The sequence below is a fragment of the Lygodium microphyllum genome, chromosome 4 (assembly GCF_053477565.2).
Source record: "Lygodium microphyllum isolate KBCC chromosome 4, Lygodium_microphyllum_v1.1.10, whole genome shotgun sequence".
Taxonomy (NCBI): domain Eukaryota; kingdom Viridiplantae; phylum Streptophyta; class Polypodiopsida; order Schizaeales; family Lygodiaceae; genus Lygodium; species Lygodium microphyllum.
In genome coordinates, this window is record NC_141138.1 from 149,937,172 (window position 1) to 150,009,260 (window position 72,089).

The following is a 72,089-nucleotide window of genomic DNA, read 5'->3' on the forward strand; positions in this document are numbered from 1 at the left end:
AGAATAGAATCCATGCTCTATCTCAATAGGAAGATTGACATATATCTCCAAGTTTTCATCAATCTTCTTTGGAGGTGAAGGAGGTTTATGATCATTAGAATTAGTAGAATCATAAAGAAAGTAAGGAAATGCACTAAGCAAAGACTGTGTATCATCTGAAACATCTGATGACCATGTGCCACCCATAGTCTTCTCATAAAATATAGCATCACGACTAATGATAACCTTTTGAGAAGAAGGATCATAAAATTTGTAACCTTTGGAATGATCTGAATAACCAAGAAAAATAACCTTAAAACCTGGAGGATCCAACTTATGTCGAGTGTCCTTGGGCACATGAATATAAGCAATGCAGCCAAATGTGCGAAAGTGAGAGAGTGAAGGTGTCTTCCCTGTCCAAATTGTTATAGCAATTTTACCAGCAGCAGGTATAGTAGTTGGAAGATGATTTTGAATAAAAATAGCTATTAGAAGTGCTTCAGTCCAAAACTTTCGAGACAAACCAGAGTGTATAAGTATGCAACGTATAGCATTAAGAATAGTGCGATTTTTGCGCTCAGCAACACCATTTTGCTGATGAGAATAAGGAACTGTAAACTCATGATGAATACTTGGATCCTTACAGAAGTCATCAAATAGATTGGATACATATTCACCGCCATTGTCACTGCGAAGCGTCTTTATAGAGAATCCAGTTTGAAGCTCCACACTTATCTTGTATTGTTTAAATATAGATAAAGCCTCAGACTTATGTCGAAGAAGATAGACATGTGTGTACCGTGAGAAATTATCAATGAAAGTTATAAAATATCGATATTGAGACTTTGAGGCAGGAAAAAGACCGCAAATATCGGTATGAACCAAATCCAAGAGAGCACAGGAATGTGATGAAGTAGAAGTGTGGAAAGGCGAACGATGGTGTTTTCCAAGTGCACAGTACTCACATATTCCCATACGTGGATTAGATTTAAGATCCATACCTTGCACAAGACCATGACGATAAAGATCAAGAATTTTGGCAAAATCAGAGTGTGCAAATCGTTGATGCCATAATTTGCAATATGTATCTCCAGGGGCAGCAACAACATTTGCAATTGTATCGTTCAATGATAGCCTAAATAAATTACCATGTCAAGGAGCCACTGCTATAGTATGCCCGTCTTTCTCTATACAACATTGATTATGATCAAAGCCAACAAACAAACCAAGATCAACTAGACGAGCAATAGAAAGAAGATTTCTTTGCAAATCTAGAACATGAAGAACTCCTCTTAATATTCTAGTGGATGAAACAATCCCCACATATAAATCACCCACTCCTTTGACTTGACAAGTCATATCATCCGCAAGGTAAACAAACTTCTTGACAGGAAGAGAATGATAATTGTGAAGCCATTGCGATTGGTATGTCATGTTTCCAGTGGCACCTGAACCAACGATGAATAGAGAACCATCATGAACATGAAGTAACTTTTCTGGAGAGATATCATGATGGACGAAATTGAGCTCTTGATGAGTATGATCATCATCAGTTGTAGTTTGTTGAACAATATAAGCTCGAGAACGTTCTTCATCATATCTGCGTTTATAACAACGACGAGATGGATGATCTATACACATCACAAGGAGGAAAAATTTTGGACGAGTGAGGTTGCTTTGTAGTAACTCCATGTTCCTCATCGTATTGATGTGCCCAGCAATCAGAAGCCACATGGCCTTTCTTATCACAATAAGAACAATGTTTGTTAGGATAAGCAAGAGGAGAAGATTTACTACCTTGATTAGGGTGTCCACCCTGCTGAAAACGTGAAGCAGGACGCTTGCGAGCAACAAAAGCAGCATCAAAATCCCTTTGTTCGCGAGTGACCAAAACATCATCAGATTTTTCCAAATGATGCTCATGACGTTGAGAATATTCAATTAGAGATATACATGCTTTGTCAAAGTAGATATCATCCTTGTTAGACAAAATAGTGATGATATTGTCATATAAAGGATCTTTGATGGTATGAAGAAGTTGAGTAAAAATCTGATTTTTAGCAACAGGAGTGCCGGCAGCACCAAGCTGATTGATAATATCTTTAAAAGCCTCGATATGAGAGTGCATAGAAGTACCAATCTTATATTGAAGATTCTTCAAACAAGTTTGGAGACATAAAATTTCGGTGACCGATTTCTTCTCAAATGTTGAGATAAGATACTCCCAAATAGCATGAGAGGTTTCCAGATGAAAGACATCCAACATAAGTGAGTCAGGAAGTACAGACAATATATAACGACGAGCCGCTTTGTCATGACGAATCCAATCAGTATGATCAATTTTCTGTTGTTCAAATAATGGACCATCAGTAGTCACAGAATTGTTATTCATCACATCAATAGGTTGAACTGGGCAAGAGAGGTCACCCAAAACAATATCAAATAATTCGTCACCTTCAAGAATTAGCATCATCTTTGCTTTCCACCCAGGAAAGCCTTGTCCTTGGAAGAAGGGAACCGAATGTTGGCCAGACGGATATCTGTTAACAATTACGCAATTGGCCATGCCTATATATCGAGAGAAAACAAATAAGATGAGATCGCAGAATCTACAAACCATGATCAAGACGAGCGTATTTGAGATGCATGACAATCAAAATAGGGATATGCACGTAAGAAGGACAAAAATTATTGAGTGACTGAAAAGAAGGCCCAAAATAGAGAGGCGTAACGTGCAAGACGAGATGACTCATATAAGAAAAATGCTATTTCGGTCAAGCAAAGAACGTGAACGATAATAAAACATCGCTAAAACTAGCAAGATGTTTGCTTGTCGTAATCAACATCATTAACAAACTGTAATTGGGAGTTAACAAATTGTAATTAGAATTACAATTTTAAATAAAGAATCACAAATTCGAGCAGAATTGCTGTCTTGAATCCTGAACTATCATAACTTTTGATCCAGAACTTCGATTGACAAGCGGTTTTGACAGGATTCGAGAGCACGACGAGAGCATTCTAATTTGAACAAGTTCATGTATAAATCATCACTTGTGCAAAGAATTCAATCAAGTATAAACAATGAAACAACTTATCTTTCTTGTTGTTGCTACGCATCCATAGCTCTAATACCATGTTGAGAGAGAGAGAGAGAGTACGAGAGAGATACACAAGACATGCTCCCAAAGAATGATTCATATTGATGTAGAGTTAGTATATATAGGTGAGACCCAAGTCAAGTGAGAGATGATATATATAGTTGTAACAATTAGGACCAAACCCTAGGCTTTGGTCCAATATCTTGTGTTGTCATTTTGGATTCTAGCAAGTTGACTCTTGCATTTTTATCTTTCTGTCTTCATTTATGCATATCCTCTGTATGATTCTTCCGCAAATAGTAGAAACATAAGGCCCGATGAATGATTGGTTTTCGGGTACATTTAGTGGCTAAATGTCCCGCTTGATGAGACTTTTTGCACCATGTATGAGAGCGCATCACGTCTCTCCTAGCTCCCGTAGGGGTGGATATATTGACAATTGGACAAATAGAAGATTGGGTTGCTAATTGGACAAATAGAAGATTGTCAGTGCACTAAGCATCCCACGTATCTTCTTGTTGAGCATCCATGAACAAATTCCAACTCTTTTCCTTCTTGTTTTCGTGAACCTCCACAGACCACGACTCCTGGAGCTTCTTCACGATCTCCTACTTGATGATGTTTGAAAACTTCTCATTAAATGCTAAATCTTCCATGGATAGTCATTCTTTCTGCTTCTGTTCTTCAGTTTGTTCCCAAATAATTTACCACCAAGATGCATGTTTCTACTGCTTCAACCGGAAGAGGAAACAGTCCACCACATAGAGCATGCATCATGATGGTGATATGTTTCCGCCATTGTGGGATGAACTTCTCGTGGAAAGTGGCCTTGATAATGAGAATCTTCAACTCTTCAGTGGAAGAAGAAACTTTGCAAACATCCAGTGAATTCTCCTCTTCTTGGCAATGCAATTTCCTTCATTTTCAGCCTCTTCTGATGCTTGTTGATGGCAAATTTCCCTAGTTGCGCACCAAAAACATGGACCCCCAACAGGAACACCAAGAAACAGGGGATTCTACTGCAATAAAATCTATCTTGTAACATTAACAAGCTTTTATTTCATTATTTTGATGACCAAAACAAAGAAAACAACAATTCTTCACGCAGCACCATAGTAGATATCTCCCACGAATTGGACAGAATTGACCATAGTCTTCAACATCTTCATAAAATCCATCAATAAAATAAGGAACATAAAATAATACACCATTTTTGAATGAAAATCAATCACATAGTATTCATCTTCAATGTCTTCATAGTTTTCTCTCTCAATCTCTCATATACAATTACATTGTTTTGATAGAATTTTACTATCTCTGACTCTCTCTCTCTCTCCCTCTCAATAGTACATCATCTCCTCATTACAATAATATAATAATGACTCTCAATAATCCTTCCTAGGTCCTGGATGCACCTCCCAAGAGGTATATCTGATGTGAAAAGGCACCAAAGCCACTACAATGTCTCTTCATAGCTCACTACTACCATTCACTTTAGTCTTCTCTTCAGTCTTCAGTAGCTACTTCTTCCATTTATTTTAGCTCTTTTGAACTTAAATTCATCCTTTCCAAAAGTTAGAAAAATTTCCCAAAGTCACATATACATTCTACAAAAAACTTATAGAAGATCTACAAAAGAGTACAGTATTGTACCAAAGCAGATACATAACAAGTACAGAGTAGAGACAGAGGCTCTACAGAAGGTTTACAAAGGGTTACAAAAGGTCATCAGAACCTCATAGCTTATTCTAAAACCATTCCAAACTATCAAAAACTATTCAATAAACCTTCAAAAGATTTCAATCTTCATCAATCATCAATCCATGCTTCATATAGAAGAAAATCAGAACAAAACAGAAGCTTTATAGAAGGTATACAGAACCAATCATAACCTCAACAGAGCCTATCAGAACATCACAAAGATTTATATTTCCACTAAAAATCATCATGAAATTTCAAAACATAATCAATATCATCCAAAATACTCTCAAACACTTCCATTAACAATCATATATTACTCTAAATCCATAAAAAATCAATCATTCAATCCTTAAAAAAAACAAGTTACTCTAAATATCAGTAAAAAATTCAGTCTCTTTTTACTCTCAACAAGTTACTTTTGTAACATGAAGTGTTGCCTCATCAATTTTTATTTTCACTTTATTGTCCATAGTCCTTATTAGAGCACATGTATACTTTGAGAACAAATTTAGAGCCAAAATATGCATGCAATCATATACAAGAACCAAGGACAAATCAAAGCCATAGATATCATATAATCTCCATAAGCATGATCTACCATAAAGTCTTTTTTTAAAAAAAAATCATCCTTATCTACTTGAGTGAGGGCTCTCTCTACCATAATTAAAGAAGTAAGCACTTCATCATTTGATTTTTTTATTGCTCTATGTTTCAATTGAAACATGTTTTGATCATATAAATAATTTCTTGATCCGTCACTTTTCAAGGTAGCTATCACTTGTATCTATGATAAAAAGATTGACCACCATCTTTAAAAGATCCAATCTTACACTAATCTAGATGCTCACTAGTTACCAACATTCGCATGGCATGTGTAATGAATCTTCTATAGAGAGAATTTATATATTCAGTAATGTGTATGATTGGATAATTGAAATCTACTTAAAATCCATCAACAAACATACTTTTCAACTCATCAATCAATGGTTGCATGAAGATATGAAAAAGCTTGCTAGATCTCCCAAGCACATTTTTATAGCTAAATGGGATCAATTGAACTAGTATAACTCCAATAAAAGAGTTTTTTTTAGCATTGAGGACCTTGATCTCAACAACTCCACAATTCTTCTAGGTTGTCTTCAAGGCTTGAAATCCATCCTAGTCTAATAATAGAGAAAAAATATGTGGATGACCTTATTCATTAAAATAAAAAAAATTAAATATATTAGTAATTTATATCATTCGTGGGATTTTAAAAATTTTGCATTGGAACAAAGTGTACCTAGTTGTAGAGCCTTTTGCCCTTGTATATGTGAGTTCGATATGACTTGCATATAAACTTGTAGCTTTTCTCTGTCTCATTCCAACCATGTACAAGTGCTAGCAACCTTTGGGAAGGAGACCATGCTTTATATACTTGCTTGTAATGCATATTATTACATATCACTAGAAGTTCAATGTATGATTCTAGATCCCAGAAATCTTTTACAGTCTTGACCTTTGTGCCATCCGAAAACTCATTTATATGTGAAGTGCCAATTGCATTATCCTCTGTTAACATTTTTTAAAATATCTTCACATTTTTAACAATTCATTACATAGGGTTCTACTTTTGGTTAGTGATTGGAATTTGTTGGTAATGGAGATATAATCAAAAGAAAGCATAACTTTCCTAGGTAATAAATAGTTGGAACACTTTTCATAGCATTATGGACCATCACGCTTTAACGTCTTCTTTCCCATGGCATTGAAGTTGCATTGACATTCAAGAGTGTCCAACATATAGTTATTTTTCTTGCTTAGTTAGTATAATGATGGTGCACGATAAGAACTATCATGTCCTTGATATATATTATGTATCGTTAAAAGTTTATCATACCAAGTTGTGTAAACATGGCACTAAGTTGCTCCCAAAAAGTATGAATACTTAGATCACCTAAGTCTCCATTCCATGTGTTAGCTACACTACTAGTTTGCCTAATCTTGGAGCAAACATATTGTTTTTACAAGTTTGAGAAGGCTTCCTCCCAACAATATCACCAAACAAAACCTGAAGCATCTTCTTTTGAAACTCCACCAAATCTTGATGTTCATCCCAAAGTGCTTGCATTTCAATTAGTATTTGAATAATTTTATCAAACAAAGATGGCTCAACATCATCATCTCAAACTCATCATCTTCACCTTCATCCAAGCTATCAATCTCATGTTAGGACTCATTATGGGCTTTGTTATCCAACTCAATGTAACACCCTTCTAGAATGTCGTCCAATAATAAATCATGAGGGTCATGTAGATCTAAATGGGTTGTAAGAATCTTGAATCTCTCCTCAAATTATTTGTGTCATGCATAAGTTGAAGGAGGAACCAAACTTCCACTATCACAATATGTTTTGCATCTACACCATACATATTTACATCTAGGTAATGATTGAGATGATACATGACTTCCAACATGATTAGAATTACTCATAGTAGCATTGTCTCTCAAAGTGTTTTGACTAGTTTCATAAGCCATATCTAATGGATGCATATTGTCATTCATATCTTGACAACTATGTGCATAATAAGTTTGTGTTGTAACATCTTGATAGCCAAGATATGAGTGTCTGCACTTGTAATTGCACTGACATCTTATGATATGATTCATTATAACTACCTGATACATAGAGATTTATCAAAGCTAATCAGTCCATACATTCAAACTTTATATCAAAGGAAGAATCTTTGTAACATAAGGACAACATCTTCATGAACACTTACATCAAAAAGACCAATATAATATTCAATCATTATTGTTGCTACATAAATATAAGTCATCTCCATACTAAAGATGCAAAACCAAAATTGCATACTAGATGGTTTGAGATGCCAAACCAAACACAAAAAGGAAGCTCATGTCCTTGGGACTTAGTAGTTTGTCATAATAGTAATACAATTTCTATTGCATGATTGTTTCAAAGCTTCAAATCATTATTGTCATCATAGGTGTTACTACACATAGGGTCTAGTGAGATTTAGACAAGGTCTACCATAGGGTTCGTGGGATTTAGACAAGGTCTAACATAGACTTAGTAATCAAATTTAAAAACATATAACTCTATTGGGTTGTAAGTTCATCAAGGTAGAGTTACTAGTTTCATCCAACTTTAAAAGATATCACTACTAATCTAAGATAACATCTAACTCTATCTAAAGTGAGTGGTCTAAAAAGCTTCAAAGCCTTGAACATGCTTCAGTAACATATGTTTTGGTGTCTGAAAGGGTCAATGACAACAACATAAGAAATGTATAGGAAGGAAAATAAATTCAACTATATTAAAACATGCTTAAAATAAACTAGTTATTTTTTCTTTGCATAAGTGATTATGTTAACTATCAAACAAAATTTGCATCATTTTAACTAGTAAAGAAATATTTGTATAAAGTGACTGTGACCAAGAAGCACATGCATCTACTTGAAGATCATTCTCTATAAATCTGCTTCAATTCGTGATTGAAATCAAGAGATTTCCCTATAGAAGTACTTTGTAGTTTGAGATGTCAAAGTGAAGCTATGATATTGGGCATACTTGGGGGTGCAAAGATCAAATATGAGTTCCCCAAAGGAAGCAACACATGCTAATGAAGCAATAAGAAAAGGCACTCTCTAGTGTACATAAACATAAACATAAACAAAGGATCAATTACTTGGAGTGTTATAAGCTGAATTATATATTCGCGATCTAGATTGATAAATTTTATTTCTTTGCATCAAGAAAATTGCTTTCTCCATGCTCATGAGATGACATGTATTTAGGCTCTTTAACATTAAACTAGAGGACAAGGATTGCAAGTTCTAGGAACAAATGATATATAGGAGACCTTAGGCAAAGGTAGCACAAAATCTACATTAACAAAATATTATTTTAAGATCACTACTAAACTAGGAGAAAATAACTAAGACATCATGAACCCTAAACCCTGCGTGAAGATTTGTCCACTACGTATCCATACCACCATGTGGATGAGATCATGAACAAGTTGGGAGGAGTTTGACATGCATTAGGAACACATGCCTTCCTTCATACCATGTTTTATTTTTCCCCTACATGCACTAGTGCTCAATAGGACAATTGGTACATGATGATGAGAGTAGTAAGACCTAGATAGAGTTTGTGCATAAGAAAGCTACTAGGGCTACTATCCATATGAAAGTTTAGTTAATCTTTCAACACCTAGAGCACAAAAAGAAGTGAGAGTATTTTTCCAAGTTAGAGATAAAGATATACCTAAATAAAAATTCTATCCTCTTTAAAATGCAAAACTCATACTACAAGCATTAGTGAGCACATTCCAAATTATGGTTTGTGGGCTTTGCCAAAGTACTTGTTGAAATGTTCAAATGCCTCACCGAGATGGTCCTTATAGTTGATGTGAGCATACCATTCAATATATTCTCAACAATCTTGGCTTGATGGATGTACATCCTATTATTCACATCTTGACCAAGGAGTGTTCTTGGGGCAAGACAATAAGAGGTCATGGAAGATGTTTCAAAAGACAGAGTTAAGTGGCCTGATCATAACAACCATGGTATAGTATAACTATGCATAGAATCTATACAATCTATAGGGACAATCGCCTATGTCTCTTTATAAGGGCCTTGCCAATTTGGAGTTCCTACTTTATTGTAGGAATGGTGGCAGATTTGATTGTCAAATTGTAGCATGGAAAGTCACAAAATCATGATGGCCCAAATGAAGAGCATTTTGTGCATGCTTGTGAGACTTTTACTCCTTTCCTAATGAACATTTGTCTTATGGCTTTCCAATGAGTTGGGCAAAGCACACCATTGTACCACTATTGAATAGTCGATCCTATTTTTTAATGCATGCAACTGAGACTCTTACTCCTTTCCTAATGCACATTTTTAATTGAGCCACGTTTAAGGGTTCTTCATCCTACTTTTTAATTGAGCCATGCCTAAGGGTTTTCCAACAAGCTGCATGGGAACACAACATTATATCACTTGTTAGGAGTAGCAATCCTATCATACCAAGGAACTACATGATGGTTTTGATTGGTCAATATTTGGCCAAGCTACATAGCTCCATTCTAGATCATCAACTTAACATATGTACACAGAGACATTGGGATAATGCATGGGACTAGGTGGGCTTGAGGATAGAGTTCAACTTGCTTAATCATATATTGACACTTAGAGCTCTTATTGAGGGTAGTGCATGGGAGAAGGATTTATTGTTGACTTTTCGATTTTGTAAAGGATTTGATACAATGCCCTAAGCTAGGCTCATGCCATGAGTACAAGTTCTTGACATTCTAGAGGATCTATATTGAGGGATATATGCATCATATGAGTTAGAAATAGGAAAAATCCAAGCTCGAGAAGGACTTTCAAATATGGTTACTATTGGGGTAAAGTAGAGGTCACATTTTTACTTACAAAATTTAGTGCTTATAAAAATGAGCTCTGCGATTATGTAGATAGATTAGGGTGGCCATGTGTAAGCTTGGTTGGCATATGAATGCCCAACTTATTGTAGATGATGTGGTATTGATTGAAGATTCTCTTAGGGGTTTCTAGAGACACATGAATGCATTGGAGGCCCTTTGCACAAATAGAGGATGAATAGCAAACCTTGTCAAGACCAAGTGATGTATTGAGTACCTTACACAAGCTTGAGTGATGTTGTGACCTTCTAATAGCTTTCTCTCTCATACTAGAGGAGAATAATGTCAAAGGGGTGGATCTAGGATTATGTGGCGTGAGTATTTGACAATTGATTTTGAACCTAGTAGAATAACTTTGTATTATTGTGTGAAATGGTTGATTACTAATGGGTGTAGCTAATTGGGTGATCGAGTGAGGAGGGTAAATGGGGTCAATCTAGTACCTTGTAAAGAGACTCTTCACAATTTTGTCAAATGATAAGATCAATGATAGGTGTAGATCATAGTAGTTTATAGATCTACCTTTGAGTTGCACATGCATGTCCACATAGAGAGATTGTCACCATGTGAGAGTCATCACACTCTTAGCACCAACCCCCAATTCTGTGTCACACTAACCCCCTCCCCCTTCCTCTCAGCTACCCTTCTTGTATGATGAAACACCATCTTCTTACCTCCTACATGGCAAATCCCCCCTTCCCCACCTTTTTTCCTTCTCCCCTAATCCCACTGCTTCTCATCCCTCCCCATCAATCCCACTCCTAGCCCCCTTTTCCATGCCCTATTGATATCCCATCGACAAAAGCACAAGAGCGGCCCTTGTTATCCATTTACAAATATAGATTGCATTCCCATCCTTATTGACATTAGACCCCCCCAATCGATTATCGACTTCTCCACATTGACTGACATTTATTTGTTCTATTTTCTTTTTCGCTAATTGACCTTCCAGAAGCCCCTTGAGATGCCAGACAGATGCCATGCAAAACAAAGATTGGCATAATAGAAAGGGTGAGATATGTTTAAAGCAATCTTCTGGGCTAGACGAGAAAATGCAAAATATTCCAAGCCAAGTATTTAGAGCATACATCACGCATTAGAAAAGGGGAGATATATGGTAAAAGTGATCTTGATTAAGAGCATACCTCATGCAAAACGAAGATACGCTCATCTTGCAAAACCAAGAGGATTCCACAAAGCCCTTTCTCTTAGTTGCACCCTAGGTCTGATGTCATGAATTGAGTTAGAAAAATTATAAGTACTAGGCAAGAAATTACAACAAATTGAACAAATGACATTTCAATATCCCACATGAGCAGTCATCGAATTCACATGTAGTAGTCAACTAGCACCATATTGAAAGGAATATAGCTCTCTCTCTCTCTCTCTCTCTCTCTCTCTCTCTCATATTCTAGCTTGGTGCTAATTGAACATTGCTAATCCTAGTTATATCTACCAATGACTAGCCAAGAAATACACACCACTAAATCCCCCCCCCAAATTTCAATACTAGGTATGGTGCAATCTTGGATAATACCATCCCCAAGCATTGAAGCAGATATCATCAAGCCTAGTTACCCTCCATGACTTATCTAAGTGTAGATTTATCCATTTCATTTACCCTTTTCGAAAGTTACGATTTTTTTGATGATGTATGATGGTGTGGAAAACATGGATGGTTGCTAGCAATTAAGCAAGATTTCAAGCTAGTTTGTTGTGGAAGAATGGGGATGAAAGCTATATTATTATAAATTGGACTAAAGAGAATCAAGCACTTGTGGTTTTTTCTCTCTATGCATCGAACATTTTTGCAACTAGGTCAATGCAGCCCCAAGAGAGACACCAATGAAATAGGGATTCTACTGTAAGAAATTCTATCTTGTATCATCAACAACCATCTTTTTCATATTTGATATATCTAGCACAAAGAAAAGAACACCACAAAAACAAGAAATCTTAACGTAGCTTCATAGAAACAATTCTCCCATGGCTTTAACTTGAACAATATCCATCATACTCTTCATATTCTTCGTAGAATTCTTTCATAGACCACAAAAACACAAGATAATACGCCACTTTGAATGGAAATATATCACATATTATTCATCTTCAAAGATTCCATAGCTTTCTCTATCAATCTCTTATAGATAGATACATTGTCTTGCATAGAATTGTCTATCTTTGACTTTCTCTCTCTCTCTCTCTCTCTCTCTCTCTCTCTCTCAATATTTTATTATTTGGTTTAATACCTTTAGCCTTGAAGAAATTTACCTACACAATTTAGTACCATAATTATCTCAAAGAATTAAAATTACCTCAATATCTAGTCTAGATGATTTCTCTATTTTCACCCTTCTCAAGAAAAAATATATCTTTTCCACACCCAAAGTTCTTTCAATATAGATGGAAATATCACTCTTTACCATTGCTTTTAGGCCCAAAAAGGTGACAATTCTAGCTTCATAACCCTCCACTTATTCAAGCTATATTCCAACAATGGGGGACAACTGATGAAGAAATATTCTTAAAATGCCTTCTTCATTTTTGACATGGATTGGTGCATGGATATTTCCACCATCATCTCATGAGCCTTCAACTATATCTTTGTAGTTGAAATTTAGCACTTTGTTGATTCTTAATATAACTCTAGAAGGAACATAAGAATCTTTAGGACTTGAGAGCAGTATCTCTAAATTGTTAAATATACAATGTGACTTTCTACCCATCATATCTTTAAGATCCCTATGGCTTTTTCAAAGTTGCATTATAGCTTTTATGCTCACTCTCCACTTGTCAAATGGATTAAGTTTTACTAAAGGCATTACTTTTTATGCACTTTGTCATTCCTTTAGAAGATTTTTGTTTGTTGACAAAAAAGACATGTTAAATTTGAAAGGACGTAAAGATTTATAAGTGTTTCTCTCACCTACTAACCTTAGGGGGATAATCAGTATTGAGACATAATCTAAGGCATAGTACTCCCCCAATACTACATATATGATGCCAAGTGATACCCACTTATCCATCTGCACATGCATACATCCTCTCTAGTCTTGATCCCCTCCATATCTCTTCAATATGTTGATTATGCAACATGAACTGATTATGGACTTGTCATGCTAGATTTACTATATTTATGAGGCTGTCACTAGCATTGAGTGACTAAGTAGATCAGTCCTCTTCAATTTTCCTCCTAATCTAGATGATGTGTCCCTAGAATGGAAAGGGAGTTTTGAATCTTCTCATTTCCATCATTATCTTGACTCCCTAAAGAATTTGGAGTAGGGTACCTCATTTTCCTCTGCCACTTGCATTAATGGGCTTTGAATGACAACAAAATGTGGTTTTCTACATTTGACAAGTTGTATGCATGCTTGTATCTTATTTGTATCTAGAATAGAGCTCTCTCATATTCGAACTCACTATGTTGTATTTGCTCATGTCTCTAATGATAAGTGCATGAAGCCTAAAAGCTAGGATCTAATGCTCCCAAAATGAGCCACACAAATTGGTAAAACCTTGAGAGCCCCTAGCCAATCTTTTAAGTGAGCTCTTTTCTTTTGCAACCTTGGATACCCTATTTTCTTTCTCATCCATTACTTGTCCCTCTCTCCTTGTAGACCCTTACTAGTTTTAATATTGAACACTTCAAATTCATCCCTTGGTTGCTACTTATTCATGATGACTTGGGAGGAGACCTTGCCACGTTTAGGCTTCTCATACTTTTTAGTAGAGCATGTTTGGTTTCTCTAACTACCTTCCTTAGGACTATTTAAATCTAATCAATCATCCACCAAAACATTCTTTGCATTTCATTTCTAATGTAGACCTCCATCATATGTATCTATCTCGATTACTTTTCTTAGATAGAATCTCACAAAGTGACCTAATTTGCGACAATAAGAGGTGAAAACTCGACCTCACATGCGACTTTAGAACAATAAGTGTCTTATATCTCAAACACTTCAAGGGGTTCACCTTGACAATGTTAGGATCTTTTGTTTTTTAAAAATCTACCTCCAATAAGTTGGAAATGATATCTTGGTGAAATGGAGCAAGCACACACGAGTTAGCAAGAAGGATACAAGAAGCAGTTTCTTCTTTAAATATAGGTGATCTTGTGGTAGATGGTTATATTTTCAAGGAAATAGTGGCACTTACTAGGAGTGTGGTCCTTGCACAAAGGGTTGCTACTCTTTGGATGTTAGCTAAGATATTGAACAAATCCTTGTCAACCTTTCACTAAAAACATGTCTCAAAATCGAGTTCAAATGAAAATGTGGAGTGGCAAGCAATTTGGGCCTATGCCCTTGGTGTAGAACAAGAACTTATAGTACATTTCAGGATTGCATTGGATGATTCACATGCCACTATTGTAGCTACATGTGCCAAGGTTCTTGAAAGGTAATGGGACTATTAAAGGAGATGCATTACTTGCAAACGAAGACATTGCAGCTGGTCTTATTGACATGGGTGTAGTTCAGAGGATTCGATACATATTAGAGGAAAAGCAAAATGAATAAAGCTAAAGCGTAGCTTTAAGCTTTTGAAAATGCAATTAGCGTTAAATTTTGGGATCGTGAATAAAAAGGTGGCCATATCGACGATTGGAGGGGAACTGGAGATATATCCGACGGAAGTATGAAGCATGGAGGATTTTTTCAACGAGGTCAAGATTTGTGTCTGGGGCGGCAGTGAGGATTCGGAATGATCATCTGATTTTAAGGGGATGCGGAATAGCCAAAGGTTGAGGAGAGTGGCAGCGAGGATTTCGAAGGGATTCAGCGATCGTCTTCATTGATTTTAGAGTTTTTTGGTCTGGTAGTTTTAATGCAATATTTGGAGTTACGTCTTGTCGAAGCTAATTCTGAGACTATTGGTTAGTTGGCAAGAGTCATATTGATATTTATGGAAGGTGCGTAGAAGAATAAACGTCGGATGTATTTGCAATAAGGGAGGGATTATCATTATATGAGTGTCGCTATCATTCGAGCAAGATTAGCTCTTTCAAAGAGCAATAAGGTGAGGATAGCTCCTACGTGAGAGTACGTGAGAGTACGTGAGAGTCACGTGTTGAATACGTACCAATCGTGACATGTTACATTGAAGAATTGTGGCGACTCGTTAGATCATCACATATAGTGTTTCACTCAATTTTGAAGAGTTGTATCTTGCGGATTACTACCAAAGATGTTTTGGCTGGGTAGCTAGTTCAAGAAGGTTTTGAGATAGTGCAAGTCATTTTCTCTTGTTTTTTAAAACAAAGAGCTAATTGTTCATATTATTTTAGCTAGATTTTGATATTTTCAGAGGCTACTACTAAGCCATAACCTATACCGACACTCCTTTTTCTTGTGTGTCTTGGGTTTTGTGAGGGGTTTATCCTCGACTAGCTACTGTGATACAACGATACCAAAGTATTGCATGCACAATGTTTGCTTTTTGAGATTTTGTTGGTAAGGGAGCAACAACTAGCTTCCCCAAAATTCAAACAAAGACTGTTGATCTTTGTCTCTTGTATAGCATGTAGGTTTGGAAAGCTGGCGTAAAGAAGGCATTTGAACAATAGGCTTTAGTTTAGGAAACTTATCGACAATGGAAGACGTGAACTAGATTTCCATCGCAACCAATTGTTTATGAAATCACATAGTCCCATTCTCTTTGAGTATCGAGGAGGACCTGATAGAAGCCCTTCCCAACAAGCATATCATAGAGCAAACAACAATGAGTTGATATGTTGAGGTATACTAAACTCTCCGTCTATAGATTCTTTGCGTATGAAATGCAAAAGGAGTGCATGCTTGCAAGGAAAAAGGGTTGGTGATGGCTTGAAAATGGATGATCTTACATTCTTTTATATAGTGAATTTTGAGAATGTAGAAAATCTCTATAGTGACCTATAATTTCCTACTATTAAAAGTAGGGAATCACACTCTTGTATTCTTCTACATAGGGATTTTAAAGGAACATAGGAAATTTTCTATATTTCCCTATAATTGCCTAATATCAACTATGGGGAATGCGATACTCTATGTATGTATGGGGAATACATACATACATACATACATACATACATAGGAAATATCATAAAATTTCCTACATTCTACAAAGTTTCCTGCGTAGGGAATGATTAAAAGTTCATTGTGATATCCAGCCTATGTAGTGGAAACAGCAACACAGTGTTGTTTCTTGCTAGTCCAAGAAACAAGATAACGATTGATAAAGAAACCATTTCCACTTGTAGAACACATACATAAGTAAGAGCTTGACCAATTTGCATATGGATAACCCAAAAGTTGAAGTAAATGCAAAGAATCATATTTTTGTTGGCAGCAATAATCAACCCAAAATCTTCAATGCCTTTCAAATACTTCAAAACTCACTTAGTTGCAGTCCAATGCTTAAGGCATGGAGAAGTAAGATGTTGTCTAAGAAAAATTACAGCAAAAAAGAATGTCAGGCGGGTGAGAATTTAAGCCAACAAATTGAAGGCATCCAAAATTTAAAGATAAGCATAAGGTTGATGTAATGCTAATTGTCTATCATTTTGTAGAAAGTGAGCTTTTGGTATAGCTCACAAGACAAGTAGTAACAATATGTGCGAAATCAAAATATAAAACACCCTTTTCTCAATAGTGTTGAATATGAATACCAAGACATGAATGTATATCTCCAAGATCTACCATGTCAAATGTAGAAGACAAAACCTTCTAGACTTATTCAAGGAAGTTGAGATTGTTAGAAATAAGTATGCCATCTTCCAAATATAGAGCAATAATAACAAAACTATTATTGCAGCACGGTATATATAAGTTAGGATCTAAAGAACAAGAGATAAAACCTTGTTTTGTAAGGAAGAGATCAACATTTTGATACCAAGCTTGTGAAGATTGTTTGAGACCATAGAGTGCCTGATAAAGTCTACAATAAAGATTTTCCTTATGTTTGACTACAAATCTCTCTAGTTGCTCTGTCTATATCTCTTCATTTCAATCACAATTCAGAAAAGCAGTTCTAACATCCATTTGGTGAAACTCCAAATCAAACGCAACATAAAAAAATAACAAGATTCGAATACTAGTATAAGCAACATGTAAGAAAGTTTCTTGATAATCAATTTCTACAATTGGGAAGAAACCTTTGGCAGCTATCCTTGCTTTGAATTTGTCAAATGTTACATCTACTTTTGTTTTAGTCTTATAAATCCACTTGCATTTAATAGGAGTATGTCTAGGTGGTAACTAAGTTAGAACCCATGTACCTTAAATTAGAGAGAAGAGATTCAAACTCAGATTCCAAAGACTCCAACTATTGTTCATTTTGTGTGGATGACATGGAATCACTATAAGAGATAGGGTCTTTCCAAATATTAAGAGCATTCTCAATAATATCAACATCATAAACATGAGAAATACTATGCTCATTATCAATTGGAAGATCAACATAAAGATCAATGCCAAGGTCATCATCATCAATAATAGGTGCACGTTGTGAATCTTAATTTGAAGAGTTAATATTATCCTGTGAAAGAGGTTCATCATCATATAGAAAAGGAAAAGAAGTGAGTAAGGACTTTGTATCATCAACGTCCTCTAATGACGACATTCTCCCAGCATCCTCCTAAGACCATGTGCTACCCATAAGTTGCTCATTGAAAATAGCATCACGACTTATGATTACCTTATTGGGGGATAGATCATTAAATTTGTATTCCTTAGAAAATTTTGAATATCCAATGAAAATAACTTCCAAACCAAGAGGACCAAGTTTTTTGCGAGTCTCTTTGGGTATATGAATATAAGCCACTACAAGGATATGGAGGTATAGCAACGGCGGTTTCTGACATAAAATAGTGGTGTCGCTATTTACATCGCTATTAGCATCGCAGACGCTAATAGCGACAGTACTCCGACGAAAAAAACATGGGCCGAAACCCGAGCACGTTATTTTGTGCGCATATATGAAAGAGAGAGCGAAAGGGAGAGCGAACGTCTTGCATTTGAGAGGGAGAGGGAGAGAAAGAGAGAAAGAGGGAGAAAGAAAGTTTCTCACTACCACCACCGTCATTCGCGAAGAAGAGCAGGAGGTGTACAGAAGGTGAAGAGGAACCGCTAAACCCTTCTTCGAGTCTTTATGGTGAGGGTATTGTTCCTTCTTGCTTTGCTTTTGTGTTTTCTCTTTCTCTTTTACTTGTTTTTGTTTGAATTCGTGTGTATTGAGAGAGGGAGAGGAAATGAGAGAGAAAGAGAGGGAGAGGGAGAGCGAGAGGGAGGGAGAGAAAATGAGAGAAGGAGAGGAAAAGGGAGAGGGAGGGAGAGGAAGAGAGGAAAACAAAAGACATAATAGGGAAAGAGAGAAAGAGAGGGAGAGGGAGAGGGAGGGAGAGGAAATGAGAGAGGGAGGGAGAGGAAAGAGGGAGAGGAAAAAGAGGGAAACACTAAACATAATAGGGAAAGAGAGAAAGAGAGGGAGAGGGAGAGGGAGAGGAAATGAGAGAGGGAGAGGAAGAGAGAAAAAAAATTAAACATAATAGGGAAAGAGAGGAAGAGGGAGGGAGAGGAAAGAGAGGGAAACATTCAACATAATAGGGAAAGAGAGAGGGAGAGGAAGAGAGAAAAAACATTAAACATAATAGGGAAAGAGAGGAAGAGGGAGGGAGAGGAAGGAAAAAACATGAAACATAATAGGGAAAAAGAGAAAGAAAGTGAGAGGGTGAGGGAGGGAGAAGAGAATGAGGGAAGGAGAGGAGAGAGAAAAATAAATGAGAGAAAGAGGAGAGAGAAAAAACAGAGAAAAAACTATAACATAATGGGGAAAGAGAGAAAGAGAGGGTGAGGGTGAGGGAGGGAGAGGAAATGAGAGAGGGAGATGAAGAGAGAAAAGGAAATGAGAGAGGGAGGAGAGAGAAAAAACATTAAACATAAGAGAGAAAGAGAGAAAGAGAGGGTGAGGGTGAGGGAGGGAGAGGAAATGAGAGAGGGAGAGGAAGGAAAAAACATTAAACATAATAGGGAAAGAGAGAAAGAGAGGGAGAGAGAGAGGGAGGGAGAGGGAGAGGGAGGGAGAGGAGAGAGAAAAAACATTAAACATAATAGGGAAATAGAGAAAGAGAGGGAGAGGGCGAGGGTGAGGGTGAGGGAGGGAGAGGAAATGAGAGAGGGAGAGGAGAGAGAAAAAGAGAGAAAAAACATTAAACATAATAGGAAAAGAGAAAGAGAGGGTGAGGGTGAGGGAGGGAGAGGAAATGAGAGAGGAAGAGGAAGAGAGAAAAGGAAATGAGAGAGGGAAAGGAGAGAGAAAAAACATTAAACATAATAGGGTCGTGGTCGTGGTCGTGGTCGTAGTTGTAGTCATGGTTGTGGCCATGGCCATGGTCGTAGTTGTAGTCGTGGTTGTAGTAGTAGTAGTGCCTTTCTTGTTTGTTGTTGTTACAGTAATGGTCTTTTTTGTTTTATTCTTTTCTTGTTTTTTGTTAAAGAAAATGAGAGAGAGAGAGGAATAAAAAAAAGAAGAAGGAACGAGACAGAGGGAATAAACATACAACATAATAAATAAAGAGAAAAAGAGAGAGAGATGGAAGGAGTGGAGATAATGAATGGATAAAAACAAAGAGAGAGTGGTAGCGAGGTCCGGTGAGGTTTGGTGCAACACCAGGAGATCGGAAACACTCCGATATATATACGTTAATTTGTGGATGGGTGGGTGAAGACTTTACATACATTAATTTTTGCTGAGTTACAAGAGAAGAAATCCCTTCTCAAACAATTTAAAAAAGAAAAAAAGAAAAATAACAAAAATAAATTGTTTGTCATAACGTAGACAAAATGGAAAATGATGAAGGCCTTGATGTTCAAGATCGCGAGGCGTATCTTAATCAGCGTGTCCCATGTCCTTGCTCTGAATGCAAGTTGGCAATTAGACGAAAACGTTAATTGTCTATAGAACACGTACGACGCTTTTACGAGTTTCAATCTAAGATCATTGATCAGGCGATCTTGGATTTTTAGCAAACGGTAAGAAAAGTTAATATCAATCATGCATTGTACTTGCAAGGTAATTGAATACCATATACAAAAAGATTAGGTATGGCTGGCAAATTTTCTATCCAGGGAGGTGATGTCTCGTCCTAAGGAGGAGTGAACCCTTTACAGCCAATTAGAAGAGTTTGTGGGCATGCGATGGATGGAGTGCCTGAGCCAATCCACCACTTGGAAAGTACTACCCAATCTATACTATCAATACTAGAGAAGAAAAGCGACCTGGCGATGTTTCGTTATTCATTAAGAGTAAGGACATGGGACATGCTAATTAAGATACGCCTCGCGATCTTGAACATCGCGACCTTCATCATTTTCCTTTTGTTCTACGTTACGATAAACAATTTGTCTTTGGTATCATTCTTTTTTTCTTTCTTAAATTATTTGAGAAGGGATTTCTTCTCTTGTGACTCAAGAAAATTAACGTATATAAAGTCTCCACCCACTCACAAATTAACGTATGTCGGAGTGTTTCCCATCTCGTGATATTGCATCGGACCTCACCACCACCACCACTACTACTACTACTAATACAAACAAGAAAAGAGAAGTTGAAGAACAAGATCTTAGTCTCTTTTTGTCTGGGGCTCGACATGTATCAAAAGCATCCTCACCACCTCTGATGCATCAGATAGAAAGGAAGCCAATGAAGGGAAGGCGGCTGCGAGAGCCTAATAGAATGAAGCCACATCATCAGGATCAGCAAGAGGGCTACCAGGACTGTTAGATAAAGCCATATCAACCATTGTGCAAGGAATAAGGGAGCTATCGGTGATGATCAAGATCCTCACGGAGGGTAATACATTTTGAGGTGATAGCCATTAATCAAGAAGGGATCATCCAAAGCATCGATCTAGACTGTGATAGATACATTAGAGTTGACAACTAGTACCTTATAGAGGTCCATCTAGCATTATTGAAGCTTGCTTGAAAACTTGCCAAATTGTGAATCATAGGCTAGGACTAAGTCACCTTCTTTGAACTCCTTCTGCTTGATGAAGCTGCTATGATAGGCCTTTCTACGAGCTTGCATGGCTTCCATGCACTATAGGGCCATCTTACAAGTCTCATCTAGACATTCCAAATGCATGAGACAGCATTGCAGAGACTTGTCATCTCCCAGGTATTCTTTGATAGCCACACGCAGAGAGGGTAGCTCGAGTTCAACGGGAAACACCGCTTCTATTCCATACACAAACTGGAAAGGGGTTTGTCCTGTAGCAGCCTTATGGGATGTTTTGTATGCCTAGAGATCCTCTCTAAGTTGATCATCCCAATCACGATGATGTGTAGTAATCATTCATGTCAAAATCGAGCAGAGGATGCAATTGATAACTTCGACTTGGCCATTGGCTCTAGGGTAATAGGGTGTGGACTTACGATGGTATATCTTGTACAGCTCTGTCAACTCTTCCATAATGTTGTTGAGAAAGTGAGTAGCTTGGTCACTTACAAGCTCTACGGGACTGCCAAAATGAGCGATGATATTCTCAGATAGGAACATGGCCACACTGTTGCCATCATCCCACTTCAGAGCTTTGGCTTCACACCACTTTGTTATGTAGTCCATACAGACCAAGATGTATCTATTCTCTTTCCTTCTGGTTGGTGGATCAATAGGACTAAGGAAATCAATTCCCTACTTCTCGAATGGCTTTAGGGGAAGGATGGGTTGAAGTGGCATGGCGCTAGATTTGGTAGGCTTTCCCATTCGTTGACAAGCATCACAACGTTTGCAATAGTCATAGGCATCCTTTTGGAGGGTCGGCCCCCAATATCGTGTGAGCAAGGCCTTTATGGTTATCGCTTCTTCTGCAAAGTGTCTGCCACAGGTCTTGTCATGGCATGCTTTTAGTACAATTCCAATCTCTTCTACTGCAACACATCTTCGCAAGACTTTTCATTTTCCTTTCTTTATATAGAGTACTACTACCTAACAAGGAGCCTGTGACTAATTCCAACATAAGCTTCTTCTTCTCATGGCTCAATATACTAGGGGGATACTCTTGGGTTTGCCATGAGGTTGGCTATATTTGCATACCATGGGGTAATGATTTTGACCAGAAACATGGAAGCATTAAGAAGGTTTGGATCATCTTGCTCTTCATCATCACTTTGATGGATTCGTGAAAATAGAAGATCAGCCACCAGGACATGGGAGCCACTGGTTTGGTAACCACTTCAAAGTTGAACTCCTGAAAGAGAAGGAGCCATCTCATCATGCTTCCCTTCACATTTTCCTTATTGATCAAGAAGGACACGGCTTCATGATCCACATAGAATTTGAAGTGTGTCAACAATAGGTAGTATTGGAATTTCTCTAAGGTAAATACCATTGCTAGGCACTCAAGCTCCGTGACTGTGTAGTTTCATTCTCTATCGATTACTTTCTAACTTGCATAATAAATAGGTTGATCCAACTTTGAGGGGCCCTTTTGACTAAGGCTACAAGTGGTCCTTCGACTGATGCATCAGTGTACGCATGGAATTTTTGCTTCCATTCACGAGGTTATAGGATTGGATGCCTTAATCAGGCACTATTTCAGGGTGTTGAATACCTCATCACAATTAGTGGTCCACATGAACTCTGCATCTTTTCTGAGGATTTTATGCAAAGGAGCTACCTTTGTCGCAGAGTGCATAATGAATCATCTGTAATAGCCGACATGGCCAAGGAATCCCCTCAATTGTTTGAGGTTGGTTGACATTGTCAAGGCAACAGTCTTCTCAGTCTTGGTAGGTATGGGAGCTTTCGCTCAACCACCAAGACCCTCAGACAGCTTATTGTTTCAAGTGTTCCAAGCCGAGCACTAATGGCTACCTCTCACATAGCCGATACGCCATCCGTATCTAGGGGTGAAGTGAGCTTACCTCCATGCCGATCGAGTTACCTCCTCTCTCGCGCACTCTGGTAGCTCCATTGCCGCGAGCAAGAGAAGAGAAGAGAAGAGAAGAGAAGAAGAGAGGAGAAGATGGAGAGCTTCTTCTCCCTGGTCCCTCACCCTCACACACTCACTCCCTCACACTCTCACACTCCCTCTCTCAAGCATAAGCTCAAGCAAGCAAGAACAAAGAGAAGAAGATAAATAGGAGAGCCACTTTTGGCCATACACAAGAATGAGCTTCTCATTCACTTTTCAACTTTATATAAAAACCCTAAATCCCTTTTTGGGCGGTCATCCCCTTTTCTACGTGGCCGACCGTAGCCTACGCCCTTTTTCCCATTGTCCTTCTATCTTCCTAGCTTCCTTTCCATTGCCCGTCTATATTTACAAATTGCACGGGTGAGAGCCTGACGCACCTTGAATTAAACCAAGATGCGCTTGTACTCTTTTAAGAAAGTATTGACTTTCACTTTTCCTTGCGCACCTTTCTCCCTTATTTAGGACTTTTCTCCTTCTACATCTTTGTCTTCCGTTTCACTTTTCCTTGGCCTTTGTCGTCTTCAGCTTTAGCTTTTCCAGATTTTCCACCTTTCTTTGTTTGAGGGCTAACATAGGAGTTCAGAGCTGAGTGTCGATGAAGAGCAAACAACATTTTTGTTGGAGTCTTCAATACCTGCAATTGAAAACCTCTCATAGGTGGTCTCTCCCTAGGGTAGTGCTAGTCTTCTCTATCGTGCACAACACATAGTTTAATTAGTTTGGGAGATAGGTCGAACTCTAAGAAAGCTGAGAGTATTGTCCTGCACTTGAGGACCCAAACTTGTGTATATATTTTGATGCAGATATTATGTGAGTGCTCGTGCATACTTAGATATTATGTAGTTAGAAGACCACGGGCTGGTTTCTCATAACAAGGTGTGGATGAAGCAAAGTTGTCCATGTTGAGAAGAAGTACACATGAATGTGTGGGCGACATCCTTTGCAATGTGACTACACAACGTAACAACATTGAATACAGGGACACTGCACGATTGGTAGCTGGTAGCTATTGGACTTCCATGATGAGGACAGTGTACTTCTCATGGCCGTTCATGCAGTGCTTACCACAATTGATTGTAATGGTATGAAGACAGAGTGTAAGAGGGGATTGTGTGAATGGGTCAGGGTGACAGGTCTAAACATAGACGAGACAAGCTCCCTATTGGAAACTGCGAGGAAGACGAGTGGAACCCTAGAAGTGTATCAGCTGAGCACACATGATAGGAATATATAGAGGGGACCTGGGGCACTATATATAGACAGACTATATATAGCTAACATCCCCCACTCAAATAAAGGTCCCTTACTATGGATGAAAAAACCCTTGGGGACTCATGGGAAAAACCCACAGTTCTATATAGGCCTAATACCATGACGAGCTTCAAAAAATCATAACTCAAGCTTCATTACTTATAACAAAAGATGAAAAACTATTACCTCAGCTTGAAAATAATTACCATGATCGAAAGTGGCATGACCCATCAACAAAATCGACAAAATGTCATGAAATAGAGGTCTACTAATGAGCAAATAAATAAAACAATAAAGAAAACTTATCTTTGTGATGTTGTAGAACCTCGCTTTGATACCATGTTGGAAACTGCGAGGAAGACGAGTGGAACCCTAGAAGTGTGTCAGCTGAGCACACATGATAGGAATATATAGAGGAGACCTGGGGTGCTATATATAGACAAACTATATATAGCTAACACTCCCTAGGTATGTCCTTCCCTTGGTGTGCCCTGAACAATTGTGGGTGATGCTAAGGGGCTATGAGACTAGGGATGGAGCCAGTCAACCAAGGTCGTTGGATGCACCTAATTTGAGGACCCCTAGGTGCTGTGCTGTGATCGTGGGTGCTTCGTATATTTTTCTTCTTTTCTTTTCTCTCTCTCTCTTTTTCTTTTTCTTATGATTTTTTTATTTTTTATTTTTGGACTTGTCTGAGTACAACTATTGCAATATGTTGAGGCTATCATCCTTTCAATGAGTTGGGAAATGTCAAGCTTCGAAGGCTCAGGAAATGGATATTACACTGATGATTGTGCCCTAGCCTCGTTGTTAGAGAAGCAGTTGTTGAGATGGGGAGATACACTTGAGATACTACAAACCTCTTTGTGATACGCAATGTTGGTACAATTGAGGAAACAACCGTCGTGAACCCATTGTGGAGCTTGACCCAGGAAGAGAGCGTAGCCCATGACTATGCTTTGGGTCGTGCGATGTGGGCACTTGTAAGGGTGATTTTTCGCGTTCGGAAATGTGGCTTTGTCATGGTTCTTTGTGAGATTGGTGGTTTTGCGATGACTTGGGCATTGATCACGTTTGCACGAAGACCTGTGTGATCCTACATCCACTTGTCACTTCATGAGAGTATATGCAAGTTGCATACGTCAAGTACAATGAACAAATGCAATCACATCAAGATATAACTTTTTCAAAATCCTAGGATGCTGATTGCAATGCCTATTCCAGTGCTTGTTAAAGACGTAGCATAGATTAACGATAGGCAAGGGAAGTGTGTACAAGTGCGGAGCCTGCCCCTTTAATCATCAAAAGACAAAAAATTATGGCAGGATGGCTTGTTAAGTTGCTTGTATATCATAGGGGCTACTCGATTTGCACGAGGCGGGGTGAGTGCGGGTGGTCAGGCGACGGAGGCTATGCTGGTAAGGGGCTCTTGTGAGATTGGGCAGGGAAGATGTCAGTCGGGACCTAAATGGTGTAGTCTCTGGCCGCAACTATTTCCAAGATGCTTTTGAACAATGCATCGAATTCTTCATTGTCTCCAGCTGCCCTTTCTGCCTTTGAGCACCTAGTGCCCGAGCGTATATTGGGGGCTTCCAAAACTCGTGTTGCCACACCTTGTGTGCTTCTTTGAGCTTCTACTCCCCTGGCCTGGGGATTCTTCGGCCTACGTCTAGGGCGTTGCTTGGGACCTCATTTCTTTGCATACCTTTTGAGGGTAGGCACGTAACGCACTGGCAGAGGAGCTTGTGCTGCATGTTCCCTTCGACAGCGGAGAGCGTCTTTGCAAGCTAGCTACCCTAGGTGCTCCATGTCTTCTACGTAGGGGGACCTACAAAATGCGAACCAAGGATTAGGCCCTGATACAGGATAGAACCATTCGCATGGGGTGTTTGTAGTGTGGGTCATCAAGCATATATGACAAGGAGGGGAGAGATGAGGCATGCAGTGTTTGTTGTAGAGGGATGGCCCACGATGATGATGTTAATTTTGCCTCCAGTCGTTAGCGGATCTTTGGCTCATGCTAAGTTGCGTGGACTGGTTTTCATGAAATGGGGCAAGGCTTGTCCTCAAAAAGGAGAAAAGGTGTACAGAAAGGGATGGTATCTTATCTACACCCTCAGAGATGTTGGTCAAGGCATCCTATGGTGGTAATGAGGGTTGCATGCCCTCCACCTGGAGGCACGAACGGTCACCCAACTTCTAAATGTGTGGTGAGAGGAGGACCTGAGGAGCTTAGCCTGTTGAACCCAACTCTTCTCCTTACGCTTGACTATCATTGCTTGTGTGTGTTGATATTGTCTATACAAGGTCACAAAATTTATTGTTTATTAATGTACATATTTACGAATCCTTGTTACATCGCGAGGGTAAAAGCCAATTGTAGAACTCTGGATTGTATTGGAGCGTGGCATACGCATCTAGTACTCGTGGCAACTTACTCAATACCGATAGATATTTTGCAACATCGAGTAGCATGGAACCTTGTCCGATTCTACTGGCAATATGTAACTCCTCCTCAGTGAGAACCTTATCAAACAGAGAGTTTACTTGGCTAGTTTCGGCTAAGTTCGTACCCCAAATGGCGGTTAGCACTTGAAGGGAAGTTGGTGCCACATAGGTTGGGTCTCTTTGAGACCCCCATTTGGCCAATTGCTCCTCTGAGACTGTCATGATCTGGGCTCCTAGTTCGGCCATTGCAACACGGTTTTCACACCAATGTTGTTCAAATCGACTTCATCCCTTTGACAGTCACTTTAGTTGCTCGATCTGTAAGAGATTTGGTTGGCAGAGCACATCATTGAATGTTATAGTTAAGCGTAGTTTGTCGGCTTCCTCGTCAGAGATGAGTCATATACATTCATACAAGAGCCTGTTATAGTGCTCATCAAGACGTTCTTGCTCTTCCCAAGACAAGGAAAATGGCAAGTATTCGCTGCTCTTTAGGGAATGCGCCCATGTCTGCCAGGACATAGACACGTGCAAACACTTTGAGCTTAGCATCCAACTCGGTTAAGCACTCTGTGACACTTCTATGTTCCATGAGGGCTTGCTCGATTGCTATCTCATGCAAGGTTCTAGGAGTTTGCATGGGCTTTAGCGTAGCTGGGGGCTCATGCCTAGATGAGCAAGTTTGGCCAATGCTAGGATTTCTTACGCTCTTGAGGTTTTCATGTTTCTCTTGAGGCTTTGTCATTGCGTCATGGTTCTCCTTGGATGTGACTGGTATAAATTTGGCACGCTGTTGTGACAGCGTTGTATCGACTCTTTATTGGTCAATGCAAGTTCTATTGTCGGTGGATAGAGTGTTGCAAGCAGCCATTGGTGGTAACGACTGCTTTGATTTTTCAGAGAACACGGATGTGTCTGAGGTTTCACCGCTATTAGGAGAGGCATCAATGGGATCATTGTTGGATGGACTCAATGCTTTATTCCTGAGCACTCTAGTGCTCTTGGCATCAATGCTCTTGGGATCCCCAACCACCTGTGATTGCTATTGTATTCGTTGTTTTCTCCTTTTTTTCTTGGTCAGTGAAGGTGCATCTCTCAACGACTCAGGATCCTGGACTAGGTCAACCGTTGATGTGCTTGGTTGGGCCTCAGCATTCTCTCTCTCTAGTGTGTCCTTATGTGACATAGCCATGGCCTGCTGAATAGCTCTCTAGGTTGTGTGGATACAACTGTCTCCCTTTTCGGAGAGTCTAGCTCTTCAGCCAAATTCCCATGTGTTTAACTCCTCCAACCTAGGCTTTAGGTACTTTGGAAGTGCTGGAAGTTTCAAGGAAGTCGGTTGCGACCCCTCCTTGATAGGTAAGCTACTAAGGACATGTTCCACAAGCGGCATTGTCATGGCCAAGGGTTGTGGCTACTCTAATCCCTGATTGGAAGTAGTAGCGGCTAGTCCAGTGGGTTGGCTACCCCTGGTGGATTGCAGTGTCAAGTCCCTAGGGCGATTGGAAGTGGTCGTGTCTTTTGTTGCCCTTTGAGCATTCATCTGTGTAGATTGAGCATGAGTTGATCTAGTCACATTAGGTTGCTTAGGCATATCCTCGGGTTGGGAGCTACAGATGGTGTCATGTCTCACCTCTTGGACATTTGGAAGCTTAGATGGAGATAGAGATTGGGATTGAGCAGCCGCTCTTGACGACTGCTTTTGTGCTTTTCCTGTGTCTATTTGGGAGGAAAGGGTGGTGTAATATTCTCACTCATGAAAATTGACTTCCCGCACACTGCGTAAACCTCGTGCAAAGGTTATCTGTCATATTGGAATCACCGGCAGGGTAATCGGTGACCTGCACTCGAGAAATTGAGACCTCCGCATTGGCAAAGCAAGCCGGAGGGTTCAAATCCGAAATTCACACGTAAACACCCTCTTGGGAGGGGCAAAATGGATATTAATAAAGAAAATTTTTAAAATATATATTTATCCCTTTTTCCCAGCCGATGCACGGCTGGAGGAGAGGGAGTATGGAGGGATGGGCTTGGTGGAGTCGTGGGCTGCATGGGGAGGGGGGAACCCATGCAGGGGGCCACGTGGTGGAGCTCTTCCCCCCCCTTGTCCTATAAATACACCTCTAAGGTGTGAAGGAAGGGGGAGGACGAATGCTGCTGCCATCGCCGTTGCTGAGGAAGGAAGGGAGGCCTGACGTGCTGGGAGAAAGCCGTTGGAGGGATGGGCTTGGTGGAGTCGTGGGCTGCATGGGGAGGGGGGAACCCATGCAGGGGGCCACGTGGTGGAGCTCTTCCCCCCCCTTGTCCTATAAATACACCTCTAAGGTGTGAAGGAAGGGGGAGGACGAATGCTGCTGCCATCGCTGTTGCTGAGGAAGGAAGGGAGGCCTGACGTGCTGGGAGAAAGCCGCTGCTATCAGAAACCGCCGCCACCACGACCAGCCGTCAAATTGCCGCCATGACATCACAAATCCCCTCCCTGTCTCGACGTTAACTTCCCCCCCTCCTCAACCTTTACCTTTAATCCACGTGATTTCGTGGGGAGGAACAGCTTCCGAGAAGCTTTTGGAAGCTTCTAAAGTACAAGGCTTAAGGCCTTGTGCACACGGGTTCCACCTCGGGGGTTAAAAACCTTCCCTTAAAGCCCATTTCCACAGCTTCTAAGGGATAAGGCTTTGGCCTTGTTCCTGCGGTCTTCTCGGGTTTAAGTCCGAGCTCATTAAGCTCTATTTCCGTAGCCTCCTCGAGAAATTCTAATTCTCATCCAATTTTCGGTGAAGGAATCTCCTGCATACAAGGGAGAAGGCACATCTCAAGGCTGTTCGGAGAAAGCGTAGAAGCGAGGGTAATCCGCAGAGTTGTGATCATGCCTACGATGGCTCCCAAGAAGTCGCAAGGCACGCCTGCGGGAGGTTCTTCTCCTAGCATTCACGTGGACATCTCCCCGAGCCCACAGACCCAGGCTTTTACTATTGTGATTTCATACTAAAGTAATGCATTAAGCATGACAACTCCATGGATTAGGAAGCACCCGTGCATGTTCAAACTCACCTAGCCTAGTTAAATGCAATTGGGAAAAATTGGTATTTTCAATATAAACGCAAATTGTCCATCCATCTTACGACCTTAATAGTAAATTGCCTTGTCGTGCATTTTCAAAGGAAAGCCACATATTGCCTAGGGTTAAAGAGGAAATTGTTAAGTGCATTGGTCATGAAGGAAAGGAGTATTTTTGCAATAACTCCCTTTGTTATGATTCGCATGAGGGAATTGTTAACTTCTGTTGCACGGTATGAAAAAGAACCCCGATCTTATAAGTTGCATGGGAAAAGATGCTTGGAAATGGATTAAATCAACACTTGCCTTAGTATTGCATGAACTTCATTCACGATGTTGTTGTAAATAAGGGTCGCATTTATGCTTTCGCAAATTTCATTTCATCAAGTTGCATTTAGGAATGATTGCATGGCTTATAAAAGCATGAAATTCAAATACTTAGACAAAAGGTTGTAGGTGTTATTCCTTGATGTAAATCCTAGTAGGCCCTATGTAAGTTATTCTTCAAATTATCATGCCTTTTGACTTTAGCAAAAAAGGGATAGGGCTATTGCGGATCTTATGGTGCGTAGAAGTAATGAATTACATGTTTACATGTATTGTAACATTTTGCAACTATTTTTCTACTTTAGATCAAGTTTTTCATCTCTAGGAAAGAATTGTCCTTGTCATAAGACAAGTAGGTCAATTTACCCAAGTCATTTGTGGTATCATGACTGTTAGGGTTTCGTATAGGCATAACTAGCCGATTCAATAAAAACCTCAAGTACTAGCTAGGGCTTGGCACGTTAGAAATGCAGCCAAGTATCGTACTTGGACGCCAAGTCGAAGCCCTCAAACCCAAAGGTCCTACCCACCTTCCCGGAATGTTGAGTCAATGGGATGCTCACGCAAATAATGATCTAGGGTTTCTACCCTAAGGATCATTCGACCTAATGCTAGAACTTGGATTGAGTTGGAATCCCTAGGACCGAACGTTGTCGGCCTAGTGCAATTAGGATTGGGTTGAGTAAGAAGACACCCTAAACCCTACTTCTAGTCTAATCATAATTCCTTGACCAGAAAACACCGTTCAATGGGTGAAATGATCCCTTGGAATAGAGGCGACACTTGTGCAACAAGTTGCAACGTCGCATAGCCTTGTGGTTTGATCACAAGAAAGTTTTGCCATTCCTTGGAATGAGGTTGGCAGGTTCTTGCGCAAGTTTAACTTGCAAGAGGATGAGTAGTCATCCTGTTACATCACCCTTATTGGGAAAATTTGCCAAGTTAAGGGAAGTTAGATATTTGCGTGGAAGCAAATGATCAATCAATAAATTAAAGCGACATGGTCGCCAGGGTTTACTGTTAATAAAACCTAAGGTATTGGTTAAGTTGGGTTAACAGGGTATGACCCTAACCCAAGGACAAAAGGGTGAACAAATAAATCCTTGGGGGATCTTGCCAAGTCGAAATTAATCCCAGATCGAATGCTGGATGCATTCGGAGAGAAGGATTTACTCCTTAATAGTTGGCCAAATAAACGACCACTGAAATTGATTGTGCTTGTAATAGCTTAGAAAGCACTGTTTGCCTTGTTTGCTCAAGGAACTAAAGGATGAAAAGATATCTAAATGCTTCAGGTTGAAGGCCTGAAGGGAGAGGCAGCTTCAGTTACCCCCGACTGCCTGCCTGACCCTAACCAAGGGGGTTGTTGACCGCGCCGGGAACGTGGACCGAACCCGCCGCGAGAGGTCTTTCCGTTGAGCTCTACTTGGAGCAAGAGGATGCTTGGGTGCCAGGGGGGGCTCTGGCCGTAAATCCCTCGCCTTCCGGGTCCTGCACAAGAGGCTAACGTGACTCAGGATTGGATCTCGAGGCCCGCATACTAGTCTACGGGCAGAAGCTTGGAATAGTGATCCCTAGCGGATTACTGGATAAGCCTTCGGGCGGATTATGGACAAGCCTACGGGCGGAACTCCTTGTATTTCAAAGATAAAATGATGAAATGATAATAAAGAAGTTGTTTGATATTGTTTTTCTATGTCACGTGATAAGATTACGTGAAGGAACCAGTGCCTAACAGGGTTAATTAAAGAAGCTGATTGTTATATGTCAAATTAATGTGTTAGATAATTACATAACTAAAACAAACTGAGGAAAGTGCGGAGGATGGACCATGGGTCCGTCCTACGGATGGGTGGTCCCGGTTAGCCAGGAACTTTTCTCAAAAATCTCGAAGATCAGCGGGATGATCATCATTATCAAAACGAATAATGAGAGCAATGACCGAGACCCGATTTACGGAATAGGACTATGCCTATTGGTAGAGAGGTTGAGTTTTTCATCCCTCTCATTTCCCATTCTCCTTGAACCAAGTGTAGCGTGAATCCGCTTCGGACCTAGCAGTTCGCTTGGGTCTGACGCTAGTTGCTGTTAGTTAATAACCAAACACGAAAAACCAAATTCCGGTCGATCCTAAGTGGGAACGACCAGGATACTTCCGCTACGTGGCAGACACGGGAAGACCTAGATTGCAAAACCCGTAACATTCCAAGGGAGTGCCGGGCGGAGTTTTCTAGACATCCTTTCCGATGGACTGCTAAGACGTGTCCTGGATGATTCTGGTGGACACGTTACAGGTGGAAGAGGTCTAGGACTCCTCGGTGGACGTGGCACTGGCTGAATGATTTGCTCGAGGCTTTTAGACGATTGTGCTATTTTCTTTGTAGAGCAATCAACCTTCCTTCGAGCACATCTACTCCTTGAGCACTAGTGGTCTTTGTGCACGCTCAATGGTTACACATGACCTCTGCTTATTAAGCATGCTAGGCTGAGGCTCTTTCTTTCGAACACTCATGTTTGGTTTCTTGCCTCGAGACCTCGGGCTTCTCTTAGACTTCCTCCTATGCTTCGTTGCTTTTGATGCAATCTGGCGCTTAGCAGATAAAGGTGGTTTAGTAGGGGGTTTTGGTGCCCAAATCCATCGATTACCTGCGTAATACCCTTGAGCACGTAGAAACGCTTTGGATATCCATCGCGGCATTGTGCTGACCCTCCATCAACGCCTTCGTCTATAAGGCTTGGGCTTATTTTGGGGTCCTCTATGATATTTGTAAGTCCAAAGCCCATCCTTGGCATTGTCTCTTGACCCTCTTGTTTCAGGCATGGCCTCACTCACTGGTTCTAGTTGTTCGACCTGTGCTTGTATCAGCTTTTCCAACAAGTCCTTGCTCTTGTTAGTAGGCTTGACTGTTATGTCAGCACCTTCCTTGCCTTTCCCTCGAGGTTCGATGAGGTCACCCTTGCTAAAGGTTGTGACAATCCTCACACCCGGTAGCGCTAGGTGTATCCTCTGTGCTACATAGTCAGCCTCACACTTGGTCGCCCTTTTGAAGGGTCTTCCTAGGAGGGTTTCCTTCCCGCAACTAGCATTATTTGGAGGAACGTGAAATAGGATAGGCAAGCTTTCAGTTTAAATTGTCGCAAGGATTCTGCACTTCCCTATGAGCGCTTGTGGGTGTCTCCCATAAGGGCTAAGAGTTGTACTAGTTAGTGTGAGCTCTGGTTGGCCTAGTAGGGTCCATGATTCATAGGTCAAGATATTAAAATATGCTCCTTCATCAATCAGAACATCGATAGTATGCTCTCTTTTAGCGATGAGTTTGACCCTAAGATAAGCTGGCAGTACTATGTCTTTGTTTTTCAGGTCTTGGCTTGTAAATTTAAGCCTTCTGACAAATGCCCTTGAGTCCCCAATTGCATGACCAGACGTGGATTCTCCACCAATGTCTTGGGTCGTCTCTGCAGTGTTGCTCAAGGTACATCTCTCGTTAAGAGTGTCATGTCTAGTCATCTTGGCATTTGTAGCTTGCTGATGTTGCATTTCACTCTGGCTAGACATGGTCTGAACAAAATGTCTTTGTGTTCTCGTGGTGTGGCCTTTTTTCCCTTGATGGCTAGATTGGCCCATTGATGTTCTAGGGTCTCTGTTTCTCTCTGTTCGGTATGGGCTTTTGGTTGCTCTTTTGCAAGTGAGAATCCATGCTCATGTAGAACCATTACTACACTAGGGTCCAATTTGGAGGACCTGTCATGGTGAGCGTTTTCTCTCCAACCTACTTGGGGGAGGTGCGAAGGGGGCAGAGCCCCTTTTGCAGGGGCCGTTATGGTAAACACCATGCACAATTTGGAGGACCGTTTATCGCTGAATTTTGAACTACTTGCTCTAAGTTTCAGCCTAGTGATGGATCTGTGATATGTCTTTAGCTCTACGTAGCCTTCGAGGTCAATTTCGGGGTTTAGATGCATCAAAATTTGTGTCCTAGATACTTGTCCAATTTTGACAATTTTCTGTCCGATTCTCAGACGTCTGATTTTCAAGAGTCCGATTATTAGAATTGAACGTCCGATTTTAGGTGATTTTAGGTTTGTCTGATCAACCTAGTGGTTCGATTTTGGTCACATACAATTCTTGCAGTTAGATTCTAGGAATCGGATCAGGCAGGGTGGTCCAATTCTAATTGTCGGACGGTTCGACTCTGGGAGTCAGATCGAAAAAGTGGTCCGATTTTTACGCTAGGACCAATGGTCCGATTTTGACACGTGGTTTGACTCTGGGACTCGTCCACTGGGTGGTCCAAATCTGGGTGGTCCAACTTTGGGTTATCCGACTCTGGGTGGTCCCGACTCTAGGTGGTCCAATTTTGGGAATCGGATCAAAAATGTGGTCCGATTTTTGGAGTCGGACAGTCCGACCCCAGAGGTAGGGCAATCCTATTCTAGGACTCGGACGCACTGGTCCCCGACTGCGCAGCCGATGGCCCGCAAGTTGCACGCAATGCCTTAGACTGACATCTACTTCACCAAATCGTGCTGAGCCGCCTAATTAGATGCAAAGCCACAGAGGGAAACGCCTGGCGTACTTGAAAATGGTGTGGCACTCGAATCGACTAGCACACTAACGATCTCCCCGCAGGTCTCTCTCTCTCTCTCTCTTTCCCTGGCTCTCAAGCTCACTCTCTTCTCAGAGGGCAGGATGTCAAATGTGGCTTGTCTTGGTTCCCTGGGCCTCTTATTGCCCCATTCCAGCTTGCCGTGACCTCAGAGGTTAGTCCCTCATGCTCTTCTAGCCAGAAATCTGAATTGGTGCCCCTATTTCCCTGTCTTAGCCTATTAAACAACAATAGAGAACCCTGCTGTTTTCCTTCTTTTTTCCAATCCTAACATTACCCTAATCACCAAAAATCAAAACCTAAGATGGAGATGAATGGTCCTATTCTAATATTCAACAACAAATCAAAAACCTACTTGCTAAAGAGATTTAATACCTCTTCAAACTCCCTTGCTTCTATCTATCTACCTCAAGCACCGGTTCGGGGAAAAATCTACTCCAATGCTCGATTCAAAGTGCGTAAGCGCTCAAGGCTTGAATCCGTTGGTCCCGGCCCAACGGAACCAAATTGTGGGAGCTTTCACTCAACCGGGAAGACCCTCGGACCACTTATTGTTTCAAGTGTTCCAAGCCGAGCACTAATGGCTACCTCTCACATAGTCGACGTGCCATCTATATCTAGAGGTATAGTGAGCTTACCTCCATGCTGATCGGGTTACCTCCTCTCTCGCGCACTCCGGTAGCTCCACGATCAAAGTGCAAGCTTCAAGCACACTCCATCCTCAAGCTCCACTCTCCAAGCTCCGTTGCCGTGAGCAAGACAAGAGAAGAGAAGAGAAGAAAAAAAGAGAGGAGAAGATGGAGAGCTTCTCCTCCCCGGTCCCTCACCCTCACACACTCACTCGCTCACACTCTCACACACTCTCTCTCAAGCACAAGCTCAAGTAAGCAAGAAGAAGAAGAAGAAGAGGAGAGCCACTTTTGGCCACACACAAGAATGAGCTTCTCATTCACTTTTTAACTTTATATACAAAACCCTAATTCTCTTTTTGGGCGGTCATCCCCTTGTCCCAGTTTTTACATGGCCGACCGTGGCCTAGGCCCTTTTTCCCATTGTCCTTCTATCTTCCTAGCTTCCTTTCCACCACTCGTCTATATTTACAAATTGCACGGGTGAGAGCCCGACGCTCCTTGAATTAAACCATGATGCGCTTGCACTCTTTTATGAAAGTATTGACTTGGGCTTGTCCTTGCGCGCCTTTCTCCCTTATTTAGGACTTTTCTCCTTGTGCGTCTTTGTCTTCCGTTTCACTTTGCCTTGGCCTTTGTCTTCTGCTTTAGCTTTTTCGGATTTTCCACTTTATTCGTTTGAGGGTTAACAATAGGATCTGTTGTTATCCCTTGTGTAGAGACAATGTGGCCCAAAAGAAATTCTCACGAGACGCCAAAGATGCATTTGTCGAGATTGAGAGAAATCCCATACTCTCGATATCTATCAAAGCATTGCTTTAGGTATCGCGAATGCTCAAGGATTAGTCTATAGACACAGAAGTCATCTAGGTATACCTCAATGAAATCATGCATGGTTTTGGAAGGCATCCATCATTTTCCTCTGTTTATCACAATAAAAGAATACTTTGTCTAGTGTTTCCCAAACATTCACAATAAAAAAATAATTTTTATAGTGTTTTCCAAGCATTGGATTTTCTATTTCGAGGTTGTCCATTATTAGCATGATCCTTAACTGCATTATGTAGGCACTTCCATTGATTGTATCTAATAGTTGAGCCACCATTCCTAGATTTTATCTTACCAAGTCTCCCATGAAAGTCTAGGAGCCTACTAGCCTTCACTCTACCAATAGATGACTTTTTGGGGACACAATTGCCATCTTTGGACTTTTGAAGATCTGGTTCAATAACAACATTACCACCATGAAAACCAATTACAAATAAGACTTTTTCAATCTTTGTTATAGCATCTGTTCTAGCTAATAATGGCTTCAGCTTCCTTGAAAATCCTATATATATATGAACAAGTTTTCAATTGTCCTACAAAGCACATAAAGTGTACAGATATAGGCATTCACAAAAGGAATATCTAGGATTGACGTAAACTATGAATCCTTGTTGTGCCTAGAGGGAGATTTATTCCAATTTCTTGAGTTTAACTCTTTGGCTGGGGACATGCAAAATAGGCAAGGAGATCTAGAGTTGGCTCCCTTTGATACATTGTACATACATTTAAGTGTCTTTAAGTCACCTGCTATGTGCCACTTAATCTTATAGTTCCCAAATCCTTCAACAAATAGCTCTTCTCTTGCCTATTGTCTCTTAATAACATTAGGTATTGGTATTCGACGAGAAACCCAATACAATATATCAAAATCCTATGTATCTACTTCGAATGCTCCTAGCCATTAGATGTTGTGTTCCAATTGAACATTGAATGACATTGAGTGATTGTAATGATCTAATGAAAATGCTCTATTCATCAAGGTAATAGAGACCCTCTCTAGTTTTGTACATTTTAGAATCTCACTTTCATCAAGTTTAACCACAAATCTAGCCACTCCTTGTGCCTCTTCTAATGACAAGTAATAGAATATAATCATTAAGCATTGTAGGGTGTGGGCAAGTCAAAGGAAAATATAATTAAATTCATTGAATACAATATTCTTTTTTTTGCTCTTAAAGCTAACCGTGATATGAAAAGGCGCACCAAGAATATCCATTACCTTGTTATTCACTCTCTATCTAATAGTTCTAATCACTGATGGCCTTAGAAGTATGCAATTACGTACTTGTCCTTGCTTTATATTTGATTGTAAAAGATAGAAAAGTTGTATATAAGCATCTTGACTGATACCAATATTATCTAGTGTCTTCTGCACTAACTCAGTATCCAAAGAGAGATCCTTTATAAATGACTCCAAGCATTGTTTCTTTTTCTTTTTAAATATATTCTTCTCCGAAATATCTTTTGAAGCTATTGAAGGAAGAAGATGGTAATAAAACTGAGATAGTTTGAAAGAATCTCTTTCACTTACATTAGGTTGAAGAAGAGACCTTAAAAAAATCAACATCACAAATCAATACAATTAATTATAAACAATAATATTTCATATTTTTAAAGTGGAACAAAAATGTACATTGCTGCTTGGATTCTTTTACTACAATAACCACCTCCTCGTCTGAGACTCTCAATATTTCTAAGAGCCTTTTGTCGATTTCGAAGTCCTAAAATAGTTTGCTTTCATTGATAAGATTTGATGCGTTTCTCCAACAAATGAATCCTCTGTTGATAGCCTTCTAGCTTCTACAGTAACTCATTGTTATGTTTTGATAAAAGATGGTTCTCCAATTTGAGGACATCCTTCTCTGCAACCAAGTTAAGTGTATAGACTAAAAACTCATCATAACCATCACCAATGAACCTCAAAAATGAAAAGCTATTATAGAAAGGGGGAGTGCTATTTTTACTAGGATCTTTGGAATATAGCCTACCATCTAACCAAAGATCAAGATTGTTCTTTCCTTCAAACCTGAGTATATGTTTCGTAGACTCTATAACGGTAATGGGTTTTATTCTCTTTCTTATTGGTTCGTACTCACTATCCAACTCAATATGAAGATGATAGAGAAGCCTTTTACTAGAGCTACAGAGATCATTGCATGACAAATCCATAGCTAAAGATGTGATTAGAAGATTGGATTGAAAAAGTATGTGAATTAGAAAGAAGAAGGAAAACGAAGAAGCAACTAGTAAGGATGGGAAAGAAAGAAGAGAGTGAGAATGGAGGGAAGTAATCAAACATTGAACAAAATTCAAATTGAATATTAGTTTTCACTTTAATGAGGATGTATCTTTATCACCTTTATGGCAGCCTAGATTTCTAGGTTTGATGTGACCATGAGAATATCACGATAATGACTTATTAACAATTTTTTATATATTTACTTACAAAATATAAAATAATTTAAAATTTAGAAAATTTATTTTATTTTCTTAACTATTTTCTCTCTCTACGATCACTTACAATGCATTTTCCAAACCTCAAAACTTCCCTAACTAAGGATTTTGAGTAAGAAAAGGGAGTTGAATTTAATGAGATATTCCCCTTTGTGGTCAAAATGAATATTCTAAGATTGGTATTGGTTTTGCTTGCTTAGGTGGACTTGGATCCTCATTAGATAGATATTAATATAACTTTTTTATATGGAGAATTGCATGAGCATATTTATATATAGCATTCTAATTGCTTGTGAAAAAAGACAAGGAATACCTAATATGAAATTTAAAGAATAGTCTTTATGGGATTAAGCATGCACCTAGTGAATGGTACCATGAGACCGATGCTTTCATGCATTGGTTTTAGTATTTTCACATTGACATGGATCTCTATTTATATAGAAAGAAGGCACATGATGGTAGCCTTATTATCTTAGTGCTTTATATTAATGACATGCTTGTTACTCGAAGTGCCCATGCTAAGCTACATGCTTTAAAGACTAAGCTTAGGAAAAGATTTGGGATAACGATATGCGGTAGGTCTCCCACATGCTTGGTATATGCATTACATGCAATCTCCCTAAGGGACTTCTCTACTTATTTGAGAAGTACATTCATATAGTACTTGAGTGATTTCATATGTAAGATGGTAAGCCTATTGTTTATGCATTACCTTATCATGTGAAGGATAGTTAGAAAGATTCTCCGTGGTGAAATGATGAGAGGGTCAAGATGGCCAAGTTCTAATATGCATTCACAATGGGCAGTTTATTATATGCCATTATAGCCACTCAACCTCACATAACATTTGTAGTAGGAGTTGTGGCATATTATATGGCTACATCTGGGAGGTGACATTGGGATGCCATGAAGGATACTAGGAGGTACCTTAAAGATACTACATATATGTGCATTTTCTATGGTATCCAAGATACAAGAGTCATGGACTACATTAACTTAGATTATGTAGGACATGCAACTAGTAGGAAGTCCATCTTTGCGTATGTATTTACCTTTGCCAATACTACTATCTCTTCGATGTCCAAGGTATAGAAATGCAAAACCTCATCTACTATCAAGCTAAGTATATTGCAACCACTCAGGCTTACAAGGAATCCATATGGTTAGGTTGCTTGATTGTAGATATTGGTATGACTATGACTCCTACACTACATTCACACTCAATGAGTGTGATTTAGTTGGCTGATCTTCCATGCAAACACAAAGCACCTTAAAAGTACTATTACTTCATGATAGAGATAGTAGAGGACAAGTCCATTCAGCTTGTTAAGATTTCTATTAATAGAAATCATATAGATCTACTCACTAGAAGTGTCTTAATAAAATGTTATCCCTTCATTAGGAAGATCATGGGTATAGGATGGCATGATGTTTATTTCTTATCTTCTTGTACTTTTATCTACACTTTGTACTTTATTAAATTTTTCTTATTTTCTTTAAACTTAGGTACATTCACCTTTAAATGGTAGATTTTTGGGGATTAAAGTAGACCTACGCCAAGCCACCGATATTGTACACTTAGAAAGGTAGGCACCCATTACTATCACTTTATATTGTATTCTTTTTGTTCCAATAAATTAAGGGAAGGTAGGCTGCACATTGTCATTGTTTGAGTTTCCACACACTAGTCTCTCTCTTTTCTATTTGAACCTCCAAATATCTTGCTTTTGCTCATGCTTCCACTTCTAGTTTGCCTTTCAAATTAGCATCATCATTACGATTTTGGATAGAAAGATAGCTGCAATACGCTTCGAAGCCCCCATAATATTATGTACTTATTGAAAGCTTAACCTATAGACCTCCTACTATCTTCTCTCTACCTTTTCTCTCCCTATCATTCTCTTATGTCTCTCTACTCCATAGCCAAGTAGCATTATTGGGTACAACGAATCACGAATGAAATAGAAGGAACCAAGAGTAATGAAACATAAAGGTACTTCCACCGTCATAGAAGGATGAACTACTAGGAGAGCCCAAAGAATCATAGGCCATGCAACATCAGGAGAGTAAGAAGGTATGAACTAAATGCAAGGCATGTATGATATTTAATAAGATGATTAGTGGACATCCGTGCATTGATCACAAAGCAAGGACCCTCGAGTCTCTACAAGTGACATTCACCCTATGGAAAAGAAGACTCATGTGCACTCATTGATGGGAGAGAGAGGGTGAGACTCTTAGTATCTACACTCACTACCCAAGTAAGGGTGATCTTTAATTCATGTCAACTTAAATTTTTAAGTTTCAAGGATATGTGGTTTTGATTGAGTATGGGGGTAAGTTGAATTTTTTGAAATTAGTGCACAAATTCTTACATTCAAACCTTTTTTTAAAATTGCAATTAATGATAGATAAACTTTCTTTTCTATACAAGCATTGTATGCATCTAGTGATGCAACAACATACCAATGAGTCATGTGTACAATAATCCTTACATGTAAGCCATTCAGATATAGACACACTTGGAACAAAACACCATAATGCATGAGTATACCAATTGCATAATTGAACCATATGCACCCTTATTTGATGATGTATGTACATGACCCTTACCCCTTTGTGCACTTGTGAATCAACACTATTGGGAAGGAAGATTGGAATAGGTAGAAGGAAAGGAAGACAATGTCTATTGAACCCTTACCACGCACTGATGCACATATGTACTAGTGCACCACATTAGTGCACTCTGTCCTCCATCTAGTGCACCCTATAGTACATTTTCTCAATTTGCACTCATCTTGTACAAGCATATCAATGCACAATCACCTTGAGCACATGAGGCATTTTGGGATCACCTTCATTATCCACAATCACTCCTCCACTTTGGTTGAAGCATTACACACCACCATAGTATAGAAATTCAATGGGCACATGTTTGAAGAGTCATGCCCATGTATACTTGTGTGCATCATAGTTCTGTCTTTCTCCTCCATCCACATGGGTTAAGGGAAGCAAAAAATAAGGGTAATACCCATGATACACCTAGCACAACCCTAAAATCCACTTGGGACCTATTGTAGAATTGAGTTCTTGTACACCCAACAACATGCACAAGTGAACACATGTCATGAGCACCTATATGTCCTTGTGTGCTCCCACATGTAGTAGGGTATGATTATGTGCATTAATATGCACCTAGCATAGGAGGCTCATACCCATCTTATTGCACTCACATGTAGGAAAAATAATCCACTCCACTGCAAGCATAAAGGCACCTCAATCACACATAACCTAGTATCTGCAATGTGCAGATGTACTTGCACACCCACCCATACACATGTTTGTGTGTGCATATGTAGTAGAATGTCTTTATCATGTGTATGAAAAAACTTGCACACCACCTCAACACACTAGTGCACATAGAACTATGCATTGCAATTGCCTCCATCCATCCATTGTTAACCACCCCTTCTATATTTTATTGACTAGCTCATGCCCTTAGATTTATACATTTACACTTGTATTAGAATCAACTATCCTTAGAGTTGCATTGTGTCTCAAGCAGCACATTGCAATCACCACTACACCATTGACACCCTACACTAGTGCACAAGTTTCCTCACTATGTAGAAGCCACATCTCTACTTTATACTAGTCAAACATAAACTTTGACACACTAGTCCACCACCTAGTGCATGAGGTGCACTATACTAATGCATTAGAAAAACTCAGTACAAATAGAGAGAGTGCAAAGTAGTTGTAACAAGTCTAATGGCACTCGAAGCGAAAACTTGATAGGAAACATTAAAGACAACCTGCAACAAACACTACAACAAAAAGGGTTCATAGACCCGGTTGTAGATGCAATATTTGAATTGTGAAAAAAAATGTCGGGTGCGTTTATTAACGCTTCTATTTTCGCGTCTACAAAATCGCGTCTAAAAGCGCGCTTATGATCAGAGTTGCACGCACACTTAGAAGCACCTATAGACGCACGTATAAATGCACTACCTAAATATATAATCATATTTATAAAAAAGTGGACATGTTCATATTGTGCGTCTATACAAGCGTGTATCTACGCGTCTAAAACCGTGTTTACTCTGAAAGTTTTTTACGAGAATAGACGCGCATTTATCCTGCAATTTAGACAAACTGATAGACGTGCGAAACAGAGGTATGAAAAAAAAACCAGAGAGCAAAGCCACATGCTCTCTAGTTTTTTTTTCCCCCCATCAACATCAAATTGTATGCTTAGGGAAAATAGAGAAATATTATTTCGAAGATTGGATATTGAAAACAAAACAATCTATGTAGCACACGAAATTTCATTTATATAGATGAAACGTTTTTACATTATGAGTTCTAGTGCTTGTGACGTCATGGTCGCAAGCACTAGCTGAAAGTAATACATATCAAAAATGAAAATTACAAGCCAAGGGGAGGCATGCATGCATGGGGCTCCTCTATATCTCCTCAGAAGAGGCATCATCATCGCTACCACCACCGCTGCGTGTGCCGCTGCCGTTGCCGCCACTGCTACTGCTACTCCCCCCTTTGCTATTCTCGACTGCATCAGGGTTCGCTTACACAAAGGATTAAGGTATATAAATACCATTACAAACAATAAATTAGAGTTATCTATACTTTTCATGTAAAAAATAAAACATACCTCTTCTGGTGGTGGAATCCTCATGGCGCGATTATATTGCTCCTCCGTGATGAGTCCCTCCTCGTAGAAATGCTGCCAAGTGGACACCTGGTTATGAGCTCAATGGTAGCCTACCTCTCTAGGAGTAGGCATCCTACCAATGATATGATACTACAAAACAATTTGAACATGCAACGTATTAAAACACACTACATAATGAAGTGAAATAAATTACAAAATTTAATTTAAAAAAAGAAATAAAATAGTACTTACAAACTCAGCCTCCCATGATTCCCTACCACTCGATCCATAATGCGACGATCCCATGGTTGCCATCTGGATACGTTGCGCCTCTACATGCTGTCGACTTGTTATTTTCTCCGCTACTCTCTTCTTGGCCTCTTTCCACTCCTTGCGGTGGCAATTGGGTGGTTGGCCATATCCAGGGCACCCCTGCTCTTGTCTCCACAATGACTCCTTGGCGCGCGTCATAAGGTGAGACCTCTTGTTATGAAGCGCATCTCTCACCTTTGACCGTCCCCAATCATCTGAGAATCATGAATTCTCGGGATTAGGGTACCTTTTATGTACTGCCCGCAGCACCTCTTGCCACAAACCATTTTTTTGGTGCTTGAAGGAAATCATGCAATCTTTGTATGTGGCATGCACGACACTCCTCAAGTAGGCTTTCACTTCCCTCCCCTCAAAGTCATGCAAGATACCACCAACATCAGTGATAGAGTAGTACATTTATGGAGGCTCACCTTTCTCATTTTCCGCTGAGGGTAATCAAGAGCCACCACCTAGGCAACCCCCACAAAGCCCTCGACCTCCTCGTCCTCCCGCACCACTCTTCCTTCTCCCTAAATGTGCACTATCCTCTATCTCACTCGATACACATGCTTCTGCAAATGCACGTGCTTCGGCCGATCCATGTACCTTAGCTGATCCCTGTGTAGGAAAAGGTGTGATAGGTGTCCTAGACATCACACTGAAAACCTCATCTGCAGTGGGAGGGTGACCAAGATAATTGGTCATCTCCCCCATGAATTGCTCCTTGTTGAATGGGGTGCTGGAGGATCCAGGATTCCACATCTACACAAGAAAAATCATATTACCCTGTGCAGATAAAACATATTACATATAGCGCCTATACCTGGTCTCTGTGCATGTCTATACCTGTCTCTCTGTGAGCATCTGTCAGCTCGTCTCTGTGGGCATCTGTCAGCGCATGTATTTTCGCGTTTATAGTAGCTGCGTCCACACTGTCATCTGGACGCACTGACAGATGCGCACAGTTGCACCATTTCTTCTTAAACTTGCTTTAAAAACAAAGCTAAAAAACCTCCATAGATGACAAGATCCAACATGTGAAGAGAGAGACAAACAAACAGAGAAACCAAACAAGATTGAGAGAAAGAAGAAGAACTCACCTTCTTTGCTTGTTCCAATGGGTGGCGGTGGCTAGGTTGCAAGCTATTTGTCCTCCTTCTCCCTTCCCTTAGTAAGTTGCTTCAATCTTGTTCTCATCCTTTCTGTTTGGCTCTTGTTCTTTACTCTTTGGCTCTTCTTTTCTCCTCTCCTCTTTTTACTCTTATTTCCTTGCCTCATTGTCTTCATGAAGTGATAGATAGACACGAGTAGTGATGTCGAGCTCGAACTGCAAAAAACACACAAAAAACGCAGGAAAGCATTGGTTTGAAAAGAAAGCCACAACTTTTTTTAATTTTTTCTATACTTGTGTGGCGTGTCTGTCAGCGCATGTAATAGCGCAGATAATTCCTGGTACACGCGCTTACAGACGCGCAGCAACAATTTAAGAAATCAATGCATGCATTTAGGGAATCAATTGACCTATGTGGTGACATATATAACAAAGCTTTAGGATAAGAGATAACACATTGGCAAGTCAATTGGCACATATATATGTAGTGACTTACTAGACCATCCCACTTACAATTGCATATTATCCCACTTACGTATCAATAGGTGGATAAAGCATGAATGGTTTTTAGCTAGAGAAAGATTATAATGCAATGAAGGTGTACACGAAAGAGATAGAGAAATGCATATTATCCATCAATCAATCAAAGATATGTGAGCGATAAGTGCACCTTGGCATGATTGGAATAGCTTACATATGCACAAGCCAACTAATTTACATCAATCTACTCATGCTATGAATCTGCATGCATGGCTAGGTTAAGTGCACAACATTAAATGAGACATGTGAGTGTATTGATCAGTTCTCTCTCTCTCTCTATATATATATATATATTGCAAATGCATAAGTCAACCTTTGATTTATATATACATCAAATCATCATGCCCTATCCAATCACATTTGTATAGGGCATGATTGGATGTATATAGGGCATGAAATCACATCTATGTAATTAGCTTTGAATGATTGGATGTATATTTGTAATACTCAGAAAGAAGTAAAGTTGGTAATGTATATCATGTCATATGCATGTATATGCCCTATACATGTATATCATGTCATATATACATGTATATCATGTCTGTATGATCCTATACATGTATATCATGTCCTAGCATATGATCCAAGTTTAATTATGTCATATATACATCCAATCATGCCCTATTAAAAAAAATACTAGCTGTTAAGAAGTTTGGTCATATTCAGGTAACCTCTTGCTTGCATTATATGTTTTAAACTACTCATAATCTTGGGAAATTTAAAGAAAAGATAGGATTCTTTGCCACCCAAGCCTACCCTGCTTACTCTATTGTTGCCTGAGAGATTGTTGCAGGGGCTTCCCCCGATTATGAGGTCAATATTTCCCACTGCATCCACAATCTTAGCCAACTTATCATCAGTAAGATCTCTAACATCATCCTACATTTGAAATTTTATGGCTAAATTTTATGTATCTTTATCACCTTTATGGCAGCCTAGATTTCTAGGTTTGATGTGACCATGAGAATATCACGACAATGACTTGTTAACAATTTTTCATATAATTACTTACAAAATATAAAAGATTTTAAAACTTAAAAATTTATTCTATTTTCTTAACTATTTTCTCTCTCTACGATCACTTATAGGGCATTTTCCAAACCTCAAAACTCCCCTAACTAAGGATTTTGAGTAAGAAAAGGGAGTTGAATTTAATGAGATATTCCCCTTTGTGGTCAAGATGACTATCCTAAGATTGGTATTGGTTTTGCTTGCTTAGCTAGACTTGGATCTTCATTAGACAGATATTAATATAGCTTTTTTACATGGAAAATTGCATGAGCATATTTATATATAGCATTCTAAGTGCTTTGTGAAAAAGGCAAGGAATACCTAATATGAAATTTAAAGACTAGTCTTTATGGGATTAAGCATGCACCTAGGGAATGGTACCATGAGACCGATGCTTTCATGCATTGGTTGTAATATTTTCACATTGACATGGATCTCTATTTATATAGAAAGAAGGCACATGATGGTAGCCTTATTATCTTAGTACTTTATATTAATGACATGCTTATTACTCGAAGTGCCCATGCTCAGCTACATGCTTTAAAGACTAAGCTCAAGAAAAGATTTGGGATAAGGATATGAGGTAGGTCTCCCACATGCTTGGTATATGCATTACATGCAATCTCTCTAAGGGACTTCTCTACTTATTTGAGGAGTACATTCATATAGTACTTGAGTGATTTCATATGTAAGATGGTAAGCGTATTGTTTATGCATTACCTTATCATGTGAAGGATAGTTAGAAAGATTCTCCTTGGTGAAATGATGAGAGGGTCAAGATGGCCAAGTTCTAATATGCATTCACAATGGGCAGTTTATTATATGCCATTATAGCCACTCAACCTCACATAACATTTGTAGTAGGAGTTGTGGCATATTATATGGCTACATCTAGGAGGTGACATTGGGATACCATGAAGGATACTAGGAGGTACCTTTAAGATACTACATATATGTGCATTTTCTATGGTATCCAAGATACAAGAGTCATGGGTTACATTAACTTAGATTATGTAGGACATGCAACTAGTAGGAAGTCCATCTTTGGGTATGTCTTTACCTTTGCCAATACTACTATCTCTTGGATGTCCAAGCTATAGAAATGCAAAACCTCATCTACTATCAAGCTAAGAATATTGCAACCACTCAGGCTTACAAGGAATCCATATGGTTAGGTTGCTTGATTGTAGATATTGCTATGACTATGACTCGTACGCTACATTCACACTCAATGAGTGTGATTTAGTTGGCTGATCTTCCATGCAAACACAAAGCACCTTAAAAATTACTATCACTTCATGAGAGAGAGGGTAGAGGACAAGGCCATTCGGCTTGTTAAGATTTCTATGAATAGAAATCATATAGATCTATTCACTAGAAGTATCTTAATAAAATGTTATCCCTTCATTAGGAAGATCATGGGTATAGGATGGCATGATGTTTATTTCTCATCTTGTACTTTTTTCTACACTTTGTAATTTATTACTTTTTTCTTATTTTCTTTAAACTTAGGTACATTCACCTTTAAATGGTAGATTTTTGGGGATCAAAGTAGACCTATGCCAAGCCACCGATATTGTACACTTCGAAAGGTAGGCACCCAATATTACTATCACTTTATATTGAATTCCTTTTGTTGCAATAAATTAAGGGAAGGTAGGCCGCACATTGTCATTGTTTGAGTTTCCACACACTAGTCTCTCTCTTTTCTATTTGAACCTCCAAATATCTTGCTTCTGCTCATGCTTCCACTTCTAGTTTTCCTTTCAAATTAGCATCATCATTACGATTTTGGATGGAAAGATAGCTGCAATATGCTTCGAAGCCCCAATAATATTATCTACTTATTGAAAGCTTAACCTATAGACCTCCTACTATCTTCTCTCTACCTTTTCTCTCCCTATCCTTCTCTTATGTGTCTCTACTCCATAGCCAAGTAGCATTATTGGATACAACGAATCAAGAATGAAATAGAAGGAACCAAGAATAATGAAACATAAAGGTACTTCCACCGTCATAGAAGGATGAACTACTAGGAGAGCCCAAAGAATCATAGGCCATGCAACATCAGGAAAGTAAGAAGGTATGAACTAAATGCAAGGCATGTATGATATTTAATAAGATGATTATTGGACATCCGTGCATTGATCACAAAGTAGGGACCCTCGAGTCTCTACAAGTGACAATCACCCTATGGAAAAGAAGACTCATGTGCACTCATTGATGGGAGAGAGAGGGTGAGACTCTTAGTATCTACACTCACTACCCAAGTAAGGGTGATCTTTAATTCATGTCAGCTTAAATTTTTAAGTTTGGAGGATATGTGGTTTTGATTGAGTATGGGGGTAAGTTGAATTTTTTGAAATTAGTGCACAAATTCTTACATTCAAACCTTTTTTTAAAATTACAATTAATGATAGATAAACTTTCTTTTCTATACAAGCATCGTATGCATCTAGTGATGCAACAACATACCAATGAGTCATGTGTACAATAATCCTTACATGTAAGCCATTGAGATATAGACACACTTGAAACAAAACACCATAATGCACGAGTATACCAATTGCATAATTGAACCATATGTACCCTTATCTGATGATGTGTGTACATGACCCTTACCCCTTTGTGCACTTGTGAATCCACACTATTGGGAAGGAAGATTGGAATAGGTAGAAGGAAAGGAAGACAATGTCTATTGCACCCTTACCACGCACTAGTGCACATATGTATTAGTGCACCACATTAGTGCACTCTGTCCTCCATCTAGTGCACCCTATAGTACATTTTCCCCTTTTGCACTCATCTTGTACAAGCACATCAATGCACAATCACCTTGAGCACATGAGACATTTTGGGATCACCTTCATTATCCACAATCACTCCTTCACTTTGGTTGAAGCATTACACACCACCATAGTATAGAAATTCAATGGGCACATGTGTGAAGAGTCATGCCCATGTATACTTGTGTGCATCATAGTTTTGTCTTTCTCTACATCCACATTGTGGAAGGGGAGGGTTACGGGAAGCAAAAAAGAAGGGTAATACCCATGATACACCTAGCACAACCCTAAAATCCACTTGGGACCTATTGTAGAACTGAGTTCTTGTACACCCAACAACATGCACAAGTGAACACATGTCATGAGCACCTATATGTCCTTGTGTGCACCCACATGTAGTAGGGTATAATTATGCACATTAGTATGCACCTAGCATAGAAGGCTCATACCCATCTTATTGCACTCACATGTAGGAAAAATAATCCACTCCACTGCAAGCATAAAGGCACCTCAATCACACATAACCTAGTATCTGCATTGTGCAGATCTACTTGCACACCCACCCATACACATGTTTGTGTGTGCACATGTAGTAGAACGTCTTTATCATGTGTATGAAAAAACTTGCACACCACCTCAACACACTAGTGCACATAGAACTATGCATTGCAATTGCCTCCATCCATCCATTGTTAACCACCCCTTCTATATTTTATTGACTAGCTCATGCCCTTCGATTTATACATTTACACTTGTATTAGAATCAACTATCCTTAGAGTTGCATTGTGTCTCAAGCACCACATTGCAATCACCACTACACTATTGACACCCTACACTAGTGCACAAGTGTCCTCACTATGTAGAAGCCACATCTCTACTTTACACAAGTCAAATATAAACTTAGACACACTAGTGCACCACCTAGTGCATGAGGTGCACTACGCCGATGCATTAGAAAAACTCAGTACAAATAGAGAGAGTGCAAAGTAGTTGTAACAAGTCTAATAGCACTCGAAGTGAAAACTTGATAGGAAACATTAAAGACAACCTACAACAAATCTAAAAAATAAGAAAAGACTATTGATGATACATTTTTGCCATGCCATGAATTCTTGAAAGAGAATTCATAAGGATGACCTCTCTCGAGCAAGAATATTGAAATAGATTAGACTCTAATGACCCATGTAAAGAAAACATTAGTTAGCAATAATTATTTAAAAAAATCACCAAAACTAACTATGTATAAGAGATTTAATTTTCAATATCTAGAAAAAAGATGTGTGTGTGGCATATCTTTTTTTAAAAAAAATCATGCAATACTTGAACCGGACTTTGGAAAAAGATCCATATAGAGAAGTGGATCAAGAAATCTAATAGCGCAATATCTTTCTTCTCTAATATACTCTTGTCTTTCGGACATGTAATAAGGAAATCCTCTTTATCTACATCATAGAAACATTCACATTAACCATTTGGGCAAATAAATGACTAACATCTTCAATGATAGGCTCTGTAATGTTTTTCAACTTTGAGGGAATGATGAGGATCTCAAAGGATTTATAATTAGTAGTAGGCAAGGACGGCAATAGTTTGATAAACATGTACCTATGTCTACTCATCATACTGAAGTCCTCATTCATCAATGTGACCCCGTGTACATGGGCAACAACAATGTAAACATCATCAATGAAATCAATGATAAAGCTCTCTGGAGTCTCCTGTAAACAAAGTATAGTTGAAAGTTTTGTTATAAGTGCCAATTTTTTAAACTTCTGTTATAAGTTTGCCAAATTTCAAAGCTCAACCAAAGAATACAAGAGATGATGAGAAGCTTGTGATGGCATCAGTAGCGAGAAAAAAAGGTCATGAACCATCAGCATGGCTGTTTTGCTATACCGAGAAAATATATAGGACTTATCATTGATGGTATATTTCTAGTCTAACATACATATACTTATAGCGAAATAAATATGCCAACATGTTAAGGATTTGAGGACTATCTCTCTCTCTTTCTTTCTTTCTCAAGGCACTATCGACCTGCATTTTGTAATGATTAACTTCTAACTTCTCACACTTATGCAACAAGGATGTAGGAGCAAGAACTCCGAGAAGGGGACAAAAACAAAAGGTATCATTGATAAATCGCATCAATCCTTCCTTCCTGACAGGTGATGAGTCGGAGAATGATCATCAGTGTTCTCGCTTGTAGTATTCATGCTAGTCGGCGCAGAATCATCGGTGTTGTTACTTCTGATATTCCTGCTCGGCGGGCCGCCTCCAGCTGCAATATTATTGTTTCTGATCTCGTCGTGATCATGCAGGTGTTGACGTACACTAATCATATCCCGGCGACATGTTGTTGCCGGCGATGCTGGCAGATCCATTAATTGGCGGATCAATTCCGCAGTGTTGAGGATGGCCTGCACGTACGACCACTCCATTGCGCCGCTTTCCTTATCAACGTCTTTATCACCGCGAAATTTAGCGTCTAACGCTCCCAGCACAAACTTGTCTACGTCGTCAAAACTGCTACGATCGCCACGATCCATGCTCTACTGTGACCGCAGAACACCGGCGCAGGGGAGACAGAGAGAGAGAGAGAGAGAGACAGCGAGTATGTGTGTGTGTGTGTGTGTGTACTCCTCCCCACCAGCTAGAGATGAACATGGCGGAGGAGCTGGGAATGAATTGTACCCTTTCCTCACAGAGGAATTGGTAGCCTGGTCGGCATGACTAGGGCCGACGAAGCGAATCGGTAGAAGCTCAAGCCTGAGACTAAGGTACTCGCGTTTGATAAGCACATTCTCGTATAATGTCGATAAGCATTTCGTATGTCGATTTTACTAAGTCTTTCAACATGAAATATAACTATTGCTGCAAGAATGAATTGCAAGAGAAATCTAGGCAAAATTAAAGAACACTTTTCTTCTCTAAAATCGTAGGATGAATGTCTGATGCAGTCATCGTTGAGATCTGTGATCTGCGTAAAGTACCTAATAAAGGATTAAATATGGTTTAGATTCGAAGGTTTTATTGGCCTTTCCAATGCTGTAAACCATCCCACAATAGTAGGTATGCCCGAGGTTTGGTTTACACATATCTTATATAAGTATAGTCAAATGCTTGATTAACTATCAAGGATTGTGGATCTATCACTAAATGGATAAACAAATTGACTTCACTTATTAGGTCATGCAAAAGACCATTCTATTATTGATAGTGGTTATCGATTGTGGTGCTATAGATCTGAAATAGAAATATATTGGTACCCTAGAGATGTGCTGATGTTAAATATTGACAATAATTGAGATTTGTAGTTGCTTTTTTGTTTCTCTTGTTCATTGTAAGTCAATGTGAGAGGTTCACCCCTTCTCTTTTAGGAACAATCTAAATGCTTGAACCTATTTGATAGCACATGTAAGGACGTTATCCATTGACCCAACAGCTTGGCTACTTATGAAATTTTTGCTCGATCCTTATTTGCAAACATGTTTCCCATTCTGGTTCAAAAGGTTTGAGCAATCTGCATGCGTGCTTAGAACATATTTGTTTGGTCAAGCAAGCACTACTACACAACATCAAACAATGATGTAGTGAGGATATTGCAGCTCCACTAATCAATAATATCTTGTGAATGTAACCCATTTTTTCTTGCATGCTCACAATTTTCTATCTAGTGCTTGTGGTTAAGGTTCAACTAGTCAAGGGTGTTTATTCCTTGCCCTTGCAATACTATGAGTTTCTGTTTCATGGCATTGGTGGTCATGCTTGAAATGTCAACGTTTGGAGCATATTGGAAAGTATAAATGGTAGCCTAGATGTGATAAGAGGCTTCTACCCAATTTATAGTTATTTTTTTATGCTTGGCACAATCCTCCTAGTCTTTAAATTTACTAGTTGAATGACTTGATTGACAAGGTCATCAACAAATGTGTTTTCAATATCAATATAGCTACTAGGACTAGGGTTCCCACTTGTGGTATTCAAAAGCTCACATCTACTTTGCAAGTGTATGAACATATGTAATAAGTTCAAATCACACACTTTCATTTATTGGCTTAGATTTTTATATCATCTAATATTGTTGCTTTTGTTTTTGTTACCTCACTACACTATCGCGATGCTTAAGATTTTCACAACGGTTTCTTGTTGAGTTTATGTTGAAATATATTTTAGTATGCTAGGTAAAAATAGGCTTTCTCCTTCCCCAATAAATATGTGTGTGATTAAACATAGGTATAAATCTTTTTCAATAACTTGCATAAGGAGATTAACGTACATTCTCTCAAGAAACTTAAGAAAATGAACCCTATTTTAAGATTAGGTAAAATATAAAATACAACTTTCTTAAAATTGTAATTTTTGGCATGTTTTAGTGAAAACTACTATGATGAAAGTTTTTTTTTAAATTAGATAATTTTGAAAGGATTTCTTCTAGGCAAGCTAATATCTTGATTTTACAAAGTTTAGATAGCATAAACTTTATTTTTCTCTATAGTAAATAACCAATTGGACATGGTACGCGATAATTATATTAAAACTTGAAAGTTTTTAATTGGAAAATTTTACAAGAAGCATATTCTTATAGTTATTTGCCGATGTGTGCAATCATTAATCAACCTATAACTTCGCTCAATAAAAAGGATCACTCACATACTGTCATCTCACAAACATATAGTCAACTTGCTTTAGCAAAAGTAAAGTTTTACTTTTTTAATAATATTTTGTTCAATACACCATGATAAAATATGAAAACTAAAATTTTTAAATCTTATTTTGAGCTAGTAAATTTGCAAGTGCTATTTATATCCTATAAAATTAAATAGATATTTATATTTTTTATAACTTAGTATATTAATATAAATTTAAAAACTATAATATTCAAAAGTAAATATTGACAATACAAGTATGAGCTACTATGTTTTTGTGAGCACTTAGCTATCATATACGAAACATTATAATAGATTGAGAGGGCTTGCTTTAAGAAAAATCAAAACTTTATTCATTTAGAAAATCTATAGTGATCTAATATACCAATAACTTGTCTTATACATCTACAGTTCAAGGTATTTCTCCATCTCTTTATTCTTTGTTTCGTTTTCTTTTTTCTTCTTCTTCATTTTCTCAATTATTTCAATAATTTCAATATGAATAAGCTTTGCAAGTTCTTTCAGTTCATTAGATAGAGGAGGCAAGGACTCATTGGATATAGGAATTACCTTTAAAATGCATGCTATGACCTTTCCATCTACTTTTTTTTCCTCAAGTGGGAATTCAAGGACACATTGGAATCACATCTTAATAAATCTCACTTGAAGGACATCCTTCTCCACAGTAGAATAATGTCTTCATTGTTGAATAGTGCTTGAGGTTTTATTCTTCTCATGGTGTAAAATTTAAATATATTATTTATTTACTATGGGCTATATATATCTTTGTTACATTATTTAAATCTTTCTTCTTAGTACAACAACTATCTACATACCTATCCTGAAAAATAAAATGGCTCAGTTTAGTATTTGTTTCCTAGTAAACACATTGTAAGCTTTTACAAGGGACTATATGATGTGCTTTATCCGTAGTGCATTAAGGTCTTGTCTTTCCATATTTCTAGTTAAGATATCTTCCACAAGCCATTTGAGTGCTCTAGACTTACTTGTTGTGGAGGGCCTGTTTTACAAAAATAGATGGCAAATCACCTATGCTATGACTCGTAACTTTTTTTCTTGTACCCGACCGATAGCTTATATAGCTAAATATTTGAAGATTTCTTTGCTATAGCAAAGTTTGGACAACAAGCACACGCTATGAATGTCTACATATTACATGCCTACAAACACTTATGAGGTTATACATGTGTGTATTGATGGTTGGCATTGATAAATATATGCCCAGATATTCTTATAATTATGCTAGTTTGCATTTGCACTTGTTAAGTGCATTTTGGTAGTGGTGTATTGATATTGTGATTCTTGACCTATAAGTTGATGGATATATATGAGTTGGAATGCATTTATGATGTACTTAGGATTCCCAAATTCTATGACACATGTCTTGGTATTTTTTTAATCACTTTACATTTTGAATTTTCTTCAAGTAGGAGACCTTCATATTAGCATTATAGAGCTTGGCTTAAAGATGATGCAAGTCTATTGCTTATGTATATACTCACTTGACCTATATATTATACATTGTTTTTATAGATAATGACTCTTATGGGCTCATTTTCAATTTAAGAACTTATACATTGGTTGAATTGTTCTTGATACGCATTGGTTGTATGCATATGGGTATCTGATACCCTATATGTTTTGAAAGTTCTTAGTACTTGGTGTCTATATTGCCTGTTGCATTTTAGATATCCCAACTGCTACCCAAATATTCCTAGTAGTGGGAGCTTACTTCTTTTGTCATTTACCTATAGATGTACAATTACTTACTATATCTAGAATGGCGACTACTATTTATGAGCAGTTTCTTTAAAAGTAAACACCTTATTTGAGCACTCTAGTGCCTTCTATTTGTGGGAAGCTATATGTTTTTTTGTTTCTTGCTATTTGCCCTCAAATTTTCTTTAGTTTTCAAGATATTTTATTGCACTTATAATAGCCCATACTCTTGTACTTTGTAGTTATTTGTAGACATAATGCTAGATACTTCCAAGGTACCAAATGATAATATTATTTTTAGCATTGAGATGTGGATGATAACAACTTCCAATATTGAAAGATGCAAATATGGCAAGTATTGGTAAAAAAGAAGCACATTATGCCATTAAGAGTCAATGGTATAAAGCCAAAAAAGTGAGATAGAGATGATGGGATGAGATTGATGAGTTATACAATATGGACTATAATATAATGTTTATCTAAGAAGGTGTACATTAATTTCATCTCGACTTACCATAATGACATGATTTATGGAAGAAGATATGTTATATTTATGACAAGTAGAGTCTTGCATCTCAGTTATATTGATTGAAGAAGCTTGTGGACCTTTCCATGAAAAATGACACCGCTATGTCTACTCATTTGAATGAGTTTCACTCTATCTTCAGCCATTTTATGTCTCATGGCATTTAGTTTCAAGCTAACATAACGTCCTTGTTATTGCTTTTCATACTACTAGAGTCATGGGACTCATTATGTCCTCTTACTAATACTAGTCCTCCTGAAGGTGGTTTTAAATTTAATGATGTAGAGAGTGCTTTCCTTACAAAAGAAGTAACTAGCTTGCGAGAGTTAGTATATGTATATCCTCTACATCACGTGAGTTCAAGGCCTATTTATAAATATATTTATTTGTAACATTTTCTTGAATAAAACATAACCCTTTTCTATTAAAACTATAAATAACCCCTTTATATTACACACTTCTATATGTAAAAAATATTTAAATTTTACCTTTTAAAATTACATTCTTTTGAACTCAAGTGATACACACATATATTCATGAGTAACTTACCCAAGGCAAATAGCAAGAATATTGATGCTACCATACTATGACAAGTTCTATTAGATTGGGAGATGATATAATACAAGGATACAGACGCATAGCGACGGTGCTTTTCGACGCAAATAGCCACGGTTCTCAGACGAAAAAATGCAGGCCGAAACTCGAGTGTGTTATTTTGTGCGAACCAACAAAAGAGAGAGCGAACTCCATCTTGCATTTGAGAGGGAGAGGGAGAGAAAGAGAGAAAGAGGGAGAAGGAAAGCTTCTCACCGCCACCACTGCCATTTGCGAAGAAGAGGAGAAAGTGTACGGAGGGCGAAGAGGAGCCATCATCACAAAGAGGAGCCGATGAATCCATCCTCGCGCCTTTTCGGTGAGTGCATTGTTCCCTCTTGCTTTTTTTTTGTTTTTTCTTCTTTTGTTTTACTTTTTTTTGTTAAAAATAATGTGTATTCAAAGAGAAAGAGAGGAAATGAGAGAGGGAGAGGAAGAGAGAAAAGGAAACAAGGAACGAGAAAGAAAGGGAGAAAATATTAAATATAATAGGGAAAGAGAGAAAGAGAAAAAGAGAGGAAAGCATTAAGCATAATAGGGAAAGAGAGAAAGAGAGGGAGAGAGAGAGAGAGGGAGGGAGGTTGTTGTTATTATTGTTGTTGTCTGATTTCTTTTTTTCTTTTTTTCTTGTTTGTTGTTGTTGTGGTAGTCCTAGTAGTAGCGGTAGTGGTAGCGTTAGCGGTAGTGGTAGTTGTTGTTGTTTAATTTCTTATTTTCTTGTTTGTTGTTTTTGTGGTAGTCATAGTAGTAGTAGCGGTAGTAATAGTGATAGTAGTAGTTGTTGTTGTTTAATTTCTTCTTTTCTTGTTTGTTGTTGTTGTGGTAGTCATAGTCGTGGTCGTAATCGTCGTAGTCGTGGTTGTAGTAGTAGTAATAGTAGTTTTCTTGTTTATTGTTGTAGTAGTAGTATTAGTTTTTTTTAATTATTTATTATTATTTAGTTTTCTTATTTGTAGTAGTAGTAGTATTAGTTTTTTCTTCTTTTATTGTTTCTTGTAGTAGTAGTAGTAGTAGTAGTTTTTTTTTTCTTATTTTCTTGTTTATTGTAGTGGTAGTAGTAGTGGTAGTGATTTGTTATTGTGGTAGTCGTAGTCGTCGAAGTCGTGATTGTAGTAGTAGTAGTAGTAGTAATCGTAGTAGTAGTAGTAGTTTTCTTGTTTGTTATTGTTGTTGTTGTTTTTTTTCTATTCTTATTTATTGTTATTTAGTTTTCTTGTTTGTTGTTGTTGTTGTTGTAGTGGTAGTAGTAGTAGTAGTTTTTTCTTCTTTTCTTGTTTGCTGTTATTGTTGTTGTTGTTGCCGTAGTAGTAGTTGTTGTTGTTGTTTTTTCTTCTTTTCTTGTTTATTATAGTGGTAGTGGTAGTGGTAGAGAGAGAGAGAGATGTTTTGTTAAAGGAAATGAGAGAGGGAGAGGAAGAGAAAAAGAAAGAAGGGAGGAGAGAGAGAGAGAATAAACATACAACATAATAAAGAAAGAGAAAAAGAGAGAGATGAAAGGAGAGAAGAGAATGAATGGATAAAAAACAAAGAGTGAGTGGTGGCAAGGTATGGTGCAATACCATGAGACGGGAAACACTTCGACATACGTTAATTTGTGGGTGGATGGAGACTTTACATACTTTAATTTTTTTGAGTTACAAGAGAAGAAATCCCTTCTCAAACAATTTAAGAAAGAAAAAAAGAATAATAACAAAAATAATTTGTTTATCGTAACGTAGACCAAATGAAAAACGAAAAAGGTTGTGATGTTCAAGATCGCGGGGCGTATCTTAATCAATGCGTCCCATGTCCTTGCTCTTAATATAAGGTGGCAATTAGATGAAAATGCCGATTGTCTATAAAACATGTACGACGCTTCAGCGAGTTTCAATCTGAGATCATTGATCACGTAATATTAGATTTTGAGTAAATGGTAAGAAAAGTATATCTCAATAATACATTGTATTGGCAAGCTAATTGATTACCATATATATAAACATTGAGTGTGGGTGGCAAATTTTCTATCAAGGGAGGTGACGTCTCATCCTAAGGAAAAGTGCACCCTTTGCGGCCAGTTAGAAGAGTTTGTGGGCATGCGATGGATGGAGTGCCTGAGCCAATCCACCACTTGGAAGGTACTGCCTAATCTATACCGTCAATAACAGAGGAGACTGACAGCCTTCTAGACTTACCTACAATCTTGGAGCTTGAGATGAAAGTAATGATCGATGCATTGATGCCCATGGATGTCGAGACTTCTAATCCGCTTAGAGAGAAAGCATCCATACCATTATATAATGGGTGCCGAGTATCTCACTTGAAAACACTGCTTGCACTCTTAAGTGTGTAAGCAAAATACAGGTGGAGCGATATGAGTGTGATCGAGTTGTTCAGGTACCTTGTACGTACGCTTCTTGATTTCTTTTTGACACTATCATAAAAAACATTTGTGCTTTTTCAATGTGTTTTATGATTTTTGTTTCAGGTTACTGAAGTATCATATATTACCACTTACAAATACCATGCTTGAGTCTCATGATGATGCACGACATGTTTTATAAAAGCTTGGCATGGTTTAAAACAACATCCATGCATATATCAACGATTGCATACTATTTCGAGGAGAATACGAGACTCTGGAGACATGTCCAAAGTGTGGTGCTCACAGGTGTTGATAGGACTTGCAAGGGCAAACCATCCCTCAAAAAGTTCTTAGACTCTTTTTGCTTATCCCTTGCATAAACCACATGTTTCGTACGTCTGACTTGGCAAGCTTGATAATGTGGCATGCACAGAATAGGTCCACAGATGAAGTTCAACGAATATCAAAAGATTCACATGCATGGAACCACATTGACTCTACATTCCCACACTTTGCTTAAGAGCCAAGGAATCTTCGACTCGGTCTTGCTATGGATGGTGTGAACCCATTCGGTCTGTGCTCTATGTCTTACAGTGTGTGGCCTATAGTCCTTGTCAACTACAATATCCCTCCATGGCTTTCTACAAAGAAAGGGCATCCCATCCTTAGCTTGTTCATTCCAAGCCATTACAAAGTCAAAAATATGGACGTGTATCTTCGTCCATTAGTCGATGAGCTTAAGATTTTGTGGGACGAGAGGGTTATCGTGCAAGATATGAGCAAGCGCGATGGTCGACGCGGTCCACCAATATTCGAGCCATTATCATGTGGACCATGCATGACTTTTTGGGATTCGGAGAGTGCTCAAGTAAGTAGGCTTCCGTTCTCATTGGTAATATCTATCATAGCTTGTTCAAGTTTGTATTCTTTGGATAGAGGTGTTGGGACAAGTCTGGTTATCTCAGGTTATCATGCATGTCCATTGTGTGGGCCACAGTTAGACTCTCGAACGTTACAATTTGGAGGACTGTTTATTTCAAAATTTTGAACTACTTGCTCTAAGTTTCAGCCCAGTGATGGATCTGTGATGTGCATTTAGCTCTACGTAGCTTTTGGGGTCAATTTCGAGGTTTAGATGCGTCAAAATTTGTATCCTAGATACCTGTCCAATTTTGACGGTTTTTTGTCCGATTCTCAGATGTCCGATTTTCAGGAGTTCGATTATCAAAATCGAACGTCCGATTTTGGGTTGGTCTGATCGGCCCACTGGTCCGATTTTGGTCACGTCCGATTCTTACAGTTGTGAGATTCTAAGAATCGGATTGGACAGGGTGGTCCGATTTCGGGAATCGGATCGAAAAGGTGGTCCAATTTTTGGAGACGGCCCGACCCCAGAGTTATTCCTATTCTAGGACTCCAAAAGAAATCCTCACGAGACGCCAAAGATGCATTTGTCGAGATTGAGAGAAATCCCATACTCTCGATATCTATCAAAGCATTGCTCTAGGTATCCCCAATGCTCAAGGATTAGTCTACAGACACAGAAGTCATCTAGGTATACCTCAATGAAATCATGCATGGTTTTGGAAGGCAGCCATCATTTTCCTCTGTTTATCACAATAAAGGAATACTTTGTCTAGTGTTTTCCAAACATTCACAATAAAAAAATACTTTTTCTAGTATTTCCCAAACATTGGCTTTTCTATTCCGAGCTTGTCCATTATCAGCATGATCCTTAATTGCATTATGTAGACACTTCCATTGATTGTATCTAATAGTTGAGCCACCATTCCTAGAGTTTATCTTACCAAGTCTCCCATCAAATTCTAGGAGCCTTCTAGCCTTCACTCCACCAATAGATGACTTTTTGGAGACAGATTGCCATCTTTGGACTTTTGAAGATCTGGTTCAATAACAACATTGCCACCATGAAAACCAATGACAAATAAGACTCTTTCAATCTTTGTTATATCATCTGTTCTAGCTGATAATGGCTTTAGCTTCCATGAAAATCCTATAAAAATATGAACAAGTTTTTCAATTGTCCTACAAAGCACAAAAAGTGTACAAATATGGGCATTCACAAAAGGAATATCTAGGATTGACTTAAACTATGTATCCTTGTTGTGCCTAGAGGGAGCTTTATTCCAATTGCTTGAGTTTAACTCTTTGGTTGGGGACATGCAATATAGGCAAGGAGATCTAGAGTTGGCTCCCTTTGATACATTGTACATACATTTCAGTGTCTTTAAGACACCAGCTATGTGCCACTTAATCTTATAGTTCCCAAATCCTTCAACAAATAGCTCTTCTCTTACCTATTGTCTCTTAATAACATTAGGTGTTGGTGTTCAACGAGAAACCCGATACAATATATCAAAATCCTATGTATCTACTTCGAATGCTCCTTGCAACTAGATGTTGTGTTCATATTGAACATTAAATGATATTGAGTGATTGTAATGATTTGATGAAAATGCTCTATTCATCAAGGTAATAGAGACCCTCTCTAGTTTTGTACATTTTAGAATCTCACTTTCATCAAGTTTAACCACAAATCTAGCCACTCTGTGTGCCTCTTCTAGTGACAAGTCATAGAATGTAATCATTAAGCATTGTAGGGTGTGGGCAAGCCAAAGGAAAATATAATTAAATTCATTGAATACAGTATTGGTTTTTTTTTCCCTTGAAGCTAACCGTGATATGAAAAGGCTCACCGAGAATCTCCATTACCTTGTTATTCACTCTCTGTCTAATAGTTCTAATCACTGATGGCCTTGAAAGTATGGAATTACAAACTTATCCTTGCACCATATTTGATTGTAAAATCTAGAAAAGTTGTATATAAGCATCTCGACTGACACCAATATTATCTAGTGTCTTTTGCACTAACTCAGTATCCAAAGAGAGATCCTTTATAAATGACTCCAAGCATTGTTTCTTTGCCTTTTTAAGTTTCTTCTTCTCCAAAATATCTTTTAAATCTACTGAAGGAAGAAGATGATAATAAAATTGAGATGCTTTGAAAGAATCTCTTTCACTTGCATTAGTCCTAAAATAGTTTGCTTTCATTGATAAGATTTGACGCGTTCCTCCAACAAATGAATCCTTTGTTGATAGCCTTCTAGCTTCTACAGTAACTCATTGTTATGTTTTGATAAAAGATGGTTATGTAATTTAAGGATATCCTTTTCTACAACCAAGTTAAGTGTATAGACTAAAAACTCATTATAACCATCACCAATGAACCTCAACAATGAAGAGCTATTATAGAAATGTGGAGTGCTATTTTTACTAGGATCTTTGGGATATAGCCTACCATCTAACCAAAGATCAAGATTGTTCTTTCCTTCAAACATGAGCATATGTTTCGTAAACTCTATAACGGTAATGGGTTTTGTTCTCTTTCTTATTGGTTCGTACTCACTATCCAACTCAATATGAAGATGATATAGAAGCCTTTTACTAGAGCTACAGAGATAATTGCATGACAGATCCATAGCTAAGGATGTGATTAGAAGATTGGATTGAAAAAGTATGTGAATTAGAAACAAGAAGGAAAACGAATAAGCAACTAGTAAAGATGGGAAAGAAAGAAGAGAGTGAGAATGGAGGGAAGTAATCAAACGTTGAACAAAATTCAAATTGAATATTAGTTTTCAATTTAATGAGGATGAGTAAGATATTGATTATGACAATCTTTATCACCTTAATGGCAGCCTAGATTTCTAGGTTTGATGTGACCACGAGAATATCACGACAATGACTTATTAACAATTTTTTATATTACTTACAAAATATAAACTATTTTAAAATTTAGAAAATTTATTCTATTTTCTTAACTATTTTCTCTCTCTAGGATCACTTACAGGGCATTCTCTAGACCTCAAAACTCCCCTAACTAAGGATTTTGAGTAAGAAAAGGGAGTTGAATTTAATGAGATATTCCCCTTTGTGGTCAAGATGACTATCCTAAGATTGGTATTGGTCTTTCTTGCTTAGCTGGACTTGGATCTTCATTAGACAGATATTAATAAAGCTTTTTTATATGGAGAATTGCATGAGCATATTTATATATAGCATTCTAAGTGATTTGTGAAAAAAGGTAAGGAATACCTAATATTAAATTTAAAGAATAGTCTTTATGGGATTAAGCATGCACCTAGGGAATGGTACCATGAGACCGATACTTTCATGCATTGGTTGTAATATTTTCACATTGACATGGATCTCTATTTATATAGAAAGAAAGCACATGATGAAAGCCTTATTATCTTAGTGCTTTATATTAATGACATGCTTATTACTCCAAGTACCCATGCTAAGCTACATGCTTTAAAGACTAAGCTCAAGAAAAGATTTGGGATAAGGATATGGGGTAGGTCTCCCACATGCTTGGTATATGCATTATATGCAATCTCTCTAAGGGACTTCTCTACTTATTTATTTGAGGAGTGCATTCATATAGTACTTGAGTGATGTCATATGTAAGATGGTAAGCCTATTGTTTATGCATTACCTTATCATGTGAAGGATAGTTAGAAAGATTCTCCTTGGTGAAATGATGAGAGGGTCAAGATGGCCAAGTTCTAATATTCATTCACAATGGGCAGTTTATTATATGCCATTATAGCCACTCAACCTCACATAAAATTTGTAGTAGGAGTTGTGGCATATTATATGGCTACATCTGGGAGGTGACATTGGGATGCCATGAAGGATACTAGGAGGTACCTTTAAGATACTACATATATGTGCATTTTCTATGGTATCCAAGATACAAGAGTCATGGGTTACATTAACTTAGATTATGTAGGACATGCAACTAGTAGGAAGTCCATCTTTGGGTATGTCTTTACCTTTGCCAATACTACTATCTCTTGGATGTCCAAGGTATAGAAATGCAAAACCTCATCTACTATCAAGCTAAGTATATTGCAACCACTCAGGCTTACAAGGAATCCATATGGTTAGGTTGCTTGATTGTAGATATTGCTATGACTATGACTCGTACGCTACATTTACACTCAATGAGTGTGATTTAGTTGGCTGATCTTCCATGCAAACACAAAGCACCTTAAAAGTTACTATCACTTCATGAGAGAGAGGGTAGAGGACAAGTCCATTTAGCTTGTTAAGATTTCTATGAATAGAAATCATATAGATCTACTCACTAGAAGTATCTTAATAAAATGTTATCCCTTCATTAGGAAGATCATGGGTATAGGATGGCATGATGTTTATTTCTCATCTTGTTGCACTTTTATATACACTTTGTACTTTATTAAATTTTTTCTTATTTTCTTTAAACTTAGGTACATTCACCTTTAAATGGTAGATTTTTGGGGATCAAAGTAGACCTATGCCAAGCCACCGATATTGTACACTTCGAAAGGTAGGCACCCAATATTACTATCACTTTATATTGAATTCCTTTTGTTGCAATAAATTAAGGGAAGGTAGGCCGCACATTGTCATTGTTTGAGTTTCCACACACTAGTCTCTCTCTTTTCTATTTGAACCTCCAAATATCTTGCTTCTGCTCATGCTTCCACTTCTAGTTTTCCTTTCAAATTAGCATCATCATTACGATTTTGGATGGAAAGATAGCTGCAATATGCTTCGAAGCCCCAATAATATTATCTACTTATTGAAAGCTTAACCTATAGACCTCCTACTATCTTCTCTCTACCTTTTCTCTCCCTATCCTTCTCTTATGTGTCTCTACTCCATAGCCAAGTAGCATTATTGGGTACAATGAATCAAGAATGAAATAGAAGGAACCAAGAATAATGAAACATAAAGGAACTTCCACCGTCATAGAAGGATGAACTACTAGGAGAGCCCAAAGAATCATAGGCCATGCAACATCAGGAGAGTAAGAAGGTATGAACTAAATGCAAGTCATGTATGATATTTAATAAGATGATTAGTGGACATCCATGCATTGATCACAAAGCAGGGACCCTCGAGTCTCTACAAGTGACAATCACCCTATGGGAAAGAAGACTAATGTGCACTCATTGATGGGAGAGAGAGGGTGAGACTCTTAGTATCTACACTCACTACCCAAGTGAGGGTGATCTATAATTCATGTCAACTTAAATTTTTAAGTTTCAAGGATATGTGGTTTTGATTGAGTATGGGGGTAAGTTGAATTTTTTGAAATTAGTGCACAAATTCTTACATTCAAACCTTTTTTTAAAATTGCAATTAATGATAGATAAACTTTCTTTTCTATACAAGCATTGTATGCATCTAGTGATGCAACAACATACCAATGAGTCATGTGTACAATAATCCTTACATGTAGGCCATTGAGATATAGACACACTTGGAACAAAACACCATAATGCACGAGTATACCAATTGCATAATTGAACCATATGCACCCTTATCTGATGATGTGTATACATGACCCTTACCCCTTTGTGCACTTGTGAATCCACACTATTGGGAAGGAAGATTGGAATAGGTAGAAGGAAAGGAAGACAATGTCTATTGCACCCTTACCATGCACTGGTGCACACATGTACTAGTGCACCACATTAGTGCACTCTGTCCTCCATCTAGTGCACCCTATAGTACATTTTCTCATTTTGCACTCATCTTGTACAAGCATATCAATGCACAATCACCTTGAGCACATAAGACATTTTAGGATCACCTTCATTATCCACAATCACTCCTCCACTTTGGTTGAAGCATTACACACCACCATAGTATAGAAATTCAATGGGCACATGTGTGAAGAGTCATGCCCATGTATACTTGTGTGCATCATAGTTCTGTCTTTCTCCTACATCCACATTGTGGAAGGGGAGGGTTAAGGGAAGCAAAAAAGAAGGGTAATACCCATGATACACCTAGCACAACCCTAAAATCCACTTGGGACCTATTGTAGAACTGAGTTCTTGTACACCCAACAACATGCACAAGTGAACACATGTAGTAGGGTATAATTATGTGCATTAGTATGCACCTAGCATAGGAGGCTCATACCCATCTTATTGCACTCACATGCAGGAAAAATAATCCACTCCACTGCAAGCATAAAGGCACCTCAATCACACATAACCTACTATCTGCAATGTGCAGATCTACTTGCACACCCACCCATACACATGTTTGTGTTTGCACGTGTAGTAGAACCTCTTTATCATGTGTATGAAAAAACTTGCACACCACCTCAACACACTAGTGCACATAGAACTATGCATTGCAATTGCCTCCATCCATCCATTGTTAACCACCCCTTCTATATTTTATTGACTAGCTCATGCCCTTAGATTTATACATTTACACTTGTATTAGAATCAATTATCCTTAGAGTTGCATTGTGTCTCAAGCACCACATTGCAATCATTACTACACTACTGACACCCTACACTAGTGCACAAGTGTCCTCACTATGTAGAAGTCACATCTCTACTTTACACTAGTCAAACATAAACTTAGACACACTAGTGTACCACCTAGTGCATGAGGTGCACTACACCGATGCATTAGAAAAACTCAGTACAAATAGAGAGAGTGCAAAGTAGTTGTAACAAGTCTAATAGCACTCGAAGCAAAAACTTGATAGGAAACATTAAAGACAACCTGCAACAAATCTAAAAAGTAAGAAAAGACTATTGATGATACATTTTTGCCATGCCATGAATTCTTGAAAGAGAATTCATAAGGATGACCTCTCTCGAGCAAGAATATTGAAATAGATTAGACTCTAATGACCCATGTATAGAAAACATTAGTTAGCAATAATTATTTAAAAAAATCACCAAAACTAACTATGTATAAGAGATTTAATTTTCAATATCTAGAAAAAAGATATGCGTGTGTGGCATATCTTTTTTTTAAAAAATCATGCAATACTTGAACCAGACTTTGGAAAAAGATCCATATAGAGAAGTGGATCAAGAAATCTAGTAGCGCAATATATTTCTTCTCTAATATCACTACAATAGAAACGAGGCATAGACGAGCATGTTAGACACGCAATGTCGGGCGCGTCTATCATAGCGTCTATAAGTGCGTGTAAACATGCATGTAAATAGACGCGAATTTTGCGTCTATATATCCACACAAATAGATGCTAATATAGACGCACCAGCAAACACACAATTATTTAACCACCTAAAATTGCAATTCACATAATTAAAAAACCAAAGTTAATAACTATTTAACCACGTGAAATTGATTCTTGAGCATGCACGTGTGCGCATGATAAAAACCATAGAATGAAGAATACACATTGAATCATTGAATTTAAAAAATAGAGTTAATAATTACTTTTTCATTGCTCTTTAATGAATGATAGTTCCTCCAGTTGTGACAAGCCTCATATAAGTAATTAGCGACAAGCGACAGAAACCTTACAATTAGTAGCAAGCATTGCAATATGTATCTCGTAATTTCTCTACGTACTTGAAGCTGATAAAAGATACTTCCTTTTTATTATGGAAAATTCAATTTAGCTTTAAACTTGACTATTGATTCTTAAGTATGCACGTGTGCGCATGATAAAAACCATAGATTTAGGAATACACATTGAATCAATAAGAAAATTAAGTATGTTACAGTGAATGACCCATCTGATCTTCAATGAGATCAGCCCTTGCTAAACTATCTACTTCTAGGTCTATGTTACCAAGAGGTAACGAAACAAATAAGTCTATCCCACTATCAGATGTGTTGCTATATTTCTCAATAACTTCATCAATATCATCGACAATCAAATTATTTTCTTCTTTTGCGTTTACTTGAACATCCCCGCGAGATTCATCTTGCACTATATCATGCATATCATCCATTATGGTGTCATCATGCACATCATCATTAATTATTGGATTGGCATCTGCTATCTCCATGTCAATAATATTACCATAAATTGGTTTTAAACGATTAGATATAGGGATGACATACCACCATCGGTTATTGTTTACCATTGGATGATACACAACCTGTATTTCAAAAACAAAAGCAAAATTAAACTTAAGTACTTATTATATTGTGTATATGTATCACATGTATACATATTAAAAAATTAGCCTTTGCATATATACCTGCTCGCATTGTTGAGGTAGTACTAATGTGTCATTCTTGTTTTGGTGAAATTTTGTAGAGCCAATGATTACAAAACCACTTGGATGACGTGTGATTGTGCAATGCTTACCATTTGTTACCATTTCTTTAAACTGTTGAGAGAGAGAGAGAGAGAGAGTACCATGTTGAGAGAGAGAGAGAGAGTACGAGAGAGATACACAAGACATGCTCCCAAAGAATGAATCATATTGATGTAGAGTTAGTATATATAGGTGAGACCCAAGTCAAGTGAGAGATGATATATATAGTTGTAACATCCCCACTCAAACAAAGGTCTTTGGCTGCAAGTGAAAAAACCCTTGGGGAGAACAAGGGAAAAACCCGAGCCCCTATACATACCTACGATACAAAAATGATTTACTATAAAGTTTTCTTGAATACAATAATACATGCCTCAATCAATGAGACAAGAACTTGGAACAATACCAAGTGCATGTCTTAATGAACTAAAGTGAGCTTCACTAAGAGATTTTGTGAAGATGTCTGCAACCATTTGATCATTGGGACAATGCTCCACCATAATGGAACCTTTCTTGACTTCATGTCGAACATAATGATAATGAATAGCAATATGTTTTGATTTACTATGTTGTATATAGTCTTTGGTAAGACTAATAGCACTTTGGTTATCGCATCGAAGAGGTGTACTAGATGATGAAGGATGTCCCAAATCTGCAAGTAGTTGTCGAAGCCAAACTAGCTCGCGAGCTGCTAATGATGCAGCAACATATTCGGCCTCAATTGTAGAAACCGCAACACATTGTTGTTACTTGCTGGACTAAGAAACCAAACATCCATTTACAAAGAAACAATTCCCACTTGTAGATCTCATGGATAAGTATGAACTTGCCCAATCAGCGTTTGTATATCCAATAAGGTCAAGAGAAGTTGAAGAAGATATAGAAGAATCCTCTCGATGACGATAAATAAGACCAAATTCCTTAGTATCCTAGAGGTACTTAAGAATACGTTTTGCAGCACTCCAATGAATAGTGGAAGGGGAAGAAAGATATTGTCCCAAAAAGTTAGTTGCAAATAAAATATCTGGTCTTGTGTTTAAACTAATAAATTGAAGACAACCAACAAGATTAGCAAAAGGTTGATGAATGGCTGATTCTTCATTGCGTGTTGTAGATGTACCCTTGGTAGAGCTTGAAAGAATGGGAGTGTTGGCAGAGTGCACATTTGTCAACCCAAACTTCTTAACAATATCGTTAATAAACTTTGTCTGGCGAAGAAGAAGAATGCCTTGTTGTCGGTGTCATTGAACTTGAATACCCAAACAAGAATGTATCTCACCAAGATCCACCATTTCAAATGCAGTCGATAAAAGCTTCTTCATAGTATCCAAGAAAGCAATATTATTTGACACGAGAATAGTATCATCAACATATAGAGCAAGAATAATAAAATATTTGTCCTCCCTTTTGATGTAAAGATTTGGGTCAGTAAAACATGCAACAAAACCTTTAGATGTGAGGAACTGATCAATCTTAATATACCAAGTACGAGAGGCTTGCTTCAATCCATATAATGCACGATGAAGCCGGCATACAAGATGCTCCTTTCCTGCAATCATAAAACCTTCAGGTTGCTCCATATAGATTTCTTCTTCAAGATCTCCATTGAGAAAAGCTGTTTTAACATCCATTTGGTGATTTTCTAGATCAAAAAGTGTTGCAAAAGCCAAAATCATACGAATAGTTGTGGAGCGCAAAACGGGAGAAAATGTTTCTTGATAATCTACTCCTGCAATCTGTGAGTAACCTTTTGCAACAAGTCGTGCTTTGAACTTATCAAACGTGCCATCAGCTTTGGTCTTGGTTTTATAAACCCATTTATATTTGATAGGAACATGATTTGGGGGGAGTTCAGTAAGAATCCATGTACCTTTGGAGATTAAAGAATCATACTCAGCTTTTGCATAGCTTCTTGCCATTGATCCCTTTGAGACCAATTGATAGCTTCCATATACGATATTAGATCCTCTTGGACAGACATAGCATCATCAAAGACATCATATTTAATAGAACAGAATCCATGCTCTATCTCAATAGGAAGATCGACATAGATCTCCAAATTTTCATCAATCTTCTTTGGAGGTGAAGGAGGTTTACGATCATCAGAATTAGTAGAATCACAAACCAAGTAAGGAAATGCACTAAGCAAAGACTGTGTATCATCTGAAACATCTGAAGACCATGTGCCACCCATAGTCTTCTCATCAAATATAGCATCACGACTAATGATAACCTTTTAAGAAGAAGGATCATACAATTTGTAACCTTTGGAATGATCTGAATAACCAAGAAAAATAACCTTCAAACCTAGAGGATCCAACTTATGTCGAGTGTCCTTGGGCACATGAATATAAGCAATGCAACCAAATGTGCAAAAGTGAGAGACTGAAGGTGTCTTCCCTGTCCAAATTATTATAGGAATTTTACCAGCAGGTGCAGTAGTTGGAAGATGATTTTGAATAAAAACAGCTGTTAGAAGTGCTTCAGTCCAAAACTTTTGAGACAAACCAGAGTGTATAAACATGCAACGTATAGCATTAAGAATAGTGTGATTTTTTCGCTCAGCAACACCATTTTGCTGAGGAGAATAAGGAACTGTAAACTCATGATGAATACCTCGATCCTTACAGAAGTCATCAAATAGATTGGATACATATTCACCGCCATTATCACTGCGAAGCGTCTTTATAGAGAATCCAGTTTGAAGCTCCACACTTATCTTGTATTGTTTAAATATAGATAAAGCCTCAGACTTATGTCGAAGAAGATAGACATGTGTGTACTGTGAGAAATCATCAATGAAAGTTATAAAATATCGATATTGAGACTTTGAGGCAGGAAAAGGACCACAAATATCGGTATGAACCAAATCCAAGAGAGCACAAGAATGTGATGAAGTAGAAGTGTGGAAAGCCGAACGATGGTGTTTTCCAAGTGCACAGTACTCACATATTCCCATACGTGGATGAGATTTAAGATCCATACCTTGCACAAGACCATGACGATGAATATCAAGAATTTTGGCAAAATCGGAGTGTGCAAATCGTTGATGCCATAATTTGAAATCTTTATCTCCAGGGGCAATAACAATATTTGCAACTGTATCATTCAATGATAGCTCAAATAGATTACATGATCAAAGCCAACAAACAAACCAAGATCAACTAGACGAGCAACAGAAATAAGATTTCTTTGCAAATCTGGAACATGAAGAACTCCTCTTAATATTCTAGTGGATGAAACAATCCCCAGATATAAATCACCCACTCCTTTGACTTGACAAGTCGTATCATCCGCAAGGTAAACAAACTTCTTGACAGGAAGAGAATGATAATTGTGAAGCCACTGCGATTGGTATGTCATGTTTCCAGTGGCACGTGAATCAACGATGAATAGAGAACCATCATGAACATGAATTACCTTTTCTGGAGAGATATCATGATGGACGAAATTGAACTCCTGATGAGTATGATCATCATCAGTTGTAGTTTGTTGAACAATATAAGCTCGAGAACATTCTTCATTATATCTACGTTTATAACAACGACGAGATGGATGATCTGTATGTGCACAATAATCACAAGGAGAAAATTTTTTGGATGAGTGAGGTTGCTTTGTAGTAACTCCATGCTCCTCATCATATTGACGTACCCAGCAATCAGAAGCCACATGGCCTTTCTTATCACAATAAGAACAATGTTTGTTAGAATAAGCAAGACGAGAAGATTTATTACCTTGATTAGAGCGTCCACCCTGCTGAAAACGTGAAGCGAGACTCTTGCGAGCAACAAAAGCAGCATCAAGATCCCTTTGTTCGCGAGTGACCAAAACAACATCAGTTTTTTCCAAATGATGCTCATGACGTTGAGAATATTCAATAAGAGA